This window comes from Zea mays, chromosome 5 (genome assembly GCF_902167145.1).
Source record: "Zea mays cultivar B73 chromosome 5, Zm-B73-REFERENCE-NAM-5.0, whole genome shotgun sequence".
NCBI lineage: Eukaryota > Viridiplantae > Streptophyta > Magnoliopsida > Poales > Poaceae > Zea > Zea mays.
This window is the reverse complement of record NC_050100.1, coordinates 188,395,336-188,465,352: the sequence shown is the minus strand read 5'-3', so window position 1 is coordinate 188,465,352 and position 70,017 is coordinate 188,395,336. Positions and strand designations below refer to the sequence as shown.

At 44.1% G+C, this 70,017-nt stretch overlaps 4 protein-coding genes across 21 annotated transcripts; 1 reads left to right on the top strand and 3 right to left on the bottom strand.

The window, feature by feature from the left end:
• The first annotated feature begins 19,252 nt into the window (after positions 1-19,252).
• Positions 19,253-52,243, top strand: LOC103627414 (DNA-directed RNA polymerases II, IV and V subunit 11). 3 transcript variants are annotated; one of them, XM_020538596.1, is made up of 5 exons: positions 19,253-19,345; positions 19,687-19,776; positions 26,090-26,168; positions 49,639-49,734; positions 52,137-52,243. In XM_020538596.1, the coding sequence occupies exons 1-5, from the start codon at positions 19,293-19,295 to the stop codon at positions 52,179-52,181; spliced, it is 363 nt and encodes a 120-aa protein (XP_020394185.1). In that variant the 5' UTR covers positions 19,253-19,292; the 3' UTR covers positions 52,182-52,243. The 3 variants fall into 3 exon arrangements, with proteins under 3 accessions (XP_020394185.1, XP_020394186.1, XP_020394184.1); XM_020538597.2 differs by lacking the exons at positions 19,253-19,345; positions 19,687-19,776; positions 52,137-52,243 and adding exons at positions 25,426-25,589; positions 25,931-26,020; positions 50,068-50,244; XM_020538595.1 differs by lacking the exons at positions 19,253-19,345; positions 19,687-19,776 and adding exons at positions 25,473-25,589; positions 25,931-26,020.
• Positions 20,606-53,921, bottom strand: LOC103627413 (DNA-directed RNA polymerases II, IV and V subunit 11). 3 transcript variants are annotated; one of them, XM_008647708.4, is made up of 5 exons: positions 53,812-53,921; positions 53,381-53,470; positions 23,604-23,682; positions 23,415-23,510; positions 20,606-21,017 (listed from the first exon to the last, which is right to left on the bottom strand). In XM_008647708.4, exons 1-5 carry the CDS (start codon positions 53,862-53,864, stop codon positions 20,973-20,975), a joined length of 363 nt encoding a protein of 120 aa, XP_008645930.1. In that variant the 5' UTR covers positions 53,865-53,921; the 3' UTR covers positions 20,606-20,972. The 3 variants fall into 3 exon arrangements, with proteins under 3 accessions (XP_008645930.1, XP_008645931.1, XP_008645932.1); XM_008647709.3 differs by lacking the exons at positions 53,381-53,470; positions 53,812-53,921 and adding exons at positions 23,752-23,841; positions 24,183-24,591; XM_008647710.2 differs by lacking the exon at positions 20,606-21,017 and adding an exon at positions 23,034-23,081.
• A 2,221-nt stretch (positions 53,922-56,142) lies between these two features.
• On the bottom strand, positions 56,143-60,727 carry LOC100274213 (DNA-directed RNA polymerase II subunit J). 12 transcript variants are annotated; one of them, XM_035967836.1, is made up of 7 exons: positions 60,477-60,723; positions 59,756-59,891; positions 59,580-59,667; positions 59,149-59,238; positions 59,001-59,079; positions 58,812-58,907; positions 56,143-56,402 (listed from the first exon to the last, which is right to left on the bottom strand). In XM_035967836.1, the coding sequence occupies exons 3-7, from the start codon at positions 59,630-59,632 to the stop codon at positions 56,358-56,360; spliced, it is 363 nt and encodes a 120-aa protein (XP_035823729.1). In that variant the 5' UTR covers positions 59,633-59,667; positions 59,756-59,891; positions 60,477-60,723; the 3' UTR covers positions 56,143-56,357. The 12 variants fall into 12 exon arrangements, with proteins under 12 accessions (XP_035823729.1, XP_008681545.1, XP_020408771.1 ...); XM_008683323.4 differs by having other exon boundaries at positions 59,760-59,891; XM_020553182.3 differs by having other exon boundaries at positions 59,776-59,891.
• Positions 60,728-67,878: 7,151 nt separating this feature from the next.
• LOC118472077 (uncharacterized) lies at positions 67,879-69,207 on the bottom strand. 3 transcript variants are annotated; one of them, XM_035959213.1, is made up of 3 exons: positions 69,077-69,207; positions 68,874-68,979; positions 67,879-68,370 (listed from the first exon to the last, which is right to left on the bottom strand). In XM_035959213.1, exons 1-3 carry the CDS (start codon positions 69,190-69,192, stop codon positions 68,197-68,199), a joined length of 396 nt encoding a protein of 131 aa, XP_035815106.1. In that variant the 5' UTR covers positions 69,193-69,207; the 3' UTR covers positions 67,879-68,196. The 3 variants fall into 3 exon arrangements, with proteins under 3 accessions (XP_035815106.1, XP_035815105.1, XP_035815104.1); XM_035959212.1 differs by having other exon boundaries at positions 68,548-68,979; positions 69,077-69,131; XM_035959211.1 differs by lacking the exon at positions 69,077-69,207 and having other exon boundaries at positions 68,548-68,998.
• Between the last annotated feature and the right edge of the window lie 810 nt (positions 69,208-70,017).

Sequence of the window (70,017 nt, the reverse complement as noted above, 5' to 3'; positions counted from 1 at the left end):
ATTAAACAGAGTCATCTCGATAACATGAGGGGGAGATATTTTCGAGACATGTCTATTGTGAGGGCAGATGACGGAGAGAGGACTGTGCCTACTCCCGAAGAGAATGAAGTTGTGATCTTCCGAAGCTTTTTTAAAGCTAGGCTTCGGTTCCCCTTAAGCAAATTTGTGGTTGAGGTTTTAAAGACCTACCAGGTCTACCTTCATCAAATTACTCTCGAAGCAATAATAAGAATGGGAATCTTCGTCTGGGCCATGAGGAGCCAGGGCTTGGAGCCAAATGCAAAAAGTTTCTGCAGTATGCATGAATTGTTATATGAGACGAAACCCTGGGGCAAAGAACAATATCATAACAATTTTGGCTGCTATAGCTTCGTCGCTCGCTCTGGCTCGAGCTGCCCCGTGCCAACCTTCCAGAAAAGATGGCCTAGGGACTGGATGAAGGAATGGTTTTATGTAAAAAATGATTGAAAGGCACGAGAAGACATTAAAGATATTATCATGCGCCCTATCTGGCAACGCTTCGGCCTCTGGAAGCCGAAGGTGGAAATTGATGAAGCAGCCGAAGAATGCCGAAAGGCCTTTGGCATAGTCTGTTCCTTCATCGGGACAAGAGACCTAGTTCAAGAGCATGTGGCCTATAGAATATGGCCATTGGTAGCCAACTGGGATATGCCAAATGAAACTATCAACAACCCCCACGAAGGTGGTTTGATTCGACTAAAATATGCCTTCAGATTTGGAGACCAATTTGACGAGCCAGACGATGATTGGCTGAAGAGTGTCGAAGCTACAAGTGATGAACTGCTTGGGCCGTACTCCAAAACAGAAGATAATGCATTATCAGCAGCCTTCGGAAGCCGAAAAAAGAAGAGACTCAACAGAGTTATCGACGCTATTGGGTTCATGTACCCTGACTACCGCTACCCGTTACGGGGGCAAAAAAGAAAAGGTGCAACCTCCGGGAAAGATGATGCTTCAGCTGCTCCAAGCGAGCCTGCGCCGAAGAGGAAAAAGGTGAAAGTCCTTACTCACCGATCGTGCTTTATTGAACCGGCCATAGTGCCCGAGTTTGTCGGTGAGACCTCTTCGGCTACTGAAGCCAAAGAAATTGTGCTTGCACAGAAAACTGAAGAGCTGAGAGCATGGCCGAAGGTTGAAAGAATTGAAGAGCTGAGAGCCGAAGGGACAAGAGCATCAGAAGTTTTAAGTCCTTCTGCAGGAGTTGAAGTGCCAAAAACCCAGAAAGGTCTAGCAGTGACCCCCAAAAGAAAAAGGATGGTTAATGTTCTAGATGTACCGGAGACAATAAAGTCTTCATGTGCCACTCCGAAGAAACCTGTCGAAGCTCTGAAAACGCAAATTGAGGCAAAACCATCCGAAGACGAAGCTGCAAAGAGCCAGACCGAAGCCAAGGTTGGGCCTTCAGAGCCCGCCTAGGAGAAATCCTTGGAAACCGGAGAAGAAACGAAAAAAGAGCCTATAAAGCAAATTCTGCCTGGAAAAAAACTCTCTCTTCAGCTCCCGAAGCATCTTCCAGGGAATCTGATTACATTATGCGACATGCTTCGGGCAAAAGGCTATCTGAAGAGGAAAAGCGAGAAGCTCATCATTATGCCCCGAAATTAAAATATCCAAAAGGGGCATTGATATTTAACGGCAGTGGAGAGGAAGACTTCTTGTATTGTCTCCCAGACAGCAAAGAGATCTCTGTCTGCCGGGAGATAGGAAGAAGCTTCGGTTTCCCGACGCTAGAAGATGGGCTCTCAGTATTATCAAAAGATGAATTGGCCGACAGCTTAGCATACAATATCTTAAAGGTGAGAAAATGAATTTTACTAAAAAGCAAATTTTTTCCATTTTCTTATACTTAATACCGTATTCCTTTTTCAGGGCCTTATTCTTAGCAATGCCCTCAGGGCGCAAAAAAGTGCTGAAGACGAAGGATGTACTATAGCTTTGAACAACCTTCGTTCCGAAGTAATTGAACTAAGGAACGAAGGTCTTGAAAAAGATAAAATATTAAACTCATTGGTAAACAAAATAAAAGAAGACGAAGCTTCCTTCAGAGCCCAAACTGAAGCTCAGAAGTGCGAAATTAAAGATCTTTAGAAACAGCTGGCTAAAGCGAAGTTAAAATGTGCAATTGCCGAAGCTGACCGAGACGCCAGTGACTACTGGAAAAATTACTGGGAAAAAACCGTTGTGGAGCTTCGTTCTTCAAAAGAAATATGCTATGAAAAATCTGTGGCATGTGTACAAAAGATAAAAACCAGTTTCGCTAAAATCGGTGCGTATTCAAATGAGGACAACTTCGTACTAGGCGATCCCGAAGGTCCAATCGAATGGATCAACGGCGAAACCGAAGCCTTTGAGGAAGTTTTGAGTGGCCGTGGAGATGTCTGCGCCTTCTCAGGTGCCAGGGGAATTGCGGCTATCTTGGAGAAGGCAGGATGCGAACACGTGAAGGTTCTGGCCCAAGCCAAAGCTGCGTTCTCTATTGAAGATACAAAAGACCCCTCAGTCGAGGCGAGCTTAGTTGGCGGAAAGTTTTTCACCGACATCTGGGAAAATGGTGGCCGAGGGATGGCTCACGAAATTATAAAGAAAAGTGAAGGAGATACTCACGATGCTAGAGAAGCAGCAAAGGCAGCTGAAAAAACTGCAGAACTTGAAAGGCGGATAGGTATTACCTAATTGCTTTTGACTTATGTTTTATTTCTGTGACTTCGAACTTATTTATGTTTTGTATCGCAGCTGAACTATCTCCTCCCCCGGAGCCTTTCGAGTCATTGGCCGACCCCGAAGCAAAAAAGGAAGATGAAATTACAAAGATGGCCGAAGCTATTATGGACGAAGCTGTGACTCAACTACTAAACGAAGCTGCAAAAGCAGTTTTAAAAGAAGAATAACTGTTATTGTAAAAACATTTGGAATGTAATATTTGTCGAACAAAGTGTGTAGTATTTCTATAATTTTGAATGTAATATATAAGCTGCTTGCAACTCAATTCTTTACGATGCATGAAACTTTACATACATACCGTTTTTTGAGCCTTCGGCGAAAAAACACCTTCCCTTCTTTTCATGCTTCGTGAAGAATATCCATATTTCGTAAAAAACATCCAGCCTCCATAAAAACATTATGCTTCGTAAGCAATAGATCTTTTCATATTAGAATTGACAAAACTGTACTTCTTCAAAACTTATTTTGTGCCTTGGCACTCCTTCTTCGAAATAATCACCGAAGATCAACATTGTATCCCCTTCTTGTGCCATTGATGCAATATGATGTATGATGTTATGCCATGCAAATGATGTGATGATGTTATGCTATGCAAAATGATATTTGTGCCGAAGATATACGATGTATCAGCGTTGACTTTTCGCTGTAAGCCTCCCTTGGGAGCTTCTTCGCCTTTTACTTCGGCGGAATCAGCGTTGACTTTTCGTTGTAAGTTCTGCATCCCCTTAGGAACGTCTTTTGAACTTCTTTGCCTTTTACTTTCGGCGGTATTAGCGTTGACTTTTTGTTGTAAGCCTCCCTTAGGAGCTTCTTCGCCTTTTACTTTCGGCGGTATCAGCGTTGACTTTTCGCTGTATGCTCTCATTCCCTTGGGAACGACTTTTGAGCAGAAAACTTACTCTGCACTCCCTTAGGAATGCCTTTTTGTAGCTTCGTCGTACTCTGCGTCCCCTTAGAGACGACTTTCGAGCTTCTCCCTGTTTTTCTTTCTTTTTCTCTCTCTGCACCCGAAGGTGCATGCTCAGTCTTTACATTTACATATTTTTGGGGGATTTTGCTCTCTTAGAGCTGAATAAAAGAGGAAAATTACAAGTTATGGTCCCATTAAAAACCTTTCTCCCCTTTAGAAAGGAAAAGGGGGCCATGGAAAAATAAAATAAAGTAAAAAAGATTACATCAAGCTATACATAAAATCGCCGAAGCTCATCCGCATTCCAAGATCTAGGAATGTCGTTGTCGTCCATATCCTTTAATCTGTAGGAACCGGGTCTTGACGACTTTTTGTAGCTTCGGCAATATAGCTTCGACAATATAGCTTCGGCAATACAGCTTCGACAAGCTTACGCTACACTCCCTTAAGAACGACTTTTTGTAGCTTCGGCCATTTTTGAAGCTTCGTGAATCTGTGAAGAAGGTTTATTCCACTATGGCAATGACGAAGTTATCACAAGAAAATGAAAACAGGAAAAAAGCTAGGTTTTCAATAATTGTTCCTTACTGAAAGAAAAATTGATAATGGATATGAAAATTGTTTTTAGGAGTAGGATATCTCTCAGTAGATTTGCTTCGACTCTGGCATAGTACTATTGACTGTGCGAGCTTCGGACTCCTCTCTGAAGTCTCGTTGCTGATGAGTGTGCTGGCTCCCTTCTGGCTGCTGACCTCGTTGTATTGGTGGTGGAGGTGGAAGCTGTTGCCAAGATGCCTGAGATTGGCTTGCTGAAGCAACAGAAGCTGCAGGATGGTTGCCTACATACTCCGGTATGTAGGGTGAGTGATACGAAGCAGTATGTATGACTTGCTTCGGCTGGTTCTGCTGAGCTACAGCTTCTGCTATTTCCTTTTGTTTCTGAATGGTGACATGGCACATTCTTGTAGTATGACCCTTGTCCTCACCACAGAATAAACAGTAAATTCTTCTAGGCTGATCTCCAAAACTTCCTCCGAAGCCCCTAGCGCCTCTACCTCTTGGAGCTGACAGCCGAAAAGAGCTTTGCTGCTGCCCCAAAGTTTGCAAGGAATGTTGTGGCCTCTGTTGCTGAAGCTTTCTTCGGCGACATGACGAAGGTCAGTGCTTGCCGAAGGTGGTCGAAAAGGGTTCACCGGAGGTGGGCGCCAATGTTGGGGACTTGCTCTTAAATGCTATGAATTAAGAACAAGGCAACACAAAAATGGGTTATTGTTTAATGCCCTTCGTCCTTCGAAGCATTATTTCCCTTAGGATATAACGATCTTTGGACGAAGGTCATGAAGGACATACCTTCGTCATCACAGTATATAATGATGAAAGACGAAGCATATGAAACATAAGAAATGACATGAATAATCATATGACATTATCTATATATATCTTTATTATATTATCATGAATGAATAAAAACAACATTGATTCACATTTGTACCTTCGGCTTGAGAGAAGGCAAAAGTACAAGCGTGACGCATGAGCGAGTACAAATCAGCGTGAACAGTATGAGATCATTGTTCATCTATTTATAGGCACGGGATGCAGCCCATGTAAAGTTACACCCATGCCCTTTACATCTGCTAATAACTCTATAATAATCCATCGAGGTTAAAATAGCCTTTTCATCTTTAAGTTGGTATCCTTTTCTGTTGTCATGCCGAAGCTCTCCTGCGCACAGCTTCGGGATCAACTCGTCCTTCGTCGCAATCACCCTTCGTCTCGATCAGGCTTCGTCCCGACCATGCTCTCTGTATCGCATATGCTTGTGATCCGAGTCCGAAGGTACCTGTTCATATATTTCACTTGGAAAACATTGTCAAATCATGTTTTTGAGGACCTTCGAAGGACGAAGGCCCCCAACAGGTAAGTTGATTCGTATTCCAGTCAACTAGGTCTATAAAATAGGTTAAATAGAATTGTTGGTCACAATAAATGTTATTAATTTAGCATGCGTATATTGTGATGATCGATTTAGATAAATCGGTAAATCAAGTAATTAAGATACACAGTTTAAAGAGCTAATAAAAAGCTAGGAATAAAAATAGATTTTCTAGTGTTATTATGTCAGTTTGGTTAATGGATGAAGTCGATGCCCTGCTTAATTAGTTAGCTTATTCTAGGTTGGGTGTTTAATTCGCTATCATATAAGTATTATTTAGGTTTGCGATATTCCTCCTTATATGCATACATGTGCATTATGCATATCATTCAGGTACGTTAATTAATCACGTGATGCGGAAGACAATCCAAGTCGACCCCAAGCACGGGCTAATCTGCATGGCGATGTTGATGGACGAACCTGAAGATAGGATGATCTAATCAAGTGCTAGGACAAGGATGATTGCCAAGTGGACATCACCTAACAACACTAACCTAGTGTTATTCAGGCAAGCCCCGGTGCATTTGCCACCTCCTTGTGTTTTAAAATCTTTATCACCTTGTTTGATGCATTAGGTGATAGGAGTTGTGTGCTAAATCGTTGATGCATTTCCTTCCTTGAAAAAATGATTACCCTTCCTTGATACCCTTTTTGAAAAGGATTTTTGATGCTTAGCCTTGCTCTAGAAAAACAAAATGTTTTGTTTTTAAAACAAAAGTGATGCTTTAGTGGGTGGGAATGTTTTCAAAAAAATGTGATGGTGAATCCATTAGGGCCTTGATGGGTTCAACATCGGAAAAGATGTACCTCTACCAGGTACCAAACTTTGGGTTTTAAATGATAAAGCTGAGACCGGGCGGTTGACTTGCACGAGAAAGGAGTCTCGGTGTAGTGTCTCCGTCTGTGTCGATTAAGGACCGTGTCGATGTAGGCTTAATGATCGAGGACCCTTTAACTGGTCACATGCCTCATCATGGGTAAGCTTTGCCTCGGGCAGACTAATACCAGAATAAGATAACACGCAATGGGCGTGGAGAGATGGCGAGAGTAGCGTGTACCCTCTGTGGTAAGAGGCTGGACGGTGGTGTATCTGTGCTCTCGGTTGGCGTGAACCTGATCTAGTCTTAAGAACCCCAGTGGTGAGTTGACATATGCAAGGGTTAAGTGCTACATATGTCGTGTGATCGGAGATCCCCAGCTGGGTATTAATCGATTCGGATCGCCGTAACTTCGCGGACATGAAGACTTGGTCACTGACTTACACGTAGAAATCCAGTGAACTGATGGGATGATAAAAGATGGCTAGTGCAGGTCAAGTGATTGAACTAGGGTAGAAAGAACTCTAGATGCAGGTAATTTTACTTAACCTGACAAGTAAAAATGGATTTTTAAGGATCCACTCATTGTAAGCTTTCTGCAAAACAGAGTCTTTGATTCTTGATAAGCCATACCTTGAATCCCTCTAGCCAACATACCCTTGAGAGTCTTTTCTTTAGTCAGGTAAGTCTTGCTGAGTAATTCCATACTCAGGGTTTTATTCCCTGTTGTTTTTCAGGTTATAGTTTTGTGCTGCTGATGATGGTGTTAAGTGTCGGCGGGCTCGACCTTCTTATAAGTCTAAGTAACCCTTCTATACTTCTTATTGAGGATGATCCCTTGAGCTAGCATATATTTCAAACTTATACTTTTGCAATCACTCCGATAAAATAATGTAAAATTTTTGTAACTTGTAAAATTTGGTAATAAGATTTCCGCTGCAAAAATATTGGTGTGTGTGTGATTTCTGTTACTTAATCTTGCGGTCCTGGTTGTAAGTGGTTTATCCGATGTCCTTGGGGCAATCGGACGGATCCTGTTAAGTTATCTGGTGCACATGCATAGCCGTCTGAGGTCTTTGAGACAAGGACAGGTGCATGTGGGCCCAATAACTTGGGAGGTTCTACCATAGTGGGTCTCAGCAACCGTCTTTCGAAGACGCCGTCGGGCATGGGTGCCCAAGTTGATGCCCTCACGGAGAGTTCATCTGCCACCGAGTTGTCAGCCCGAGGAACATGTTGCAGTTCCAGGGCCGTGAAGTCTTTTTCCAGCTTCTTTACGTGGAGGAGGTAAGCTGCGAGCCTGGGCTCGTTGCAGCTACACTCCCCGGAGACTTGCTTTATGATCAGCTGGGAGTCCCCCTTCACGAGGAGCTGTTGGATCCCTAGGGATAGGGCGGCCGACAAGCCAAAGATCAATGCTTCATACTCTGCCATATTGTTGGTGGCCTTGAACTCAAGGTGCACCATGTACTTCACTTGATCTCCGTTGGGGTCGATGAGGACCACCCCAGCCCCGCCAACTTGTTGACGGGCATATCCGTCGAAGAAGAGCGTCCAGTGGGGCCCGGTGAAGACCAGACCTCTCGGCTCCACAGGTGTGGGGTCCGAATCGGGATCCGGACCCCTAGGGGCGCTCGGGGGAGGTGTCCACTCCACGATGAAGTCTGCCAGAACCTGGCTCTTGATGGTGTGGCGAGGTTGGAAGTCCATCTGGAACTCAGCGAGCTCCATGGCCCACTTGGCGATATTGCCTGTGGCGTTAGAGTTGTGGAGGATGGCCCTTAACGGAAAGGAGGTCACCACCATGACCCTATGTGCATGGAAATAGTGGCGCAGCTTCCTGGACGCAACAAGCACAGCATAAAGGAGTTTGTGCGTATCAAGGTACCTAGCTTCTGCTTCATGGAGGACCTCGCTGACGTAGTAGACTGGCTTTTGAACGGTCCGGACCCCAGCCGAGCCCTCAGGTTCCTAGCCTTCTAGTGCCACCTGGTCTTCTTGTGCCGTTCTTTCGACGACCAGCACCATGCTCACTAGTCGCCGCGATGAATAAATACAACAGCTCCCCAGGTTCTGGGGCTACCAGTATTGGTAGGGATACCAGGTGCTGCTTCAACTCTTGAAAGGCTTGTTCCGCCTCTTCGGTCCAAGAGAATGGGCCGGACTTCCGCAACAGCTTGAAGAAGGGCAACACCCTCTCAGCCAGCCTTGAAATGAAGCGGCTAAGGGCGGCTAATGACCCCGTAAGCTTCTAGACATCCTTGATACGGGTCGGAGGCCTCATCGCATCAATCGCCTTGATCTTCTCTAGGTTTGCTTCAATGCCTCGGTGCGAAACCAGGAACCCCAGCAACTTCCCTACGGAGACACCAAAGACGCACTTGTCCGGGTTCAGCTTTGTGCGTGTTGCCCGCAGCTTGTCGAAGACCAGGGTTAAGTCTTCCACTAGGGTCGACCCTCTCTTAGTCTTGACCACGATGTCATCAACGTATACTTCCACCTTGTCCCTAATCAGGTCCCCGAAAGTCTTACTCATTGCCTGCACAAATGTTGGCAAGGCGTTTTTCAGACCGTAAGGCATTACGACATAACAGTAAAGCCCATCCACTATTACAAAAGCGGTATGCTTCCTATCTTCCCTAGACATCTGGATTTGATGGAAACCAGAGTAAGCATCTAAGAAGGACAAGAGGTCGCACCCGGAGGTAGAGTCCATGATTTGATCTATACGTGGAAGTGGATACGGGTCCTTGGGACAAGCCTTATTAAGGCTAGTGTAGTCGATGCACATCCGAAGCTTCCCATTTGCCTTGGGGACGACGATTGGGTTGGCCAGCCACATTGGGTGATGAACCTCTTCGATGAAGTCGGCGTCTAGCAGCTTCCGGACCTCCTTTCGGATGAAGTCCTACCGCTCAACGGACTGTCTCCGAGGCTTCTGACTCACCGGTTTGGCATCAGGGTTGATCTTCAGATGGTGCTCGATCACCTCCCTGGGGATCCCAGGCATCTGCGACGGCTCCCATGCGAAGACGTCGGCATTTGCCTGGAGGAAGGCGACGAGCGTGAGTTCCTATTTTTCCTCCAGATCACCCGCAATGCGAGTGGTCTAGGGGGAATCCGCGTAGAGCTGGATGGCCTTGACGGGGATGTCATCCGCTCCGGATGGCCGCACCTTCGACACCTTCGTAGGTGCCTTGGTACCGGAGGTCGTGGGGTTCCTCCCTCCATCGTCCGGGCGAGCAGTTTCCGCCACCAGGGCGTGCAGCTTCTCCACAGTCGCAAGCGCAGCGGCGCGGTCGCCCCGCACGGTGAGGACCCCAGCTGGAGACGACATCTTGAGGACCAAATACCCGTAATGGGCAATGGCCATGAACCGGTACAGGGCCGGCCTGCCAATGATGGCATTGAATGGGAGGTTAACCTCCGCAACGTCAAACTGGATGTTCTCCGTGCGGAAGTTTTCCTCTGTCCCGAATGTAACCGGGAGCGTGATGCTCCCAAGGGGATACACCGGTTGCGCGCCCACTCCGGAGAATGGACGAGAGGGTCCCAGTCGGGACCCTGGGATCTGCAACTACCTGAACGCAGCGTGGCTGATGACGTTGTGCCCAGCCCCACCGTCGATCAGGACGTGATGCAGCTTGATGTTGGCGATGACAGGGCGGTGATGAGCGGCAGTATGCTGGCCCCTGCCATGTTCTTGGGGCAGTCGGATGCCCCAAAGGAGATAGTTGTGCTCCACCACCGCTGGTGTGGGGCCGCTTTCAGGACCCCTGGGGTCGCCGATAGGACCTCGCGGTGCAGGGACTTCACGTTCCTGCGGGAGGTGAGCTCCCAGCTTCCACCGTACATCACGTACAACTTCTTGTGACGGTCGGTATCATCACCGGAGTCGGAGTCTCCAGTGAGGATGTCTTTGAGGACCTGCTCGGGGGACTGATACCCGAGGTCCCGTTCTCCCGCGGCCACATCACCGTCGTCGACCCTCTCCTTGCCAGGCCGGCGACGAGGTGGGGAGCCATCCTTGGACGTCTACTCACGCCGCTCACTAACGTGCTTCGTGAGCTTGATGATCTCACGGCACTCCACGGCGCTGTGGCGACTGTTGGGGTGCACAGGGCATGAGCCGTTGTTGCCTCCCTATGGTCACGGGTGCTTGTTGCGCTCGTTCCAGCCCCCAGTCGCGGCTGCAACGACCAGAGTAGCAGACGGCGGCCTCTCGTGGCCGCGGTTCTTCTTCTTCTTCTTTTTGCCGTCTTGGGTGACGGCACCCGAGCCACCTATCTGGGCAACTCCGGTCTGTGGTGCCGAGTGCCATGCACGGCCCTCGGCAGCTCTGGCGCACTTGTCAGCTAGAGCGAAGAGCATGGTGACAGTTTCCACATCGTGCATGGCCAACTTCTCCAGCATCTTTTCATCACGCACCCCCTGGCGGAAAGCGGTGATGATGGAAGCATTAGATATATGGGGTATAGTCCCTCGTACCTTGGTGAAGCGGGAGATGAAAGCCCGGAGAGTTTCCCCGGATTCCTACCTCACTGCATGGAGGCGAGCCTCCACGCCATGCTGTTGATAAGCGTTGGCGAAGTTCGCCGTGAACCACGCGTAGAGCTCTTCCCAGGAGTAGATCAATCCTGGGGTGAGGTTCATGAGCCAAGTCCGGGCCGGCCCAGACAAGGCTACATGGAAGTATGTTGCCATTACAGCAGTGTCTCCACCTGCTGTCGTGATGGCGGTGACGTATACCTGCAAGAATTCCAACGGATTTGACGTACCGTCGTACTTCTCCGGCAGGTGTGACCGGAACTTGGATGGCCAGGCCACCGCGTGGAGATGATCCGCCGGTGCGGCGCAGCCCACGCCGGCCAATGGGACACCCGCCTGGATCCGGGCGCCCGTTGGAGTTTGCGATGCAACCGTAGCGGAGTCGTGGTCGAGGTTGCGACCCTCGAAGTTTAGCCGGTGCTCACGCGCCCTCTCTAGAGAGATGCAGACATCCTCGCCCGCATGCCTGCGGTTGAGTTCTGCCCGTAGGTCATCAGGCCTCTCCAGAGATATTGGAGCGTCCTCTCCCACACATCTGCGTATGAGCTCCGCCCATAGGTCCTCAGTCAGTGTGGCCCTCACCGAGGGTGAGCGCACCGACGCCGACACCTCATGTTGACGCCGGGATGACCTAGGCCTGGGCCTGGCTAAGCCAGAATGTGCCATGCCGAGCAGTCGGTCGACATCGTCACGCCACTACTTCATGGCCCCCGGCGAGGTCGTGGAGCTAGGAGGGTGGCGTAGCAACTCCCTGGCTAGACAAGGCCCTAGGCACAGCCCTTGACGCCCTGGACGCTTGCACAGGAGTGTGCTACCGCACAGAGCGCACAGCAGCAGCACCAGGTGTAGGGCGGCTGGAGGCCCGCGACATGGAAGACGCGGCTTCTTCCTCCATCGAAGTCTTCGGGATCGAAGTCATGGTGCTCGATGATCTGGACAATGGTGTCGAGCAGGAAAACAAGCAAAAACCTAATGCCAAGGCCCCTACCTGGCGCGCCAAATGTCGGAGAGGAAATTCTCCGGCCGGGTGGCGGAACGCACCCACCCTAAATCCTTAGATGTGGAGGGGCCTAAGCGTTTTGCCTATCGGCTAGATGATCGATGAACACGAGTGAACACGAGGATTTAGAGTGGTTCAGGCCACCGGAGCGTAATACCCTACTCAACTGTGTGTTGTATTGAATCTGTGAGCTTGAGAGCTTGAGTGTATGAGAGTTTGTGTGAATCTGAGTTGGGTCTGAGTGAGTGTCTGCCTTGTAACGTCATGTGCCCTCTCTTTTATAGCTCAAGGGGGGCACGTACAAGGATGCTGAGCCCCGACATGTGGGCCTAGGAGCAAAACGGAGGGAATATATTATAGAAGTAACTAATGTGAGTACGCCTGAGCAATCTCCTGGCGCCATGATGTCCGTAGTCCCTGCAGTATTGATATCCTGCAGCTGTCTCCTTGGTAACGCGCGAGTGATGATGAGCATAGTGCACGCGGCAGCATGGGCGTACTGCCTACCAGTGGAATGGATAGGCACGCCGCCTACAGAATGGACTGGTCGCCGCCTGCCCGCGGAATGGATAGGTCTCATTAAATGTGGAGGCGGCACATCGCCTGCCAATGGAATGGACAGGGCTCAATAAATGCTGAGGCGACACATCGCCTGCCAGTGGAATGGACAGGCAGCGCACCTTGTCCGCAATAAATGCAGAGGTCGTGCAGCCCAGAGGCCTTACGTCAGGCTCTGCCCGTTGGCTTATGTCACGTGCACCGTGCCACGTGGCAGCATCGGGGCTCCGCCTGAGCGGGGAGAAGAAGCGTACACGGTATGGTCCGGACACGTGTCGGCTTCGGACCCCCGCCTGGCCTTGATTAAGGCCTGGGTATTCTTTGTCCCAGAATCTCGGGACCCTGCTGTGAGTGGCCCGGACCCCACTCAGAGGGGTCCGGAACCCATCCTAGGGGTCCGGTTTGCGCCCGTGGAGGTCCTGGACCTTTCCCAGAGGTCCGGTCTGTATATATAGGGGTCCGACACCCTCCCATGGGGGTCCGGACTCACTGATGATGCCTTGGAGTACATTACCTCTTCTGGCCGCGTGGTGGCCCTGGAGCCATCCACGTGGTGGGGTCGGGAGCTGTTACCAGCCCAGAGTAGTCACCCGAAGCTGGGGCGAGTCACGGCCTGGCCTAGCGCACAGCTCCTTTACCACGGGACTAAAGATCTCCACGCTGGTACTATGTCTTCATACAGTAGTAAGGGGTACCCTAGTTTTAGGGTACTGACAGAAGCTATAAAAGTCGTTCCTAAGGGAGCGCAGAGTAAGATTTCAAAGCTATAAAAGGCATTCCTAAGGGAGCGCAGAGTAGGTTCCGAAGCTATAAAAGTCATTCCTAAGGGAGCGCAGAGTAAGTTCCGAAGCTATAAAAGTCGTTCCTAAGGGAGCGCAGAGTAAGTTCCAAAGCTACAAAAGTCGTTCCTAAGGGAGCGCAGAGTAAGTTCTGAAGCTCAAAAGTCGTTCCTAAGAGAATGCAGAGCCAAAATACCACCGAAATAGAAGGTGAAGAAGCTCCAAAGTCGTCCCTAAGGGGATGCAGAGCTTAAATGCCACCGAAATAGAAGGTGAAGAAGCTCCAAAGTCGTTCCTAAGGGGATGCAGAGCTTAAATACCACCGAAATATAAGGTGAAGAGACTCAAAAGACGTCCCTACGGGGATGCAGAGTCTGAGAGTGTTTTCTGTACGGATATGTGTCTTTGGCATAAACATCATGCTGCATTATATCATCGCATCATTCCACATAGCATTACATCATACATCATGTCGCATCAATAGCAAGAATTGAGCACGAAGCAAACCTTCGGCAGTTACATGATGAATGAAAGTGTGCCAGAGCACGAAGCAAACCTTCGGCAATTACAATCTTACCAGGAATTTTTTTTGTCAACAACAATATCATACAACATCTTTTCTATATAAGGGTTTTTTCTTTACGAAGCATGAAAAGAAGGGAAGGTGTTTTTTCGCCGAAGGCTCAAAAATGGTATGTACGCAAATTTCATGCATCGCAAAGAAATATATTACATTAATGTACACATAGATATACAATGTTTAACTTGTATGCATATTACATCACACAAATGTTGAATTTTCTAGCTACACAAAAGTCTAGTCTTCCTTCAAAATTTTCTCAGCAGCTTGGTTCAGAAGTTTGTTGACAGATTCGTCAATAGCTTCTTCAGCAATTCTTATAGTTTCCAGTGCCGCCTTCATTGCTGGATCAGCTTTGGGATCATAGGGCTCATGTGGCAGAGAAATTTCAGCTAGGGTAAAAGTAATAAGTTGTTAATTTGAAGCCAGAAAAAATACTAAAACTTTGAAACATTTAAAATACCTATGCGCCTTGTGCGCTCGGCAGCCTCTTCGGCTCGCCTGGCTTCTTCTCGAGCCTCATGAGTTTCTTTCTCATTCTTCTTTATTGCCTCGTTGGCTAGTTCTCAGTCGCCTTTCATCCAAATGTTGGAGTAAAATTTTCCTCCCATCAGAGTCGCTTCAGCCGAAGGATCCTTCGTGTCCTCCACGGTAAAGACAGCCTCCGTCTAGGTTGCAGCTTTAATGTGTTCACAGCCAGATTTTTCCAAAATTGCTGCAACCCCTCTAGCACCGGCAAAGGCATAGAAATCACCACGATCACTAAGGATCTCTTCAAAAGCTTCGGCTTCTTCACTGATCCATTCGATGATTCCTTCGGGATTGCCTCTAATAAATTTTTGCTCGGATGAGTAAGCACCCACCTTGGCAAAACTGTCTTTTAGCTTCTTGGCACAATCCAAGGATTTTTCATAATATCTTTCCTTTGATTCCCAAAGCTCATCTACATTCTTTTGCAACCTTGCGCTAGTCCACTCGCTTATTTCTTGCTTCGCCTTAGCCACTTCGAAATCTTCATTCTTCTTGGCAAGTTTTTTCTTTAAATTTTCAATTTCGACTCTATGAGTTTCGAACTACGCGACAAGATTGGCTTCACTAGCCCTGACTTTGTTTACTAAGGAAAGCAAAATTTTATCTTTCTCTGCAGCTTCAGTCCTTAGTTTGATAACCTCTGACCGAAGGTTACCAAGTGCTATCTGGTAGCTTTCATCCTCAACATTTTTCTATGCTCTCAAAGCGTTGCTCAGAATTAAGCCCTAAAAAAAGGGGGAGACAAAGGATCAGTACAAAAATAAGAGACACAGAAAGTAATCTGCTTCCAAGACTATAGCTTCTGTACCTTCAGACTATTGTACGCAAGGCTGTCTGCGAGGTCATCCTTCGACATAGCAGAAAGGCCAACTTCAAGCTTCAGAAATCCTATGTTTTTTGCCATCTCCCGGCAAACAGTTTTTTCCTTGTTGTCCGGGAGGCAGTATAGAAAGTCATCTTCGTCGATGCCATTGTACACTAAGGCCCCCTTCGGGTACTTTAGTTCCCAGGCGTAGTGTTTGGCTTCCGCAATCTCCTCTTCAGACAACCTTTTACCCGAAGCATGTCGAATAATAAAGCAAGTCCTTCAGAAGGTGCCTCGGGAGTAGGAGATTCAATCTTCTTGGGCGTGTCCTCTTTCTCCGGAATAAGACCGATGTCTGAGGGTCCTTGTTCAACACTCCGCCCAGTCCCAACAGGTTCTGTTTCAATGGGGACTGAGGGTCCAGCTTCGGGTTCAGCACGAGCTGTAGCAGCTTCGGCAGTCTCCTTTGCAGGAGAAGGAGTTGATGCCCTTGTCGACTCCATGACAGCGTCCAGCACGCTTGCCATCCTCCTCCTCTTGGGAGTTATTGCAGGGGCTTTCGAGACCTTCGGCAATTCTGGCTTCGGTGGCGGACTCAAGATTTTTGGTAGCCCTACCGTTTCCTCTCGCTCTGGCTCTTCGGTTGCCTTTCCTTTGGCTTCGGGAGCATGTTTTGGCGCTTCGGCCGACTCGGTTGCAGGAACCTTTGGCACTTCAGCCAATTCTTCCTTGGAGCCAGCAGGAGTAGGCCGCCCTTGCTAAACAGTGGAAGTTGTCCCTTCACCAAGCTTCGGCACCGTGGTCATTTCAATATATCTAGGCCAATGCGTTAAAACCTTGATCTTTTTGCCCTTTGGTGCAGCAGAAATGGCTGAAGTAGCAGTTTTCCTTTTCTTTCCTTTCTTTCGTGAGGGATAAGTATAGTCTAGGTACACGAAGCCAATAACATCAAAAACTCTGTTTAACCTTTTCTTGCCTCTTCCTTCGAAGGCTAAGGTCATGGCATCATCTTCGGCTCTCGTGTATGCCCCAAGCAACTCATCGCTAGTCGCCTCAACACAGATCAGTCAGTCATCATTCGGCTCGTCAAACTGAACTCTGTATCTGAAGGTGTATTTCAAATAAACCAAACCGCCTTGACTGGACCCGGCAGCAGTCTCCTTCGGCATCTCCCAGTCATTCACAAGAGGCCACACTCTGTAGGCTATGTGCTCCTGGACTAGGTCTCTTGTACCGATAAAGACACAAACATTGTTGAAAGCCTTGTGGCAAGCTTCGATATCGTTCCCAAGCGCAGTAGTTGGCCTTCTGATGCCGAAGCGAGACCAGATAGGGCACTGGATAATCCCCTTTATGTCTTCCCTTTCAATCAGATTATTCTTTACATAAAACCATTCCTCCATCCAGGCCCCTGGCCACCTTTTCCGAAACGTTGGAACTGGATAACTCACATCAGAACGAGGCACGAAGCCATAACAACCAAAATTATTGTGATACTGCTCCTTGCCAGTGGCCTTCGTCTCATACAGCAGCTCGTGCATGTTACAGAATCATTTTGCGCTTGGCTCTAGCCCTTGGCTCCTCACGGCCCAAACAAAAATACCCATCATGATTATAGCTTCGGGAGTAATCAGATGAAGAAAAATTTCAAAGGTCTTTAACACTTCCAACAGAAATTTGCTCAATGGAAATCGAAGCCCTGCCTTCATGAAGCTCCTGTAAACAACAACTTCATCCTCCTCGGGTGCAAGGGCGGCGCTGTCCCCCAGCTCTCACAATAGACATATCACGAAAATATTTTCCCTTCATAGCATCAATCTGACTCTGTTTGATGGATGACTTTCCGAAGATGGTATGACTCGGCCGCCAGGGCCGATCTTCAGCATCTTCGTTCCCACTTTCCACATCAAAGTTCTCGCTATCATCAGAATCCTCAGTTAACCCAACTAACATTTCATTTGTAATCTTCTCTGTGTTTGTCTTATCCATAGCCTCGTAAAACCCAGCTAGAGCAGGGTCCACAATCTTCTTCTCTTCAGACATCTAACGAGCACTTGCGCAAATGCCGAAGCTCACAAATCAAGCGAAATCTGACTGAGCAAGAAAATTCAAGCTTGAAAAAACTAGCACAAGCGATTGAGATGGCGCAGCAAATGCTGTCGTTGCGGGTTCCTATTTATACGCCCAGTGCACTGCAACTTGGCGGGCCCTACGTGTCATTGACTTTCGCTATTCTAGCGAAGAGAAAGTGTTTTTTCGGACCTTCGTCTAAAGTTATTCGCTCACATCGCAGTCTGAATTTGTTAAATGCAAAAACAAATTAATACTGCGAGGGGCTACTGTTGTGGGTCTTCCTCTTCCGAAGGTCCTCAAAAACTCAACTAACATGTTTTTTAGTATCAGACCGTTACAGGAGGCTTCGACTTTGAGATGAAGGTGTGCATACTATGAAGGTGTGGTCTGAAGGAAGGACAAGCTAGCTTCAAAGCTGTGGCTGAAGGAGCTTCGGCTTGGCACGACGACGATGGTGAAAGGAGAAACCGACCTAAACGAGAAAAGACTGCTTAGTCCTCGATAACTTGTCTTACAATCAACAGTAAATGTCAGGGGCATGAATGTAATTTTGTCCAGGATGTGTCCTGTGCCTATAAATAGATGAACAATAACACCGTACTTTTCACGCTGACTTGTAATCACTCTCGCGTCACTCCCGCTTTTTCACCTTCTATCAAGCCGAATGTACAAATGTAATATAAATGTTATTGATGTTTATCCATGTTTATAAAATAAGAATATAAATAGTCCAATAATTTGAAATGATTGTTCATATTCTCTTTGTGTTTCATATGTCTCTGTTTACATCCTTGCTTACTGAAATGATGAAGGTATACCATTCATAACCTTCGTCTGAAGATTATTATATTTCAAGGAAGATAATGCTTTGAAAGACGAATGTCCCTAATCGTTAACAATTATGTTGCTTTGTTTTTGATGTATAGCATCCGAGAGCAAGGACCAACAATTAGTTACAATAAGGGTCTGTTTGGTTGGGCTGTGGCTGTGAAAAAAGTTGTTGTGGGCTGTGAGCTGTAGAAAAAGCTGTTGTAGGCTGTGAGCCGTTAAAAAGCTAAAAACCGTTTGGTGGAAACCACTAAAAGTCATTAAAAGTTCTTCGATATATGTTTTCACAGTTTCATCCGAAAAGCCACTAAAAGCAGGTTCAGGGGTGCTTTTAGATTTACACTGTGAGAAAGTCAGCTTTTAGAAAAAGCTGCTTCCTAGATCCAGCCCTTTGGTTAACTTTTGGCTTTTAGGGGGCAAAAGCCAATGCTAAAAGTCAAACCAAACACACCCTAAATTTCGACCCTGATCAGGCGAGTTAGAATACCGGTCCAGGGATACGGTCCGCGAGCAGGTACCAACCACGTTTAGTTTGTTTTAACGTAAAACTAAAATAACAGAAGCGTAAAACTATGTTATATCGGGCATCAGAACCAGCCTAACTAGAAGCAAGCTAGCAGTCCGACGATGTCATCAACTACACAGTGATTGTCGTGTGAGAAATCTTTATGCTTTTTGTGAGAAATCTTTATGTTTTTTCACGAATACTCTAGAAGAATAAGTAATAAAAACTAAAAAGAGGGAGAGAGAAAACAATTGCTTGAAAAAGGAACAGCCCATGTAACAAGAAGGCCCGTGCAGTTGCGCTCCACCTCAAGCCTCAACCCGCCTGCTCTCTCTCTCTCTCTCTCTCGCTCTTCACCCCCTCCGGTCTCTGCCTCTCTCCAGCGTCGACTGGGCTACCGGCTACCGCCACCGCCGCCCTACACCAGTTCTCAGGTCTTCGTGGGACCCTTCTCCGGCAACGAGCACCCATCAGGTACGCCCGGCCATTCTATTCCCTTTCTGTTGTGCAAAACTGAGCACCCAAAGCCTAACATAAGCTATTATGTTATTTGTAGTCGGTTCTGATCTAATTGCAAGTGCATCTAGTAACTTGGATTTTTTCGCAAAAAAATATCGGGTGTTCACGTCCGGCCCCTGCGCTTGCAGCTACTGAAGAGACAGGAGCAAAGAGTTAACAGGAGATGAATGCCCCTGACCGTTATGAGCGTTTCGTCGTGCCAGAGGGCACCAAGAAGTGAGCCATTCACCATACTTGCCCTACTGTCTACCTGCATGCAATCGTTGACTCAATTGATATTCGTTGTTCATGACTCTGGGAAGTGAGATGTATGTTTCAAGCAACGCCTACAATTCTCTTATTGATATTAAAAACAGATCTGCGAGTTATGTTAAGTGAATCTTTTGGCATTAAGCTATGGAACTGTGACACTTCTCTTGTTTCTGATCATTTCACGCTTGTGCAGTCCTTTTAATTTTATGGACCCACCTGAGGCCTTCTATTGCACTTGCTCATTTTGTGATTAGTTGTAGGTTATGGTTGTGCTCCTGATGAACTGATGATAATTATCAATGCAGAGTGTCCTATGAGAGGGATACAAAGATTGTGAATGCTACATCATTCACTGTCGAACGCGAGGATCACACTGTAGGCAATATCCTCCGCATGTAAGTATAATTTAATTTCTTTTCTTTAACGCTTCCCATCTTTCGTAGTCTTTGTATCCGTCACAGGAGGAAGGACGCACAGGCCCTTGCATGGCGAATACAAAGACTACGAAGCAATGGTTTCCAGCAGCATGCGCATTCAGATGTGCATCCTCTCGCAGAGGAGATGTGCATCCGCATGGTCGACCGCACATTTTGAGCGACGACATCCGTGACCTACTGAAAGCGTGAATAGTGCATCGTTATGCGAGAGTCGATATGCATATTGTTGGACACAACCTAATACCCATGTGGTAATGCGTACGGCGATGAGCAACAACATCCATCTAACGCAAGACAACAACAACAACGTAAGCTACAGTGCAAGACAATGTATCTTGAGCACAACAGCATACTCGTCTCCATCCACCCTGTAAACAGTGTAAGCTACAGTGCAAGACAAAAAATTTATAGATCTTCTAGTCGTAGCCTTAGGGGCGTGATTTTTTTAATCTATTAAGCATGAACGCATGTAATACTTATCAAATTCTATCACCCTGTCTAGTTATTATAATAATAATAGTAATTTAGGCAAAAATCAACTAAGGTAATATAATTTTATGCGAAATATATTTATATATTATTATTAGCAATATATGAGAAATATTTATATGCTACATTTTTACTACAGAGAAATGACACGAAGAGCGTCTAATAAGTTGCTGAGTAGAAACATATTCTGCTGCTATACAAAATCATTTACTATCATCTATCCCATAAATTTGAGATAGACTTATATTTAAACTTTGAAAAGTGACGGAATATCAAATTCCAAGTCAAATAGAATACTTTATTAAGTAAATTTTAATTCCTTCAAAATAAATAGATCCATACGACCCATAGCTAAATTGCTAAGTTCATGGAGTAGAACCTATTTCAGTCCAGACAAAAGGGTCGAAATGGACCGTTATATATTTTATGTTGAAGACAGGCATGCATGTAATTATCTAGTTGCGGACAATCTGAGGATGTCAATGTAAAACTCCATTGGTGTGTTTGCAATAATACGATATTGACACAAGCATGACGGTAAAACGACAGCAAGCAACCTCAGTTCAGGGATCAGACATCCACAATCCTTGGGCGTTCGTTTCATTGTTGACTCGCCTAGGATAAAACTAACACGGGAAGTTTATCTCCCACACCATTCCATTCATCTAGAACCCCTGCTTCATCCTGTCCTTGTACCTGTTCTTCTCATCCTGAAAACAAAACGCTCAGAATGTCACTCATAAGTACCATGCATGTCGTACATGTCATCAAGAGATGGACGTTCAGGGTCGAAAATGAATATGAATTGGAGGATGGTCCAATACAGTAATTTCTAGGGAGAAGAACACCTGACCCAAAGTAAACAACTAAAGGCAAACAATTAAAAGGCAAAACTCCGGCGATGCCAGGTAATCAGCAAGATATGGTACAGAGATCTAGTCTAGTTATCCCCTAGTAACAACTAGCAAATGACCTAACTAACAGGACAATCACCACTCTGTTAATGCATATTCAATTTGAACGTCATTCAGATTTTTATATTATGTTCCAAGGTACAAAGGCTGTTGTCACTTAGCTGAAGATGCAAAAAAATAGAACTAATAAATCGAGACACCACTCTATGGTCTACTCTCCGTAGTGTTTCAAATGTAATCATGTTACTGTCAGATGGTACAACACCAATAGGCAAATGTGCACGCCTAGCATACTGGAGACATTTCAAGCATCTATCTGTACTGGGGGTGGGGGTAGGGTAAGGTTCACTGAAAATAAATAACAATACTCTGTAATTTTCCCAAATATTTCATGTCAAGCTACAGCCAAATACCATGAATTATTCGACGTCCAAATTAATTACTCTCAACACACGAGTTTTTTTAAAATAAAGCACCCCCCTCAAGCACAATGCACAAACTCACACCGACTTGTTCTCCATCATGAATCAGTGCAAACTAAATTTACCTCACGTAGCACTATACTATGGCAGAATGTCATTCCATGCAACCAGGAAGAATAAACTATTCCCTCCTTGCCTTTATGATCAGCACATAGGAGAGGGACACTGAGACTGAGAGAGACCAAGGCTGGCTAATCACTCATGTTTATCTGCAGCTAGCGACGGTGCAAAACATTAATTTCACGCCGGAAATCATTTCTTTCCCCTTTACAGCACAGCCCTCTTGCATGGAGAACCACTGGAACAATAGAAGAACACTAACGTAAATCAGTAAGGGAACTTGCATTGGAGCTGGAACCCAAGTGGCCAATGCCACATTTACGCTGATAAGGCTCCGTCCATGACAAAATGATGATCACTTGGTACAGATTTTTTTCCCCTGGTATGATTATCAAAAGGGGACGGAGGGAGTAATACCAAAATTTCCTGAATGAAATTTAAGAAGATTTTTTTCTAGTGTACCAAAGAATAACTTGACAACTAGCGTGCAAATAGCATAGGAACACGTGGACGTACCGGAAAGTGGAAAACATCAATTTACCATTTAGATTTTTGTGAGACGTTGCTTAAGTGCTTTGTTTTAGAATCTAAGGTTGGTTGCATTCAAAAAAGAAGGTAAGATTGGCACTTAACAACACTGATTCTGTGGCAAATGCATCATGAACAGAAAAAATTAACATGCCCAGTCCTTTGGTGCTTGCTACTTCAGAGTTCAAACATCTTTTTTTAAGCAAGAAAGAACTATCCTTTGAACATGTCTGTACTAGCAAACAAAGCCGATACTTTTTTTCTTGAAAACGCAGAAGAGTTGTTTTCTTTGTATTAACAAGAAAAAAGCAGACACTTCCCCTCCCAACAAATCTGTCAAAATTACTGCCACATTCATGTCAAATCAAGCACTTTTTCCTACAGAAACAATACTTTATACGAAACATTCTTAAATACATTACACCCACAGAACCACACAGTCTGCCTTGCTATGTACCACTGGTTAATGCTAACTAAAACTTTTCATTGTTTAGCGATACAAAATTGCACAAAGAAATGCCATGCAACCTAAAAAACACAAGAGTCGAAACTAACATTTACAAAGAGAGATCCCAAAGAACTTTTCCTAGTAGGACTAAAGTAGCGAAATACTTCTTGGAAATAAAAAGAGATTCAAATGAACTTAAGGGTATCAGTTTGACGGGAGAGTGAATATGCAAATTTTGCCAAAGGCATTCCTGTGTTGAACATCTAGTAGTTCATTAAGTAGTCCATAGTTCACATATTTGTATCATAAAGTAGAAAAGGTTCAATGATGGTCTGTTGGTGTCTGTAGCAGCATTGTCAAATGGACAAAATGAGGTAGGAATATAGTCACAAATTCAAGGTATGAAGTCATGTATAGAGTCAATTCCTTAATTTGATACAATTAGCACAAATTTGAGGTATGTGATTATGTATAAAATCTAATTCTTGATTGATGCAATCAACACATGTAAAATTCAATTGCATGGCCAACATTACAGTCGCAGTTAAATAAAAATGGAAGAAAAACAAGTTAAACTATTACTCCTCATTTTGTTCTCACTGGTCCATGGCATAAAGGTGCATTTGCTGAAAATTGTAACTAGCAATTAGAGTAAATATCAGAAAGACCTCTAACCTCAAAAGCTTGCTTAAGGTACTCAAGCTCTTTGTCTAGATCATTGATAGCCTGGGTGTAGGCCTGCGTCAGGGAGGACTGGCTCATTGTGTGGATCTGTCGTACACAAATAAATAACTAATTAACTGGGGAACTAGCTCAATGAATCAGTATAAAAAAGGGAAAACACAAATGGAACTTGAATCATACCCTAACAATGATCTTGTACTGGAGTGGGTGAGGGAGCTTATACCCGGCAAAGAGAACATTTGGGTCTCTGTGCAACTGCCTGTATCATGTCAACCAAACAAACCATAAGATGGGAAGCGTTAAAGAAAAGAAATTAAATTGTACTTACATGCGGAGGATATTGCCTACAGTGTGATCCTCGCGTTCGTCAGTGAATGATGCAGCATTCACAATCTTTGTATCCCTCTCATAGGACACTCTGCATTGATAATTATCATCAGTTCATCAGGAGCACAACCATAACCTACAACTAATCACAAAATGAGCAAGTGCGATAGAAGGCCTCAGGTGGGTCCATAAAATTAAAAGGATTGCACAAGCGTGAAATGATCAGAAACAAGAGAAGTGTCACAGTTCCATAGCTTAATGCCAAAAGATTCACTTAACATAACTCGCAGAACTGTTTTTAATATCAACAAGAGAATTGTAGGCGTTGCTTGAAACATACGTCTCACTTCCTAGAGTCATGAACAACGAAAATCAATTGAGTCAATGATTGCATGCAGGTAGACAGTAGGGCAAGTATGGTGAATGGCTCACTTCTTGGTGCCCTCTGGCACGACGAAATGCTCATAATGGTCAGGGGCATTCATCTCCTGTTAACTCTTTGCTCCTGTCTCTTTAGTAGCTGCAAGCGCAGGGGCCGGGCGTGAACACCTAATATTTTTTTGCGAAAAAATCCAAGTTACTAGATGCACTTGCAATTAGATCAGAACCGACTACAAATTCGTATGACCAGGTAAGCTAGCTTTGTGATAAGGCGGTAGGCATGCATCTAGCAGACCCAAGACCAAGACGCCATCACCATTCTTTCCACGTCTCTACCTGACCAGCTCGATAGCTCCCCAACTGCGAAAGAGTCCACAACGACAACCTTTCTTTCCCCGTCTGCCTCTGGATCCTATCTCCCCTGCCTGCTCAGTCGACTCCCTCGTCGTTGAGTCTAGTTCTGAGAAAAAAAATCAGATAGACAGACTCACGCTTGTGAAGTCGCCGAGAGAGAGAGCACACAACATGAAAAAAATCAAGATCTACAGAGTTGACCTTGTCGATAGGAAGGGGATGCCTTCGGAGAAGATGATGGAGCGACAACATAGTTGCTCGCGGGGATGGCGTCCGGGGAGGCGAGGCTGGGGATGGCGTCGGGGAGGTGCTCCCGAGGCTGGACGTTGGCGTCGCGGAGAGCAGGGGCCTCAGCTGTTGGGGAAGATGCTGCCGAGGCTAGGGTTGGCGGCGTCGCGGGATCGTCGGAGAGAATCGTCTGGCCTCCGGAGGCCAGGGTTGTTTCCAACCAGAAAAAAGGCTCCCTGGACGAAAGCCCGTCGGATGATGGGCTTCCAAACAAACAGATGAATAAACCCAAGAAAAGTGTTCGTGTGAACTTTCTTCCTAGGAAAAAGGCCAGGAAACCTATGGGTTTTTGGGCTGCCAAACTAGCCCTAAGGAGGTGTTTATTAAAGTTTAATTAAAGCCACGAATTTGTCCTGTTGTCCCTCCCTTTTAAGATAAAACAACTTTCTGAGCTTCAAGCCTCAACCCGCCTGCTCTCTCTCTCTCTCGCTCTTCACCCCCTCTGGTCTCCGCCTCTCTCCAGCGTCGACTAGGCTACCGGCTACCGCCGCCGCCGCCCTACACCAGTTCTCAGGTCTTCGTGGGACCCTTCTCCGGCAACGAGCACCCATTAGGTACGCCCGGCCGTTCTATTCCCTTTCTGCTGTGCAAAACCGAGCACCCAAAGCCTAACCTAAGCTATTAGGTTATTTGTAGTCGGTTCTGATCTAATTGCAAGTGCATCTAGTAACTTGGATTTTTTCGCAAAAAAAATATCGGGTGTTCACGCCCGGCCCCTGCGCTTGCAGCTACTGAAGAGACAGGAGCAAAGAGTTAACAGGAGATGAATGCCCCTGACCGTTATGAGCGTTTCGTCGTGCCAGAGGGCACCAAGAAGTGAGCCATTCACCATACTTGCCCTACTGTCTACCTGCATGCAATCGTTGACTCAATTGATTTTCGTTGTTCATGACTCTGGGAAGTGAGACGTATGTTTCAAGCAACGCCTACGATTCTCTTGTTGATATTAAAAACAGTTCTGCGAGTTATGTTAAGTGAATCTTTTGGCATTAAGCTATGGAACTGTGACACTTCTCTTGTTTCTGATCATTTCACGCTTATGCAATCCTTTTAATTTTATGGACCCACCTGAGGCCTTCTATCACACTTGCTCATTTTGTGATTAGTTGTAGGTTATGGTTGTGCTCCTGATGAACTGATGATAATTATCAATGCAGAGTGTCCTATGAGAGGGATACAAAGATTGTGAATGCTGCATCATTCACTGTTGAACGCGTGGATCACACTGTAGGCAATATCCTCCGCATGTAAGTACAATTTAATTTCTTTTCTTTAACGCTTCCCATCTTATGGTTTGTTTGGTTGACATGATACAGGCAGTTGCACAGAGACCCAAATGTTCTCTTTGCTGGGTATAAGCTCCCTCACCCACTCCAGTACAAGATCATTGTTAGGGTATGATTCAAGTTCCATTTGTGTTTTCCCTTTTTTATACTGATGTAAGGAAAATGGACCCCGGGCCATTTGGCTAATTGAGTTTTGGTGTTTGATGAACAACGCAATCTGTGAACTAATAAGCTCTCTAGTGTTTGTGTTTGTAGTTCACAGGATGCGATGAGGATTGGACCTAGGCAATGAGGATGCAACACCTCAAAAGAAGACATAAAAAGATGCAGAGAAGTCCAAGACTCAAGAGCAAAAGAAGCCCGAAGGAATCAACGAAGTAGTCCAAGAAAAGGGCTGTCAGCCAGCGCTCTGTGGCGCACCGGACACTGTTGTCCGGTGTGCACCGGACTGTCCGGTGTGACACCGGACAGAGTGCGCAGAGAGGCCGAAGACAGGCACTCTCGGGCTGTAGCACCGGACTGTCCGGTGGGGCACCGGACAGCCGGCACCGGACTGTCCGGTGTGCACCGGACATACCGCAATGGTCGGATCCAACGGTCGACTGCTACAGCCGCTAACGGTCGGCTGACGTGGCGTGCACCGGACAGTGCACCGTACATGTCCGGTGGTGCACCGGACTGTCCGGTGCACCCGACGACAGAAAGCTGCTGCTTTCTGTCCAACGGCTAGTTTGGGGTTTGGACTCTATAAATACCACCCCAACCGGCCATTCTCAAGTGTGAGAGCCCAAGCAACATACCAAGGCACATAGTGCACATTTCCAAGAGCTCCAACACCCAAGTGCTTAATAGAATCACTCGGTGATTAGCGTAGGTGCTTTGCGAAGTGCTTAGGTTAGTTAGACCGCTTTAGCGCTTGCTCTAGGTGATCCCTAGATTGTTGAGTGAGTTAGATAAACCTCACAACCCCTCGGCTCTTGCGCGAGCCGTTGTAATTGTACCGAGTGGGGCGAGAGTCTTGCGAGACCGTGACAACCGCGTTTGTGTCACGGCCGCCACCGTGTACCGGAGGGAACGAGGCTCGCGGCGTTTCAGCCGGAAGCTCGATAGTGGAGACGGCGGAGAGCGTCCGAGAGGAGCCGGAAGCGGAGCACCACTTGCGCGTGGAGAAGGCCCGCGGCTCTCTACGGAGTTACCCGACCGAGGTGCTTGGCCCTCGCGTGGGCTTCCCTTTGCGTAGGGGCACCAACGAGGATTAGTCGGAACCTTGCGCGGTTCCGGATACCTCGGTAAAAATACCGGCGTCATCCATGAGAGTTTGCTTCTCTACTTAGCTCTTACATTCCGCATTTACATTAAGCATTTAAGTTTCAATCTTGTATTCATTATTACTTGGTATAGATTGAAACTTAGCCTTTGCGGTAGAGATAGCAACACTTAGACAAAACCTAGTTTGCACATTCTAGTTTGACTATTTGCATAGGTTTTGCTCTAGGGATTTAATTGTGGCCTAGTTTAGGGAAAGTTTTAGAAGTCCTAATTCACCCCCCCCCCCTCTTAGGCGTCACCCGTTTCCTACAAGTGGTATCAAAGCCCGGTTTGGCTCATTTGAAACGCTTTAGCTTCACCGCTAAAAGAGCCGACGCTTTTTAGAGGAAGGGATGGATACCCATAGGCCACCACACTTCGACGGCACTAACTTTCCCTATTATAGTGCTAGAATGGCTTGTTACCTAGAGGCCGTTGATCTAGGTGTTTGGAGAGTCACTCGTGACGGGATGAAACCCCCCAAGAATCCCGAGAAACCCACCGCGAGTGAGGAAAAAGAAATTCATTTAAATGCTAGAGCCAAAAATTGCTTGTATGAATCTCTTAGCATGGATATTTTTAATCAAGTATTTACTTTGAAAACTGCTAATGAGATTTGGCTAAAATTGCATGAGCTCCATGACGGCACATCCAATGTCCGTGAGCAAAAATATTGCCTAGTCTTAAATGAGTATAATTCTTTTGCTATGAAAGATGATGAGCTTGTTAGAGACATGTATTCTCGTTTGAATCTAATTATCAATGAGCTCAACTCTATTGGCATTAATAAGCTAGGTGATGCGGACATTGTGAGGAAGATTATCTCCCTGCTACCACAACAAAGATATGGGAGCATCATCACCATCCTTCACAACATGGAGGACTTGAGCAACATAACCCCGACCATTGTGATTGGGAAAATCGCGGCTTTTGAGATGTCGCGAAAAATGGGTCGTGGAGAAGAGCCAACTTCCTCAAGGCCATATGCTTTTGCATGTGATGAAAGGAAGGGCAAAAAGAAGGCTCCCACTCCAAGTTCCTCAAGCGAAGAAGAGGAAGAAGAAGAAAGTGATGATGAAGAAGATAATCAACCATCCACATCATCCTCGGAGGACGAAGAAACAGTCCGACGCGTCGGAAAGGTAATGAGGATGATCCGCAAGATTAATCTAATGGGTGTGCCCCTGCAGGTCGATGATCTTCTCTTTAACATTGACAGGAAAAAGCAAAGGAAGAGAGGATGCTTCGCATGTGGGGAGAAGGGCCACTTCAGGGACAACTGTCCAAATATGGCCAAACCCAAAAAGGAGAGGAGCAAAGGCCAGGCGCTAACAAGTGTTAGAACTTGGGATGACTCTTCAAGTGAAGATGAACCTCCAAGGACGCGCAGCCACCGGTCCTCATCACGCTCATCACGGTCATCACACAAATGCCTTATGGCAAGAGGTAACAAAAGCATTCCATCCTCTAGTGATGATAGCAGTAGTGATGATGAAAGTGAGGGAAAGCCCTCTGTAGATGAGCTTGCGGAAGCCGTAGAATTTTTTAGGGATGTTTGCACTAAGCAAAAGGCTCAACTTAAAACTTTGAAAAAAAAGTTGATTAGCTCCCAAAATGATTATAAAGGTTTGATAGAAAAATTTGAAACTTTTGCAAACTTAAATAGTGAGCTGTCAACTAAAATTGAGCTATTAGAATCTAGTGCTCCATCCACTGCTACCGATGATGGCCTTATTAAAAAGAATGAAAAACTTAAGGCTAAGTTAGCTAGCTCGCAAGAAACTATTGAAAATTTGCTAGAGAAAATGGAAATTCTTAGCATACACAATAATGAGCTAACTACTAAGCTGGAAAACATTGGTAGCACCCCAGCAGCATCTTTATTTGAAATACCTGAAATAATTAAGAAAGATGCTTCTACTTCCTGCTTTGATTTAATTGATGATTCTAACCCCTGCAACCAAGTTCTTGAGAATATTGTTGTAGAAACATGTTCGGATAAGGTTGCAAAGGAAAATGAACAATTGAAGCAAGAAGTGGCTCGCCTTGGAAAGGCTTTGTATGACAAGAAAGGCAAAGCCAAACAAATCCGACCTCCACAGGATAACACCACTGCGGGAGTGAACAAGCCTATGGAGGGAGAAACTGTGATTTGTAGGCTATGTCACAAGGAAGGCCACAAGTCTTTCCAATGTAAGGCGATGACCGGGGATAATCAAAGGCAAAAGCTCAAGCAAAAGCCAACAAGCAAAATCTCCAACACCTACATCAAAAAGGTGGATAAAAAGACTGCTACACCATACTTGATCAAGAAGAAAAAGAATGGAAAGGTGATAGCAATCAAGGCCAACAAGCAAGCCAACAAAGGAAAGGGAGCCAAACGCATCTGGGTGCCAAAGGAGATAATTGCAACCATGAAAAGCACCAAGAAGGTTTGGATCCCGAAAGGGAAGTAAGTGGACCGAAGGTCTTCGGGAAATTTGGAGACTTGGCAAAGTTGGGATGTATATCATGGGATACATCATATTGGATCAAGTTTATTGCCAAGTGGGTTAGAGAAAATTTTGGACCCAAATTTCCCACCCATGACTAAGGTAACTAGATTTATTGTATTTCTTTTTAGATATACGTATCTATTTACTTTGTATCTAGTTTACCTTTCTTGCCTAGTATTACTTTTGGTATTTACTTTTGTTAAAGCACATGCATACTAGGTAAATCATATGGTAGGATTGCTTGCTTTCAATTTATATACTTAAGCAAACCTACATGGTTTAAGTTGTTTAATCAAGCACGGCACATAGCTTATTTAACATTCCTAAGTAAATGGTACAAATACATCAAAAGATTATATCCTACAAGGGGTATCTTACATTTGGTATCATTTGACTTATATGTGCCATAGTTTGGATTATAGATAATTTGCCCCTCTTGATATCAAATCAAAGTGCAAGTCTCCTACAAGTATTCAAAACTTGTATGCACACCTTCAGGGGGAGGTTACTCTATAATCTAATACTTTGAGACTAACACCTTTTCTAGTCTATTTCATGTGATAGTCTCATTGTAAGGAAAATGAAGTCCCCGGAGAAAGACAACAATCTTCCACTGCAAAAGCTCCAAGAACTCTCGTGTCTATCAAGCTCGCCATTGACCTTCAATTGGTATCTTTTGAGACTACTTTTAGTATCATTTACATGTCTTCTCCAATATTTGATTAGACTATATTTCATATCATATACTTCCTTGTTGCTAAAAATGCATAAGTACTTATCTCATATTCTGTTACCTATGCATAAGGGAAGTTAGTCTTTTCAGATTATGTCTTGCACCTCTAATTTTCACATGCTTTTTCCTAAGTAGAGGATCTCTGTCAGGGGGAGTATTTCTTCATCTCTAAAAAGGGGGAGAAACTTCTTTCTAAAGAGAACACTCATTTAGGGGGAGTAATCCTTTTGATAGTATCCTACAAGTAGTACTCTACATGTGGTATCCTTCAAATGGTGTCAATTAGTATTTTACAAATGGTATCATTCATGTGGTTTAATTTAATATCCTTCTAGTGGTATCATTTGATAAAAATCTTGATGAGGGCAAGCTTTATTTACTTCCTACATGCTTTTAATGTCTTCCTTTTCGGTGGTTGATGCCAAAGGGGGAGAAGTTTAGGGACCAAAGCAATGAAAACTATATCAAACTGATAGTCGCCTAGAGGGGGGGTGAATAGGGCGAAACTGAAATTTACAAATATAAACACAACTACAAGTCGGGTTAGCGTTAGAAATATAAAATCGAGTCCGCGAGAGAGGGTGGGAAACAAATCGCAAACAAATGAAGAGTGAGACACGTGGATTTGTTTTACCGAGGTTCGGTTCTTGCAAACCTACTCCCCGTTGAGGAGGCCACAAAGGCCGAGTCTCTTTCAACCCTTCCCTCTCTCAAACGATCCCTCGGATCGAGTGAGCTTTCTCTTCTCAAATCAACCGGGAGCAAAACCTCCCCGCAAGGACCACCACACAATTGGTATCTCTTGCTTCAATTACAAGTGTGCTTGATCACAATGGAAGAATCAAGAAGAAAGAAAGCAATCCAAGCGCAAGAGCTCGAAAGAACACAAGCAAATCACTCTCTCTAATCACTATGGCGTTGTGTGGAATTTGGAGAGGATTTGATCTATTTGGTGTGTCTAGAATTGAATGCTAGAGCTCTTGTAGTAGTTGGGAAGTGGAAAACTTGGATGCAATGAATGGTGGGGTGGTTGGGGTATTTATAGCCCCAACCACCAAATGTGGCCGTTGGGGAGGCTGTCTGCTCGATGGCGCACCGGACAGTCCGGTGCACACCGGACAGTCCGGTGCCCCCTGCCACGTCATCACTGCCGTTGGATTCTGACCGTTGGAACTTCTGACATGTGGGTCCGCCTGGATGTCTGGTGCACACCGGACATCTACTGTTTGCTGTCCGGTGTGCCAGTATGGGCACGCCTGCCATCTGTGCGCGCAGAGCGCGCATTAAATGCGCGGCAGAGAGCCGTTGGCGCCGACTAGCCGTTGCTCCGTGGATGCACCGGACAGTCCGGTGCACACCGGACATGTCCGGTGCACACCAGACATGTCCGGTGAATTATAGCGGAGCAGCCTTCGTAAAAACCCGAGGCTGGCGAGTTCCAGAGCCGCGCCTCCTTTGGCGCACCGGACACTGTCCGGTGTACACCGGACAGTCCGGTGATTTTTAGCGTGGCGGCTCCTGGAAAATCCCGAGGCTGGCGAGTTCAGCGCGAGCCCCCTGGTGCACCGGACACTGTCCGGTGCGCCACCGAACAGTCCGGTGCGCCAGACCAGGGAGGCTCCCAGGCAGCCTTTAGCTCTTCATTTTGAATCCAACTTTGGTCTTTTTAATTGGCTTGTTGTGAACCTTTGACACCTGTATAACTTATACGCTAGAACAAACTAGTTAGTCCAAAGATTTGTGTTGGGCAATTCAACCACCAAAATTAATTTGGGACTAGGTGTAAGCCTAATTCCCTTTCAATCTCCCCCTTTTTGGTGATTGATGCCAACACAAACCAAAGCAAATATGGAAGTGCATAATGAAACTAGTTTGCATAATGTAAGTGCAAAGGTTGCTTGGAATTGAGCCAATATAAGTACTTGCATGGATTGTTTCTTCTTTAACATTTTGGACCACGCTTGCACCACATGTTTTGTTTTTGCAAAATCTTTTGAAAGTCTTTTTCAAAGCTCTTTTGCAAATAGTCAAAGGTAAATGAATAAGAGTTTGCAAAGCATTTTTCGAGTTTTGAAATTTTCTCCCCCTGTTTCAAATGCTTTTCCTTTGACTAAACAAAACTCCCCCTAAATGAAATCCTCCTCTTAGTGTTCAAGAGGGTTTTGATATGTCATTTTGAAATACTATTTTCTCCCCCTTTTGAACACAATAGGATAGCAATTGATAATTTTCTTGAAAACACAGAATTTTTAGAAAAATGGGTGGTGGTGCGGTCCTTTTGCTTTGGGCTCTTACTCTCTCCCCCTTTGGCATGAATCGCCAAAAACGGAATCATTAGAGCCCTTGAAGTGCTATCTGCTCTTTGGTCATAAATAGAAGAGTTAAGGTTATACCAAAGACGAAGTGCTTTTACTCTCTCCCCCAAAGATGGAGAGTGCCACGGAGTGACGGCGAAGGATGAGTTACGGAGTGGAAGCCTTTGTCTTCGCCGAAGACTCCAATTCCCTTTCAATACACCTATGACTTGGTTCGAAATAGACTTGAAAACACATTAGTCATAGCATATGAAAGAGGCGTGATCAAAGGTATATAAATCAGCTATGTGTGCAATCTAGCAAAAGAAATTGCGTGAATCAAGAATATTGAGCTCATGCCTAAGTTTGGTAAAAGTTTGTTCATGAAGTGGCTTGGTAAAGATATCGGCTAATTGATCTTTAGTGTTGATGTAAGAAATTTCGATATCCCCCTTTTGTTGGTGATCCCTAAGAAAATGATACCGAATGGCTATGTGCTTAGTGCGGCTATGCTCGACGGGATTGTCGGCCATTTTGATTGCACTCTCATTATCACATAGCAAAGGGACTTTGGTTAATTTGTAACCGTAGTCCCGCAGGGTTTGCCTCATCCAAAGTAATTGCGCGCAACAGTGACCTGCGGCAATGTACTCGGCTTCGGCGGTAGAAAGAGCGACCGAATTTTGCTTCTTTGAAGCCCATGACACCAAGGATCTTCCCAAGAACTGGCAAGTCCCCGATGTGCTCTTTCTATTAATTTTACACCCCGCCCAATCGGTATCTGAATAACCAATCAAATCAAATGTGGATCCCCGAGGGTACCAAAGCCCAAACTTAGGAGTATAAGCCAAATATCTCAAGATTCGTTTTACGGCCGTAAGGTGAGATTCCTTAGGGTCGGATTGGAATCTTGCACACATGCAAACAGAAAGCATAATGTCCGGTCGAGATGCACATAAATAGAGTAATGAGCCTATCATTGACCGGTATACCTTTTGATCCACGGACTTACCTCCCGTGTCGAGGTTGAGATGTCCATTAGTTCCCATGGGTGTCTTGATGGGTTTGGCATCCTTCATCCCAAACTTGGTTAGAATGTCTTGAGTATACTTTGTTTGGCTGATGAAGGTGCCCTCTTGGAGTTGTTTAACTTGGAATCCTAAGAAATACTTCAACTCCCCCATCATAGACATCTCGAATTTTTGTGTCATGATCCTACTAAATTCCTCACAAGTAGATTCGTTAGTAGACCCAAATATGATATCATCAACATAAATTTGGCATACAAACAAATCATTGTCAAGAGTTTTAGTGAATAGAGTAGGATCGGCTTTTCCGACTTTGAAGCCATTTGCAATAAGGAAATCTCTAAGGCATTCATACCACGCTCTTGGGGCTTGCTTGAGCCCATAAAGCGCCTTAGAGAGCTTATAGACATGGTTAGGATACTGTTGGGGACTTGTTCTCAAATGCTATGAGTTAAGAACAAGGCAACACAGAAAATGTTAAACGATAAAGTCCTTCGTCCTTTGAAGCATTATTTCCCTTGGGATATAATGATCTCCGGACGAAGGTCATGAAGGACGAACCTTCATCATCACAGTATACAAAAGACGAAGCATATGAAACATAAAAGATAACATGAATATTCATATGATATTATTCATTTAACTTTGTTATATTATCATAGAGAAATAGAAACAATATTGTATTATAAGTGTACCTTCGGCTTGGAAGGAGATGAAAATACAAGTGTGACGCAAAAAGCGAATGCCAAGTCAGCGTGAACAGTACGGGGGTACTGTTCACCTATTTATAGGCACGGGATACAACCCATACAAAATTACATACATGCCCTTTACATTTGATGATAATTCCATAGCAATCTATCGAGGTCTAAATGGCCTTTTCATCTTTAAGTCGGTTCCCTTTTCTGCGAACATGCCGAAGCTTTCCTGCTTCACAGCTTCGGCACTGTGCCAACCTTCGTATCTTTTGAGGTTCTCCCTCTTTGATATAAGTCCGAAGGTACCTGTTCACACATTACACTCTAGAAACACTGTTAAATCATGTTTTTGAGGACCTTCGGAAGCCGAAGGCCCCCAACAGTAGCCCCTCGCAATATTAATTTGTTTGAAACAATAAATTCAGATTGCGATATGAACGAAGGCTTTATGCCGAAGGTCCGAAAAAACACCTTCCCTTTGCTAGAATAGCAACATTCAATGACAAGTGGGGTCTTTCAACTTTCAACACATCAAGCGTATAAATACGGCCATACCGCAAACTTATTTTGCACGCTTTCTGGCCAACCACTCCTGCTCACTCATTTTTTAGCTCTTGTGCACTGTGATCTGCTAAGTTTTTAGCTTTGAAGCTTCGGCTTTTAAAAACAGTTTTTTAGTGTTTCCGAAGATGTCTGAAGCTGCTAAGAAGGCTGCTGCTGAGATGAAGCTGAGTCTTGATGAAGAGAAGAACTTAGGGTTTCTTATAGCAATGTCGAAGACCAACACAGAAAAGATCACCAGGGAAATTCTGGAAGGGCTGTCTGAAGATACTGGTGATAGTGAAAGTTATGATGTGGACAGCGGTGGCGAAGACTCTGAAGATCGCCCCTGGCGACCAAGCCATTCAGTTTATGGTAAATCAACTATCAAAGAGAATCATCTTGTTAATATGAGAGGAAGGTATTTCCGGGATCTGTCCATTGTGAGGGCGGACGAGGGGGAAAAAACTTGTCCACACCCTGAAGAAAATGAAGTTGTGGTGTATCGAAGTTTTTTGAAAGCTGGATTGCGATTCCCCTTGAGCAGCTTCGTCGTGGAGGTGTTGAAAATCTTCGAAGTCTATCTTCATCAACTTACTCCCGAGGCAATTATAAGGCTAAATATCTTCGTGTGGGCCGCGAGAAGCCAAGGTCTGAAGCCTGACGCAAGAAGCTTCTGTAATGTTCATGAATTATTATATGAAACAAAGCCTTGGGGCAAAGAACAGTACCATAACAACTTTGGCTGCTACAGCTTCGTCTCTCGGTCCGGGGCAAGCTGTCCCGTACCAACCTTTCGGAAGAGATGGCCCGGGGATTGGATGACAGAATGGTTTTATGTGAAGAATGACTTATCAGCACGAGAAGACATCAAAGGTATAATTATGCGTCCTATTTGGCAAAGCTTCGGCCTTCGGAGGCCGAAGGTTGAAATGAACGAAGCCGCCGAAGAGTGCCAAAGAGCCTTCGGCGTTGTCTGCTCTTTTATAGGAACAAGGGACTTAGTACAAGAGCATATTGCCTTCAGGGTGTGGCCGCTTGCGGAGAAATGGGAAATGCCACAAGAAACCATTAAAGAGGCCGACGAAGGTGGACTTGTCAGATTTAAGTACACTTTTAAATTTGGAGATAAATTTATTGAGCCAGATGATGAGTGGTTGAAAAGCATTGACAATTTAAGTGATGAGCTGCTTGGGACATACTCGAAGGCCGAAGATACTGCAATGTCAGCAGCCTTCGGAGGCCGAAAAAAGAAAAGGCTGAATCGGGTATTTGATGCCATCGGGTTTGTCTACCCTGACTATTGCTACCCCATTCGAAGGCAGAAGAGAAAAAATACAACCTCTGCAAAAGAAGAAACTGCAGCTGCTCCTAGCGAGCCAGAACCGAAAAGGAAGAAGATAAAGGTTCTTACGCATCGACCGCGTTATATTGAACCAGCTTCGGTGCCTGAGTTTACCGGAGAGACTTCTTCGGCCACCGAAGCTGAAAAACCAGCCGAGCCAACTTTGCTGCCAGAAGTCACAGAAACAGCCGAAATACCAACGAAGGCAAAATTGGAGCAATCAAAAATTTTGTTACCAGAAACGAAAGAGAAGGCCGAAGCGCCATTCTCAGAAAAAATGGAAGAGGTAAAGGAAGCAACCGAGGACTCCAAAACATCAGAAGTTTTGAGTCCTGTGGCAAACATTGAAACAGTAAGAAATCAAAAAGTGCCAGCAATGACTCCGAAAAGAAGGAGAATGGCTAATGTGCTAGATGTGCTGGAAACGATCAAATCTTCAAGCACCCCTCCGAAGAAGGCTGCCGTCACTCCTGAAACAACAGTCGAAGCTTCGGGTTCTAAAGCTCCAGAGCAAGATACTGAAGCCGAAGCTGGGCCCTCAGAGCCCTCAAAGGCAAAAACCTTGGAAAGTGAGGCAGAAAAAATAATAAAGCCAACTTTTGCTGAAGGAACTGGTGTTGTTACCCCCGAAGCATCCAAAATTCGTGATTATATTTTTCGTCATGCTTCGGGGAAAAAATTATCAGAAAAAGAAGAACAAGAGGCCCAACACTATGCCCAAAAGTTGAAATATCCAAAGGGGGCGTTGATATTTAATGGCAGTGGAGAAGAAGATTTCTTGTATTGCCTCCCCGACAGCAAGGAAATTTCTGTCTGTCGGGAGATGAGCAGAAGCTTCGGATTTCCAACTTTAGAAGACGGACTTTCGGTGCTGTCAAAGAACGATCTGGCTGACAGCCTAGCTTACAACAGTTTAAAGGTGCGACAAATGGAATTCTTATATTTTTGTTGAATTCAAAATTTTTCGTTTGTTTAAAACTATTGACACAGACATATTCCTGTCTGCAGGGCCTGATACTCAGCAATGCCCTCAGAGCACAGAAAGATGCTGAGGACGAAGGATGTACTATAGCCCTGAGCAACCTTCGTTCCGAAGTAATTGAACTGAGGAACGAAGGTCTCGAAAAAGACAAAATATTATACTCATTGATAGATAAAATAAAGGAGGACGAAGCTGCTTTCAAAAGTCAAGCTGAAGCTCAGAAACGCGAAATTGAAGACCTTCGGAAACAACTGGCCAGAGCCAAAGAAGAACGTATACTTGAAGAAACAAAGCGTGAACTCAGCGATCAATGGGCAGATCATCTAGAAGTGACTGTTGAAGAGCTTCGTTCGTCCAAAAAGAAATGCTACAATAAATCTGTAGATTGTGTTAAAAAATTAAAAACTAGCTTCGCCAAGGTCGGCGCATTCTCAAGTGAAGAAAATTTTTCGAGGGGCAATCCCGAAAGTGTCATTGAATGGATTGACCACGAAGCTGAAGCCTTCGAAGAAATTTTAAATAGCCGAGGAGATATATGTGCCTTCTCTGGCGCCAGAGGGATTGCCACCATTTTAGAGAAGAAGGGCTGTGAGCATGTAAAAATTTTAGCACAGTCCGAAGCTGCTTTGTCCCTTGAAGATACAAAAGATCCTTCGGCCGAAGCTAGCATAATTGGTGGAAAGTTTTTTACTGATATCTGGGATAACGGTGGCCGAGAAATGGCAAGAGAAATTATTCAGAGAAGTGAAAAGGGCATCCATGATGCTAGAGAGGTGGCTAAGGCTGCTGAAAAGAGCACAGAGCCCGAAGGTCAACTAGGTATTAACTGATAGTTTGTATTGTGTTGTAATTTTTAGTTTTAAGCCTCATTTTCCGCTTGTAATAGCAGCATAGCCGTGTCCTGTTCTTCAGATCCAACTAAAGCGCCTTCGGGCCCACAGCCGAAGGGGGACGACGAAATTAAAAAGATGGCCAAAGATATTATGGATGAAGTTGTCGATCGACTGTTGAACGAAGCTGCAGAAGTGGTACTTAGGGAAGACTAGATGCTATTTGTAAAAACATTTGAAATGTAACATGTGTAATATCCTGTAATCCTGTATGTAATATATTTGTTTTATTTTTCTTTATGGTTCAATTCTTTACGATGCATGAAACCTTACATACGTACCTTTTTTGAGTCTTTGACGAAAAAACACCTTCCCTTCTTTTCATGCTTCGTGAAGAATATCCAAGCTTCGTGAAAAAATTCTCCGAAGCTATACTTCGAAGATGAAGATTGTGTCTCCTTGTGACCACGATTTTCACTCTTTCAAATCATACTTCCGAAGATCAATATTGTTTCCCCTTCTTGTGACCACGATTTTCACTCTTTCAAATCATACTTCCGAAGTTCAATATTGTGTCCCCTTCTTGTGCCATATGCAACATGATGTATGATGCTTATGCTATGCAAAATGATGTGATGATGTTATGTTACGTAGATGACATTTGTTCCGAAAGATACACACATATCCCCACACAATATTTTTGTATCAGCACTGATTCTTCGCTGTAAGCTCTGCATTCCCTTAGGAACGTCTTTGGAGCTTCTTCGCCTTTTACTTAGGCGGTATAAGCTCTGCATTCCCTTAGGAACGTCTTTGGAGCTTCTTCGCCTTTTACTTAGGCGGTATAAGCTCTGCATTCCCTTAGGAGCGTCTTTGGAGCTTCTTCGCCTTTTACTTAGGCGGTATAAGCTCTGCATTCCCTTAGGAACGTCTTTGGAGCTTCTTCGCCTTTTACTTAGGCGGTATCAGCGTTGACTTTTCGCTGTATGCTCTGCATTCCTTTTGGAACGACTTTGGAGCAGAAAACTTACACTGCGCTCCCTTCGGAACGACTTTTTGTGACTTCGTCAGACTTACTCTGCGTTCCTTAGAACGACTTTTTGTTGCTTCGAAGGATTTTCGATAGTCCGAAGGTCCTTTTTATTGTCACAAACCTGTGAAGAAAACATATTTTTCTTGTAGAAATCAACGAAACTAATTACATGAAACCTAAACAATGTCCTTTATTACAGAGAATAAAACTGAATGAAAAAGATTGCTATTAAGGTAGGATATTTGTCAATAGATGTGCTTTGACTCTGGCACGGTGCTGTTGACCGTGCAAGCTTCGGACTGTTCTCTGAAGTCCCTTTGATGTGGAGCATATTGGCTCCCTTCTGGCTGCTGGCCTTGTTGCAACGGAGGTGGAGGCGGAGGCTGTTGCCAGGAAGCTGAAGGCTGACTTGCCGAAGCAGCAGAGACTGCAGGATGGTTGCCCACATATTCTGGGATGTAGGGCGAATGATACGAAGCTGTATGCATGACCTGCTTCGGCTGGGCTTGTTGTGCTGCTGCTTCAGCTATTTCCTTTTGCTTTTGTATAGTAACATGGCACATCCTGGTAGTATGGCCTTTGTTCTCACCGCAGAATAAGCAAAAGATTCTTCTCGGTTGATCGCCAAATCTTCCTCCGAAGCCCCTGGCGCCTCTGCCTCTTGGAGCTGGTGGCCGAAGAGAGCTTTGCTGTTGTCCAGAGGCCTGTGAGGAGCATTGTGGCCTTTGCTGTTGGCTTCCTCTGTCATCATTTTGTGTAGAATTGTGAATTGATCTCACATGCCTCGGGTAAAACCTCCCTCCGAAGCCCCTGGTCATTTCAGAAAACCTGAAAGCCTCCTCCCTTCTTTGGCGAAAGTCATTGTCGGCCCGAATGTATTCATCCATTTTCTGGAGAAGCTTCTCCAAAGTTTGAGGAGGCTTCCTGGCGAAGTACTGAGCTGACGGACCTGGCCGAAGCCCCTTGATCATGGCCTCAATGACAATTTCATTGGGCACCGTTGGTGCCTGTGCCCTCAAACGCAAGAACCTTCGGACATATGCCTGAAGGTATTCTTCGTGGTCCTGAGTGCACTGGAACAGAGCCTGAGCAGTGACCGGCTTCGTCTGAAATCCTTGAAAGCTGGTTAACAACAAGTCCTTCAGCTTCTGCCATGAAGTGATCGTTCCTGGTCGAAGGGAGGAATACCAGGTTTGAGCAACACTTCTGACAGCCATAACGAAAGATTTGGCCATGACTGAAGCATTGCCACCGTACGAAGACACTGTTGCTTCGTAGCTCATCAAAAACTGCTTCGGATCAGAATGGCCATCAAATACGGGGAGCTGAGGCGGCTTGTAGGACGGAGGCCAAGGTGTAGCCTGCAACTCAGCGGACAGGGGAGAAGCATCATCAAAAACAAAATTCCCATGATGGAAATTGTCATACCAGTCATCTTCGTTGTGAAAGCCCTCCTGATGAAGGTCTTGATGCTGAGGCCTTCGGTGTTGCTCATCCTGAACAAGATGACGAACTTCTTCAGAGGCTTCATCTATCTGCCTCTGTAGTTCAGCTAGCCTGGCCATCTTCTCCCTCCTGCGTTGAACCTGCTGCTGAAGGATTTCCAGATTTTGAATCTCCTGATCTAGATCATCCTCCGGAGGTGTTGGACTGGTAGCCTTCCTCTTCTGGCTTCGTGCTTCTCTAAGAGAAAGGACGTCTTGATTGGGGTCCAGCGGCTGCAGCGTGCCAGCCCCTGGTGCTGAAGCCTTCTTCGGCGGCATGACGAAGCTGATGCTTGCCGAAGGTGTCGAAAAGCTCAAGAAATGGAAGTGAGTTCACCGGAGGTGGGCGCCAATGTTGGGGACTTGTTCTCAAATGCTATGAGTTAAGAACAAGGCAACACAGAAAATGTTAAACGATAAAGTCCTTCGTCCTTTGAAGCATTATTTCCCTTGGGATATAATGATCTCCGGACGAAGGTCATGAAGGACGAACCTTCATCATCACAGTATACAAAAGACGAAGCATATGAAACATAAAAGATAACATGAATATTCATATGATATTATTCATTTAACTTTGTTATATTATCATAGAGAAATAGAAACAATATTGTATTATAAGTGTACCTTCGGCTTGGAAGGAGATGAAAATACAAGTGTGACGCAAAAAGCGAATGCCAAGTCAGCGTGAACAGTACGGGGGTACTGTTCACCTATTTATAGGCACGGGATACAACCCATACAAAATTACATACATGCCCTTTACATTTGATGATAATTCCATAGCAATCTATCGAGGTCTAAATGGCCTTTTCATCTTTAAGTCGGTTCCCTTTTCTGCGAACATGCCGAAGCTTTCCTGCTTCACAGCTTCGGCACTGTGCCAACCTTCGTATCTTTTGAGGTTCTCCCTCTTTGATATAAGTCCGAAGGTACCTGTTCACACATTACACTCTAGAAACACTGTTAAATCATGTTTTTGAGGACCTTCGGAAGCCGAAGGCCCCCAACAGATACTCACTGTCTTCAAAGCCGGGAGGTTGCTCAACATAGACCTCTTCCTTGATTGGTCCATTGAGGAAAGCACTCTTCACGTCCATTTGATACAGCTTGAAGCCATGGTAAGTAGCATAGGCCAATAATATACGAATTGACTCAAGCCTAGCTACGGGTGCATAGGTTTCACCGAAGTCCAAACCTTCGACTTGGGAGTATCCCTTGGCCACAAGTCGTGCTTTGTTCCTTGTCACCACACCATGCTCATCTTGCTTGTTGCGGAAGACCCATTTGGTTCCTACAACATTTTGGTTAGGACGTGGAACTAAATGCCATACCTCATTTCTAGTGAAGTTGTTGAGCTCCTCTTGCATCGCCACCACCCAATCCGGATCTTGGAGTGCTTCCTCTATCCTGTGTGGCTCAATAGAGGAAACAAACAAGTAATGTTCACAAAAATGTGCAACACGAGATCTAGTAGTTACCCCCTTATGAATGTCGCCGAGGATGGTGTCGACGGGGTGATCTCGTTGGATTGCTTGGTGGATTCTTGGGTGTGGCGGTCTTCGCTCTTCATCCTCCTTGTCTTCCTCATTTGCATCTCCCCCTTGATCATTGCCATCATCTTGAGGTGGCTCATTTGCTTGATCTTCAACTTCATCAATTTGAGCTTCATTCGGTGGAGATGCTTGCAAGGAGGAGGAGGGTTGATCTTGTGCATTTGGAGGCTCTTCGGATTCCTTAGGACACACATCCCCAATGGACATGTTCCTTAGCGCTATGCACGGAGCCTCTTCATCACCTATCTCATCAAGATCAACTTGCTCTACTTGAGAGCCGTTAGTTTCATCAAACACAACGTCACATGAGACTTCAACTAGTCCAGTGGACTTGTTAAAGACCCTATATGCCCTTGTGTTTGAGTCATAACCAAGTAAAAAGCCTTCTACGGTTTTAGGAGCAAATTTAGATTTTCTACCTCTTTTAACAAGAATAAAGCATTTGCTACCAAAAACTCTAAAATATGAAATGTTGGGCTTTTTACCGGTTAGGAGTTCATATGATGTCTTCTTGAGGATTCGGTGTAGATACAACCGGTTGATGGCGTAGCAAGCGGTGTTAACCGCCTCGGCCCAAAAACGATCCGATGTCTTGTACTCATCAAGCATGGTTCTTGCCATATCCAATAGAGTTCGATTCTTCCTCTCCACTACACCATTTTGTTGAGGGGTGTATGGAGAAGAAAACTCATGCTTGATGCCCTCCTCCTCAAGGAAACCTTCAATTTGAGAGTTCTTGAACTCCGTCCCGTTGTCGCTTTTTATTTTCTTGATCCTTAAGCCAAACTCATTTTGAGCCCGTCTTAAGAATCCCTTTAAGGTCTCTTGGGTTTGTGATTTTTCCTGTAAAAAGAATACCCAAGTGAAGCGAGAATAATCATCCACAATAACTAGACAGTACTTACTCCCGCCGATGCTTATGTAAGCAATCGGGCCGAATAGATCCATGTGCAGGAGCTCCAGTGGTCTGTCGGTCGTCATGATGTTCTTGTGTGGATGATGAGCTCCAACTTGCTTCCCTGCCTGACATGCGCTACAAATCCTGTCTTTCTCAAAATGAACATTTGTTAAACCTAAAATGTGTTCTCCCTTTAGAAGCTTATGAAGATTCTTCATCCCAACATGGGCTAGTCGGCGGTGCCATAGCCAACCCATGTTAGTCTTAGCAATTAAGCAAGTGTCGAGTTCAGCTCTATCAAAATCTACTAAGTATAGCTGACCCTCTAACACTCCCTTAAATGCTATTGAATCATCACTTCTTCTAAAGACAGTGACACCTACATCAGTGAATAGACAGTTGTAGCCCATTTGACATAATTGAGAAACAGAAAGCAAGTTGTAATCTAAAGAATCAACAAGAAAAACATTTGAAATGGAATGGTCAGGAGATATAGCAATTTTACCCAGACCTTTGACCAAACCTTGATTTCCATCCCCGAATGTGATAGCTCGTTGGGGATCTTGGTTTTTCTCATATGAGGAGAACATCTTTTTCTCCCCTGTCATGTGGTTTGTGCACCCGCTGTCGAGTATCCAACTTGAGCCCCCGGATGCATAAACCTACAAAACAATTTTAGTTCTTGACTTTAGGTACCCAAATGGTTTTGGGTCCTTTGGCATTAGACACAAGAACTTTGGGTACCCAAACACAAGTCTTTGACCCCTTGTGCTTGCCCCCAACATATTTGGCAACTACCTTGCCGGATTTGTTAGTTAAAACATAAGATGCATCAAAAGTTTTAAATGAAATGTCATGCTCATTTGATGCAATTTGAGTTTTCTTTCTAGGCAACTTAGCACGGGTTGGTTGCCTAGAGCTAGATGTCTCACCCTTATACATGAAAGCATGATTAGGGCCAGAGTGAGACTTCCTAGAATGAATTTTTCTAATTTTGCTCTCAGGATAACCGGCAGGGTATAAAATGTACCCCTCGTTATCCTGAGGCATGGGAGCCTTGCCCTTAACAAAATTGGACAACCTTTTAGGAGGGGCACTAATTTTGACATTGTCTCCCCTTTGGAAGCCAATGCCATCCTTAATGCCAGGGCGTCTCCCATTATAGAGCATGCTACGAGCAAATTTAAATTTCTCATTTTTTAAGTTATGCTCGGCAATTTTAGCATCTAGTTTTGCTATATGATCATTTTGTTGTTTAATTAAAGCCATATGATCATGAATAGCATTAACATCAATATCTCTACATCTAGTACAAATAGTGACATGCTCAATGGAAGATGTAGATGGTTTGCAAGAATTAAGTTCAACAATCTTAGCATGAAGAATATCATTTTTATCTCTAAGATCGGAAATTGTAACTTTGCAAACATCAAAATCTTTAGCCTTAGCAATTAAATTTTCATTTTCTACTCTAAGGCTAGCAAGAGAGATGTTCAATTCTTCAATCCTAGCAAGCAAATCAACATTATCATCTCTAGGATTGGAAGTTGAAGCAATACTAATATGAGAATCAACCTTAGCTATCAAATTAGCATTTTCACTTCTAAGGTTGTCTATTATCTCATGGCAAGAGCTTAGCTCACTAGAAAGTTTCTCACATTTTTCTACTTCTAGAGCATAAGCATTTTTAACCTTAACATGCTTTTTATTTTCCTTGATTAGGAAGTCCTCTTGGGTGTCCAAGAGATCATCCTTTTCATGGATGGCACTAATCAATTCATTAAGTTTTTCTTTTTGTTGCATGTTGAGGTTGGCAAAAAGAGAGCGCAAGTTATCCTCCTCATCACTAGCATTATCATCACTAGAAGACTCATATTTAGTGGATGATTTTGATTTTACCTTCTTTTTGCCGTCCTTGGCCATGAGGCACTTGTGGCCGACGTTGGGGAAGAGGAGTCCCTTGGTGACGGTGATGTTGGCGGCGTCCTCGTCGTCGGAGGAGTCGCTAGAGCTTTCGTCGGAGTCCCACTCTCGACAAACATGGGCATCGCCGCCCTTCTTCTTGTAGTACCTCTTCTTCTCCTTTCTTCTCCCCTTCTTGTCGTCGCCTCGGTCACTGTCACTTGATATAGGACATTTAGCAATAAAATGACCGGGCTTACCACATTTGTAGCAAACCTTCTTGGAGCGGGACTTGTAATCTTTCCCCCTCCGTTGTTTGAGGATTTGGCGGAAGCTCTTGATGACGAGCGCCATCTCCTCATTGTCAAGCTTGGAGGCGTCGATTGGTTGTCTACTTGGTGTAGACTCCTCCTTCTTTTCTTCCGTTGCCTTGAATGCGCCGGGATGAGCTTCGGATGTGGTGGAATCATCAAGCTCGTTGATCTTCCTTGAGCCTTCAATCATGCACTCAAAACTAACAAAATGCCCGATAACTTCCTCGGGGGTCATTTTAGTATATCTAGGATTACCACGAATTAATTGAACTTGAGTGGGCTTAAGGAAAATAAGAGATCTTAGAATAACCTTAACCACCTCGTGGTCATCCCATTTTACGCTCCCGAGGTTGCGCACTTGATTTACCAAGGTCTTGAGCCGGTTGTACATGTGTTGTGGCTCCTCCCCTTTGCGAAGCCGGAACCGACCGAGCTCCCCCTCGATCGTTTCCCGCTTGGTGATCTTGGTGAGCTCGTCTCCCTCGTGCGCGGTTTTGAGCACATCCCAAACCTCCTTGGCACTCTTCAACCCTTGTACTTTGTTATACTCCTCTCTACTTAGTGAGGCGAGGAGTATCGTTGTAGCTTGAGAGTTGAAGTGCTCGATTTGGGCCACCTCATCCTCATCGTAGTCTTCATCCCCTACGGACGGTACCTGTGCACCAAACTCAACAACATCCCATATACCTTTGTGGAGCGAGGTTAGATGAAATCGCATTAAATCGCTCCACCTAGCGTAATCTTCACCATCAAAAGTTGGTGGTTTGCCTAATGGGACGGAAAGTAAAGGTGTATGTTTGGAAATGCGAGGGTAGCGTAGGGGGATCTTACTATACTTCTTGCGCTCTTGGCGCTTAGAAGTGACGGATGCCGCGTCGGAGCCGGAGGTGGATGGTGATGAAGAATCGGTCTCGTAGTAGACCACCTTCCTCATCCTTTTCTTCTTGTCCCCACTCCGGTGCGGCTTGTGAGAAGAAGATTTCTTCTCCTTCCCTTTGTTGGAGGAGATCTTCTTCTTCTCCTTCCTCTTGATGCGGGACTCTTCCGATGAAGTGCTCCCGTGGCTTGTAGTGGGCTTTTCGCCGGTCTCCATCTCCTTCTTGGCGTGATCTCCCGACATCACTTCGAGCGGTTAGGCTCTAATGAAGCACCGGGCTCTGATACCAATTGATAGTCGCCTAGAGGGGGGGTGAATAGGGCGAAACTGAAATTTACAAATATAAACACAACTACAAGCCGGGTTAGCGTTAGAAATATAAAATCGAGTCCGCGAGAGAGGGTGGGAAACAAATCGCAAACAAATGAAGAGTGAGACACGTGGATTTGTTTTACCGAGGTTCGGTTCTTGCAAACCTACTCCCCGTTGAGGAGGCCACAAAGGCCGGGTCTCTTTCAACCCTTCCCTCTCTCAAACGATCCCTCGGATCGAGTGAGCTTTCTCTTCTCAAATCAACCGGGAGCAAAACCTCCCCGCAAGGACCACCACACAATTGGTGTCTCTTGCTTCAATTACAAGTGTGCTTGATCATAATGGAAGAATCAAGAAGAAAGAAAGCAATCCAAGCGCAAGAGCTCGAAAGAACACAAGCAAATCACTCTCTCTAATCACTATGGCGTTGTGTGGAATTTGGAGAGGATTTGATCTATTTGGTGTGTCTAGAATTGAATGCTAGAGCTCTTGTAGTAGTTGGGAAGTGGAAAACTTGGATGCAATGAATGGTGGGGTGGTTGGGGTATTTATAGCCCCAACCACCAAATGTGGCCGTTGGGGAGGTTGTCTGCTCGATGGCGCACCGGATAGTCCGGTGCACACCGGACAGTCCGGTGCCCCTGCCACGTCATCACTGCCGTTGGATTCTGACCGTTGGAACTTCTGACATGTGGGTCCGCCTGGATGTCCGGTCTACTGTTTGCTGTCCGGTGTGCCAGTATGGGCACGCCTGCCATCTGTGCGCGCAGAGCGCGCATTAAATGCGCGGCAGAGAGCCGTTGGCGCCGACTAGCCGTTGCTCCGTGGATGCACCGGACAGTCCGGTGCACACCGGACATGTCCGGTGAATTATAGCGGAGCAGCCTTCGTAAAAACCCGAGGCTGGCGAGTTCCAGAGCCGCGCCTCCTTTGGCGCACCGGACACTGTCCGGTGTACACCGGACAGTCCGGTGATTTTTAGCGTGGCGGCTCCTGGAAAATCCCGAGGCTGGCGAGTTCAGCGCGAGCCCCCTGGTGCACCGGACACTGTCCGGTGCGCCACCGGACAGTCCGGTGCGCCAGACCAGGGAGGCTCCCAGGCAGCCTTTAGCTCTTCATTTTGAATCCAACTTTGGTCTTTTTAATTGGCTTGTTGTGAACCTTTGACACCTGTATAACTTATACGCTAGAACAAACTAGTTAGTCCAAAGATTTGTGTTGGGCAATTCAACCACCAAAATTAATTTGGGACTAGGTGTAAGCCTAATTCCCTTTCACAAACACCAAACACCACCAATTTAAAATTTTATATCTACAAATGATTTTTCAAGTGGTTTTGGTTATTTGGTCCTAAATCAGGAAGTAAGTGAATTATGGAGTTAGGGGGAGGCTTAAGTCCATAATATCACATTGTAGGGACAAACATGCATCCTAGCAAGTAGATTGCACATTTTCATTCAAATACTTGTATTATTTGCTTGCTTTGGTTGTGTTGTCATCAATCACCAAAAAGGGGGAGATTGTAAGGAAAATGGACCCCGGGCCATTTGGCTAATTGAGTTTTGGTGTTTGATGAACAACGCAATCTGTGAACTAATAAGCTCTCTAGTGTTTGTGTTTGTAGTTCACAGGATGCGATGAGGATTGGACCTAGGCAATGAGGATGCAACACCTCAAAAGAAGACATAAAAAGATGCAGAGAAGTCCAAGACTCAAGAGCAAAAGAAGCCCGAAGGAATCAACAAAGAAGTCCAAGAAAAGGGCTGTCAGCCAGCGCTCTGTGGCACACCGGACACTGCTGTCCGGTGTGACACCGGACAGAGTGCGCAGAGAGGCCGAAGACAGGCGCTCTCGGGCTGTAGCACCGGACTGTCCGGTGTGCACCGGACAGACCGCAACGGTCGGATCCAACGGTCGACTGCTACAGCCGCCAACGGTCGGCTGACGTGGCGTGCACCGGACAGTGCACAGTACATGTCCGGTGGTGCACCGGACTGTCCGGTGCACCCGACGACAGAAAGCTGCTGCTTTCTGTCCAACGGCTAGTTTGGGGTTTGGACTCTATAAATACCACCCCAACCGACCATTCTCAAGTGTGAGATCCCAAGCAACATACCAAGGCACATAGTGCACATTTCCAAGAGCTCCAACACCCAAGTGCTTAATAGAATCACTCGGTGATTAGCGTAGGTGCTTTGCGAAGTGCTTAGGTTAGTTAGACCGCTTTAGCGCTTGCTCTAGGTGATCCCTAGATTGTTGAGTGAGTTAGATAAACCTCACAACCCCTCGGCTCTTGCGCGAGCCGTTGTAATTGTACCGAGTGGGGCGAGAGTCTTGCGAGACCGTGACAACCGCGTTTGTGTCACGGCCGCCACCGTGTACCGGAGGGAATGAGGCCCGCGGCGTTTCGGCCGGAAGCTCGATAGTGGAGACGGCGGAGAGCGTCCGAGAGGAGCCGGAAGCGGAGCACCACTTGCGCGTGGAGAAGGCCCGCGGCTCTCTACGGAGTTACCCGACCGAGGTGCTTGGCCCTCGCGTGGGCTTCCCTTTGCGTAGGGGCACCAACGAGGATTAGTCGGAACCTTGCGCGGTTCCGGATACCTCGGTAAAAATACCGGCGTCATCCACGAGAGTTTGCTTCTCTACTTAGCTGTTACATTCCGCATTTACATTAAGCATTTAAGTTTCAATCTTGTATTCATTCTTACTTGGTATAGATTGAAACTTAGCCTTTGCGGTAGAGATAGCAACACTTAGACAAAACCTAGTTTGCACATTCTAGTTTGACTATTTGCATAGGTTTTGCTCTAGGGATTTAATTGTGGCCTAGTTTAGCGAAAGTTTTAGAAGTCCTAATTCACCCCCCCCCCTCTTAGGCGTCACCCGTTTCCTACAACTGATTCATTGAGCTAGTTCCCCAGTTAATTAGTTATTTATTTGTGTACGACAAATCCACACAACGAGCCAGTCCTCCCCGACGCAGGCCTACACCCAGGCTATCAATGATCTAGACAAAGAGCTTGAGTACCTTAAGCAAGCTTTTGAGGTTAGAGGTCTTTCTGATATTTACTCTAATTGCTAGTTACAATTTTCAGCAAATGCACCTTTATGCCATGGACCAGTGAGAACAAAATGAGGAGGAATAGTTTAACTTGTTTTTCTTCCATTTTTATTTAACTACGACTGTAATGTTGGCCATGCAATTGAATTTTACATGTGTTGATTGCATCAATCAAGAATTAGATTTTATACATAATCACATACCTCAAATTTGTGCTAATTGTATCAAATTAAGGAGTTGGCTCTATACATGACTTCATACCTTGAATTTGTGACTATATTCCTACCTCATTTTGTCCATTTGACAATGCTGCTACAGACACCAACAGACCATCATTGAACCTTTTCTACTTTATGATACAAAGATGTGAACTATGGACTACTTGATGAACTACTAGATGTTCAACACAGGAATGCCTTTGGCAAAATTTGCATATTCACTCTCCCGTCAAACTGATACCCTTAAGTTCATTTGAATCTCTTTTTATTTCCAAGAAGTATCTCGCTACTTTAGTCCTACTAGGAAAAGTTCTTTGGGATCTCTCTTTGTAAATGTTAGTTTCGACTCTTGTCTTTTTTTAGGTTGCATGGCATTTCTTTGTGCAATTTTGTATCGCTAAACAACGAAAAGTTTTAGTTAGCATTAACCAGTGGTACATAGCAAGGCAGACTGTGTGGTTCTATGGGTGTAATGTATTTAAGAATGTTTTGTATAAAGTATTGTTTCTGTAGGAAAAAGTGCTTGATTTGACATGAATGTGGCAGTAATTTTGACAGATTTGTTGGGAGGGGAAGTGTCTGCTTTTTTCTTGTTAATACAAAGAAAACAGCTCTTCTGCGTTTTCAAGAAAAAAAAAGTAACGGCATTGTTTGCTAGTACAGACATGTTCAAAGGATAGTTCTTTTATTCTTGCTTTAAAAAGATGTTTGAACTCTGAAGTAGCAAGCACCAAAGGCCTGGGCATGTTAATTTTTTCTGTTCATGATGCATTTGCCACAGAATCAGTGTTGTTAAGTGCCAATCTTACCTTCTTTTTTGAATGCAACCAACCTTAGATTCTAAAACAAAGCACTTAAGCAACGTCTCGCAAAAATCTAAATGGTAAATTGATGTTTTCCACTTTCCGGTACGTCCACGTGTTCCTATGCTATTTGCATGCTAGTTGTCAAGTTATTCTTTGGTACACTAGAAAAAAAACTTCTTAAATTTCATTCAGGAAATTTTGGCATTACTCCCTCCGTCCCCTTTTGATAATCATACCAGGGGAAAAAATCTATACCAAGTGATCATCATTTTGTCATGGACGGAGCCTTATCAGCGTAAATGTGGCATTGGCCACTTGGGTTCCAGCTCCAATGCAAGTTCCCTTACTGATTTACGTTAGTGTTCTTCTATTGTTCCAGTGGTTCTCCATGCAAGAGTGTTGTGCTGTACAGGGGAAAGAAATGATTTCTGGCGTGAAATTAATGTTTTGCATCGTCGCTAGCTGCAGATAAACATGAGTGATTAGCCAGCCTTGGTCTCTCTCAGTCTCAGTGTCCCTCTCCTATGTGCTGATCATAAAGGCAAGGAGGGAATAGTTTATTCTTCCTGGTTGCATGGCATGACATTCTGCCATAGTATAGTGCTACGTGAGGTAAATTTAGTTTGCACTGATTCATGATGGAGAACAAGTCGGTGTGAGTTTGTGTATTGTGCTTGAGGGGGGTGCTTTATTTTAAAAAAACTCGTGTGTTGAGAGTAATTAATTTGGATGTCGAATAATTCATGGTATTTGGCTGTAGCTTGACATGAGATATTTGGGAAAATTATAGAGTATTGTTATTTATTTTCGATGAACCTTACCCTACCCCCACCCCCAGTATAGATAGATGCTTGAAATGTCTCCAGTATCCTAGGCGTGCACATTTGCCTATTGGTGTTGTACCATCTGACAGTAACATGATTACATTTGAAACACTACGGAGAGTAGACCATAGAGTGGTGTCTCGATTTATTAGTTCTAATTTTCTGCATCTTCAGCTAAGTGACAACAGCCTTTGTACCTTGGAACATAATATAAAAATCTGAATGACGTTCAAATTGAATATGCATTAACAGAGTGGTGATTGTCCTGTTAGTTAGGTAATTTGCTAGTTGTTACTAGGGGATAACTAGACTAGATCTCTGTACCATATCTTGCTGATTACCTGGCATCGCCGGAGTTTTGCCTTTTAATTGTTTGCCTTTAGTTGTTTACTTTGGGTCAGGTGTTCTTCTCCCTAGAAATTACTGTATTGGACCATCCTCCAATTCATATTCATTTTCGACCCTGAACATCCATCTCTTGATGACATGTACGGCATGCATGGTACTTATGAGTGACATTCTGAGCATTTTGTTTTCAGGATGAGAAGAACAGGTACGAGGACAGGATGAAGCAGGGGTTCTAGATGAATGGAATGGTGTGGGAGATAAACTTCCCGTGTTAGTTTTATCCTAGGCGAGTCAACAATGAAACGAACGCCCAAGGATTGTGAATGTCTGATCCCTGAACTGAGGTTGCTTACTGTCGGTTTACCGTCATGCTTGTGTCAATATCGTATTATTGCAAACACACCAATGGAGTTTTACATTGACATCCTCAGATTGTCCGCAACTAGATAATTACATGCATGCCTGTCTTCAACATAAAATATATAACGGTCCATTTCGACCCTTTTGTCTGGGCTGAAATAGGTTCTACTCCATGAACTTAGCAATTTAGCTATGGGTCGTATGGATCTATTTATTTTGAAGGAATTAAAATTTACTTAATAAAGTATTCTATTTGGCTTGGAATTTGATATTCCGTCACTTTTCAAAGTTTAAATATAAGTCTATCTCAAATTTATGGGATAGATGATAGTAAATGATTTTGTATAGCAGCAGAATATGTTTCTACTCAGCAACTTATTAGACGCTCTTCGTGTCATTTCTCTGTAGTAAAAATGTAGCATATAAATATTTCTCATATATTGCTAACAATAATATATAAATATATTTCGCATAAAATTATATTACCTTAGTTGATTTTTGCCTAAATTACTATTATTATAATAATAACTAGACGGGGTGATAGAATTTGATAAGTATTACATGCGTTCATGCTTAATAGATTAAAAAAATCACGCCCCTAAGGCTACGACTAGAAGATCTATAAATTTTTTGTCTTGCACTGTAGCTTACACTGTTTACAGGGTGGATGGAGACGAGTAAGCTGCTGTGCTCAAGATACATTGTCTTGCACTGTAGCTTACGTTGTTGTTGTTGTTGTCTTGCGTTAGATGGATGTTGTTGCTCATCGCCGTACGCATTACCACATGGGTATTAGGTTGTGTCCAACAATATGCATATCGACTCTCGCATAACGATGCACTATTCACGCTTTCAGTAGGTCACGGATGTCGTCGCTCAAAATGTGCGGTCGACCATGCGGATGCACATCTCCTCTGCGAGAGGATGCACATCTGAATGTGCATGCTGCTGGAAACCATTGCTTCGTAGTCTTTGTATTCGCCATGCAAGGGCATGTGCGTCCTTCCTCCTGTGACGGATACAAAGACTACGAAAGATGGGAAGCGTTAAAGAAAAGAAATTAAATTGTACTTACATGCGGAGGATATTGCCTACAGTGTGATCCTCGCGTTCGACAGTGAATGATGCAGCATTCACAATCTTTGTATCCCTCTCATAGGACACTCTGCATTGATAATTATCATCAGTTCATCAGGAGCACAACCATAACCTACAACTAATCACAAAATGAGCAAGTGCGATAGAAGGCCTCAGGTGGGTCCATAAAATTAAAAGGATTGCACAAGCGTGAAATGATCAGAAACAAGAGAAGTGTCACAGTTCCATAGCTCAATGCCAAAAGATTCACTTAACATAACTCGCAGAACTGTTTTTAATATCAACAAGAGAATTGTAGGCGTTGCTTGAAACATACGTCTCACTTCCCAGAGTCATGAACAACGAAAATCAATTGAGTCAACGATTGCATGCAGGTAGACAGTAGGGCAAGTATGGTGAATGGCTCACTTCTTGGTGCCCTCTGGCACGACGAAACGCTCATAACGGTCAGGGGCATTCATCTCCTGTTAACTCTTCGCTCCTGTCTCTTCAGTAGCTGCAAGCGCAGGGGCCAGGCGTGAACACCCGATATTTTTTTGCGAAAAAATCCAAGTTACTAGATGCACTTGCAATTAGATCAGAACCGACTACAAATTGTTGGTCCTTGCCCACGTTTAGTCTGTTTTAACGTAAAACTAAAATAACGGAAGCGTAAAACTATGTTATATCGGGCATCAGAACCAGCCTAACTTGAAGCAAGCTAGCAGTCCGACGATGTCATCAACTACACAGTGATTGTCGTGTGAGAAATCTTTATGCTTTTTGTGAGAAATCTTTATGTTTTTTTTCACGAATACTCTAGAAGAATAAGTAATAAAAACTAAAAAGAGGGAGAGAGAAAACAATTGCTTGAAAAAGGAACGGCCCATGTAACAAGAAGCCCCGTGCAGTTGCGCTCCACCTCAAGCCTCAACCCGCCTCCTCTCTCTCTCTCTCTCGCTCTTCACCCCCTCCGGTCTCCGCCTCTCTCCAGCGTCGACTGGGCTACCGGCTACCGCCGCCGCCGCCCTACACCAGCTCTCAGGTCTTCGTGGGACCCTTCTCCGGCAACGAGCACCCATCAGGTACGCCCGGCCGTTCTATTCCCTTTCTGCTGTGCAAAACCGAGCACCCAAAGCCTAACCTAAGCTATTAGGTTATTTGTAGTCGGTTCTGATCTAATTGCAAGTGCATCTAGTAACTTGGATTTTTTCGCAAAAAAATATCGGGTGTTCACGCCCGGCCCCTGCGCTTGCAGCTACTGAAGAGACAGGAGCAAAGAGTTAACAGGAGATGAATGCCCCTAACCGTTATGAGCGTTTCGTCGTGCCAGAGGGCACCAAGAAGTGAGCCATTCACCATACTTGCCCTACTGTCTACCTGCATGCAATCGTTGACTCAATTGATTTTCGTTGTTCATGACTCTGGGAAGTGAGACGTATGTTTCAAGCAACGCCTACAATTCTCTTGTTGATATTAAAAACAATTCTGCGAGTTATGTTAAGTGAATCTTTTGGCATTAAGCTATGGAACTGTGACACTTCTCTTGTTTCTGATCATTTCACGCTTGTGCAATCCTTTTAATTTTATGGACCCACCTGAGGCCTTCTATCGCACTTGCTTATTTTGTGATTAGTTGTAGGTTATGGTTGTGCTCCTGATGAACTGATGATAATTATCAATGCAGAGTGTCCTATGAGAGGGATACAAAGATTGTGAATGTTGCATCATTCACTGTCGAACGCGAGGATCACACTGTAGGCAATATCCTCCGCATGTAAGTACAATTTAATTTCTTTTCTTTAACGCTTCCCATCTTTCGTAGTCTTTGTATCCGTCACAGGAGGTAGGACGCACAGGCCCTTGCATGGCGAATACAAAGACTACGAAGCAATGGTTTCCAGCAACATGCGCATTCAGATGTGCATCCTCTCGCAGAGATGTGCATCCGCATGGTCGACCGCACATTTTCAGCGACGACATCTGTGACCTACTGAAAGCGTGAATAGTGCATCGTTATGCGAGAGTCGATATGCATACTGTTGGACACAACCTAATACCCATGTGGTAATGCGTACGGCGATGAGCAACAACATCCATCTAACGCAAGACAACAACAACAACAACGTAAGCTACAGTGCAAGACAATGTATCTTGAGCACAGCAGCTTACTCGTCTACATCCACCCTGTGAACAGTGTAAGGTACAGTGCAAGACAAAAAATTTATAGATCTTCTAGTCGTATCCTTAGGGGCGTGATTTTTTTTAATCTATTAAGCATGACCTCATGTAATACTTATCAAATTCTATCGCCCCGTCTAGTTATCATAATAATAATAGTAATTTAGGCAAAAATCAACTAAGCTAATATAATTTTATGCGAAATATATTTATATATTATTATTAGCAATATATAAGAAATATTTATATGCTACATTTTTACTACAGAGAAATGACACGAAGAGCGTCTAATAAGTTGCTGGGTAGAAACATATTCTGCTGCTATACAAAATCATTTACTATCATCTATCCCATAAATTTGAGATAGACTTATATTTAAACTTTGAAAAGTGACGGAATATCAAATTCCAAGCCAAATAGAATACTTTATTAAGTAAATTTTAATTCCTTCAAAATAAATAGATCCATACGACCCATAGCTAAATTGCTAAGTTCACGGAGTAGAACCTATTTCAGCCCAGACAAAAGGGTCGAAATGGACCGTTATATATTTTATGTTGAAGACAGGCATGCATGTAATTATCTAGTTGCGAACAATCTGAGGATGTTAATGTAAAACTCCATTGGTGTGTTTGCAATAATACGAATATTGACACAAGCATGACAGTAAAACGACAGCAAGCAACCTTAGTTCAGGGATCAGACATTCACAATCCTTGGGCGTTCGTTTCATTGTTGACTCGCCTAGGATAAAACTAACACGGGAAGTTTATCTCCCACACCATTCCATTCATCTAGAACCCCTGCTTCATCCTGTCCTCGTACCTGTTCTTCTCATCCTGAAAACAAAACGCTCAGAATGTCACTCATAAGTACCATGCATGTCGTACATGTCATCAAGAGATGGACGTTCAGGGTCGAAAATGAATATGAATTGGAGGATGGTCCAATACAGTAATTTCTAGGGAGAAGAACACCTGACCCAAAGTAAACAACTAAAGGCAAACAATTAAAAGGCAAAACTCCGGCGATGCCAGGTAATCAGCAAGATATGGTACAGAGATCTAGTCTAGTTATCCCCTAGTAACAACTAGCAAATGACCTAACTAACAGGACAATCACCACTCTGTTAATGCATATTCAATTTGAACGTCATTCAGATTTTTATATTATGTTCCAAGGTACAAAGGCTGTTGTCACTTAGCTGAAGATGCAGAAAATTAGAACTAATAAATCGAGACACCACTCTATGGTCTACTCTCTGTAGTGTTTCAAATGTAATCATGTTACTGTCAGATGGTACAACACCAATAGGCAAATGTGCACGCCTAGGATACTGGAGACATTTCAAGCATCTATCTATACTGGGGGTGGGGGTAGGGTAAGGTTCACCGAAAATAAATAACAATACTCTGTAATTTTCCCAAATATTTCATGTCAAGCTACAGCCAAATACCATGAATTATTCGACGTCCAAATTAATTACTCTCAACACACGAGTTTTTTTTAAAATAAAGCACCCCCTCAAGCACAATGCACAAACTCACACCGACTTGTTCTCCATCATGAATCAGTGCAAACTAAATTTACCTCACGTAGCACTATACTATGGCAGAATGTCATGCCATGCAACCAGGAAGAATAAACTATTCCCTCCTTGCCTTTATGATCAGCACATAGGAGAGGGACACTGAGACTGAGAGAAACCAAGGCTAGCTAATCACTCATGTTTATCTGCAGCTAGCGACGATGCAAAATATTAATTTCACGCCAGAAATCATTTCTTTCCCCTGTACAGCACAGCCCTCTTGCATGGAGAACCACTGGAACAATAGAAGAACACTAACGTAAATCAGTAAGGGAACTTGCATTGGAGCTGGAACCCAAGTGGCCAATGCCACATTTACGCTGATAAGGCTCCGTCCATGACAAAATGATGATCACTTGGTACAGATTTTTTCCCCTTTTCCCCTGGTATGATTATCAAAAGGGGACGGAGGGAGTAATACCAAAATTTCCTGAATGAAATTTAAGAAGATTTTTTTCTAGTGTACCAAAGAATAACTTGACAACTAGCATGCAAATAGCATAGGAACACGTGGACGTACCGGAAAGTGGAAAACATCAATTTACCATTTAGATTTTTGCGAGACGTTGCTTAAGTGCTTTGTTTTAGAATCTAAGGTTGGTTGCATTCAAAAAAGAAGGTAAGATTGGCACTTAACAACACTGATTCTGTGGCAAATGCATCATGAACAGAAAAAATTAACATGCCCAGGCCTTTGGTGCTTGCTACTTCAGAGTTCAAACATCTTTTTTTAAGCAAGAATAAAAGAACTATCCTTTGAACACGTCTGTACTAGCAAACAAAACCGATACTTTTTTTCTTGAAAACGCAGAAGAGCTGTTTTCTTTGTATTAACAAGAAAAAAGCAGACACTTCCCCTCCCAACAAATCTATCAAAATTACTGCCACATTCATGTCAAATCAAGCACTTTTTCCTACAGAAACAATACTTTATACAAAACATTCTTAAATACATTACACCCATAGAACCACACAGTCTGCCTTGCTATGTACCACTGGTTAATGCTAACTAAAACTTTTCGTTGTTTAGCGATACAAAATTGCACAAAGAAATGCCATGCAACCTGGAAAAAAACAAGAGTCGAAACTAACATTTACAAAGAGAGATCCCAAAGAACTTTTCCTAGTAGGACTAAAGTAGCGAGATACTTCTAGGAAATAAAAAGAGATTCAAATGAACTTAAGGGTATCAGTTTGACGGGAGAGTGAATATGCAAATTTTGCCAAAGGCATTCCTGTGTTGAACATCTAGTAGTTCATCAAGTAGTCCATAGTTCACATCTTTGTATCATAAAGTAGAAAAGGTTCAATGATGGTCTGTTGGTGTCTGTAGCAGCATTGTCAAATGGACAAAATGAGGTAGGAATATAGTCACAAATTCAACGTATGAAGTCATGTATAGAGCCAACTCCTTAATTTAATACAATTAGCACAAATTTGAGGTATGTGATTATGTATAAAATCTAATTCTTGATTGATGCAATCAACACATGTAAAATTCAATTGCATGGCCAACATTACAGTCGCAGTTAAATAAAAATGGAAGAAAAACAAGTTAAACTATTCCTCCTCATTTTGTTCTCACTGGTCCATGGCATAAAGGTGCATTTGCTGAAAATTGTAACTAGCAATTAGAGTAAATATCAGAAAGACCTCTAACCTCAAAAGCTTGCTTAAGGTACTCAAGCTCTTTGTCTAGATCATTGATAGCCTGGGTGTAGGCCTGCGTCGGGGAGGACTGGCTCGTTGTGTGGATCTGTCGTACGCAAATAAATAACTAATTAACTGGGAAACTAGCTCAATGAATCAGTATAAAAAAGGGAAAACACAAATGGAACTTGAATCATACCCTAACAATGATCTTGTACTGGAGTGGGTGAGGGAGCTTATACCCGGCAAAGAGAACATTTGGGTCTCTGTGCAACTGCCTGTATCATGTCAACCAAACAAACCATAAGATGGGAAGCGTTAAAGAAAAGAAATTAAATTGTACTTACATGCGGAGGATATTGCCTACAGTGTGATCCTCGCGTTCGACAGTGAATGATGCAGCATTCACAATCTTTGTATCCCTCTCATAGGACACTCTGCATTGATAATTATCATCAGTTCATCAGGAGCACAACCATAACCTACAACTAATCACAAAATGAGCAAGTGCGATAGAAGGCCTCAGGTGGGTCCATAAAATTAAAAGGATTGCACAAGCGTGAAATGATCAGAAACAAGAGAAGTGTCACAGTTCCATAGCTCAATGCCAAAAGATTCACTTAACATAACTCGCAGAACTGTTTTTAATATCAACAAGAGAATTGTAGGCGTTGCTTGAAACATACGTCTCACTTCCCAGAGTCATGAACAACGAAAATCAATTGAGTCAACGATTGCATGCAGGTAGACAGTAGGGCAAGTATGGTGAATGGCTCACTTCTTGGTGCCCTCTGGCACGACGAAACGCTCATAACGGTCAGGGGCATTCATCTCCTGTTAACTCTTTGCTCCTGTCTCTTTAGTAGCTGCAAGCGCAGGGGCCAGGCGTGAACACCCGATATTTTTTTGCGAAAAAATCCAAGTTACTAGATGCACTTGCAATTAGATCAGAACCGACTACAAATTCGTATGACCAGGTAAGCTAGCTTTGCGATAAGGCAGTAGGCATGCATCTAGCAGACCCAAGACCAAGACGCCATCACCATTCTTTCCGGTATGATTTACTAGCCTTGCTTTGGTAACATAAGTACTGCAATAGCCAAAAAAACACAATGATAAACCAAAGATATGAACCAATTAAATTTTACTTCCCGGTCTCTTGGAGGAACAAAACATTAGTACAGTACTAGCAGAAAAAAGCTAAGTATGGCTGACGACTGAAGTCTACTACTAAAATACCAACATTGATTCACTAAAGAAAGATATAGGGTGAGAGCCATTTCACAAGTGGTTTGAGTATAACCTTCAGCATGTAGAAAACAGATACATAACTTACTCTGACTAGAATGTTCAAACAAAATAAAAGAACCTCTTATGCCATTATGATACTGTCACGGTTTTACGTGGTTTATAAATTGCTAATCTAGATATTTGACATACATTGCTTGAAACACCAATAAGCTACACTAGCATATAAGCTCACGATGTCACTGCTCAACTGAATCAAACAAACGAGCAGAGTTGAATGCAGTAAACGGCATAGACGTACACCGATAATTAAAAAAAACGAAGTTAGTAGGCAAAATACATGTAAACACTTGACAGATCCAGTTAGGGTTTGGGTAGTGGGTGCTCACCATCGCAAAGCATGGACGGAAGAGAATGGTGGGCGTACCTGGGGGAGCTTGTCGGCGGCGAAGGGCCGGAGAAGAACTGACGAGGGACCGATGAAGACCTGGGCACCTCGACAGCGGCAACGGTTGCCCAGTCGTGCACGAGATGGATGGCGAGAGAGGGAGCGCACTTGGGGAACGGTAGAAGCAAGGGCAGTGCTGTTTGGAATTAGATCCCGCGCGAGAACGTGTGGCTGTGGCCGCCGCCGCTGTGGGGAGCGAAATGTGTTGCTAGGGTTAGGTTTGGAGGATATACGTGGGCTAGTTGGGCCACTTGGGGTATACTGTATACGGGATGGGCTGGGTTGCAGCTGACCGGACATCATTCTACCTCGCTAACATAATTTCCCTTTCAAAACTTCAAAACCATGAATCATATTTCTGAACTATCAAAAATCATTACAATAGCTCTGTAGCCTAGACTGAAGCGGTTCTGAAGGCAATTCCACCACATTTTGTATTTAATATAAAAATCCAGTAGATATAGTATAGTTTTTTTTAAAACACTAAATGCCCAGCTTCTAGAAAGTCCAACAAAACATAGAGATTAGTTGGGCATGGTAACCCTAAATAAGATACTTAGACATCATCAAAATATCTCTAGAAGTTTTGAAAAAGATATTTATGACTAAAATAAAAAATGTCCAAAACATCTTGAAAATCCTTCAAGGCATTATAATCGATGTCATTTATATATGTTTTTAACAACTTTGCATGGTAAAAGTATGAGATACAGCTGGCATGGATGCACATTGATGTTGCATGTATTTGTGCTAGTTGTGTCTTACATTTTATGGTGAAACGTTTTCAAAACGGGTTTAGATAACTATTAGAATGTTTTGATATACTTAAAAAGAATATAAAAATGTTTCTCATTTTATAAAGATGAATCTATTGGAAGCTTCTAGAGATATTATGATGGTCTTTATATTTTTTATATTTGTGTGTCCTATATATCTCTATGATTTTTATCAAACTTTAGAATTATATAGACATTTTCCGTGATTTAAATATGTCATGTTTTGTGGTTGGTGGTGTTTATGGTATTTTAGTTTGGAATGGCTAGTGTTCGATCGACATGCCCGAGTCTCCCTTAAAGATCGGTTTATACAGTGACCATTTAGGAAAACAGTACAACTAGATTTACATGGGTCATAAAGTTAGCTTGCAAATTAGAGGAGTCTAATGGAGTGATAGTTGATACAGGATGGATCCAGGGAGGGATTTCTCATATCAAGTATGGCTCAGGAGATGGCCCCCAGATGTTTCTATAGGCTAGTTTGAGCTCTAGAGTAACAGCACACACTAGATCAACCTTACAAGTATATTGTAGTACAACTCAGGCATATATATTGGAAGAGCAAAGAGAAACGATGCTCACTCTATGCAGTCTAAGACGACCAATATCGAGAAGAGACTAGAGAGGGGACGTCCAACAGTCGTCATCTAGATTTTATCAACAGTTAATTGCATAATATTTATATGTTCACTTATTTAATATACTATATCTAATACATATTCATCTCAGCACACGTTATCTACACTTGATTTTATTCCTAAAGACCGAAGTGACATTTTTTTAATCTGATGCATGAAGAGATGTCCTCTTTTCGTCCGCATTCTTTCTGCGTACTCCTCCGGTCCTCCCCAAACTGAAGAAAGTTCACGATAAACTGAAAATGCACCCACAATTTTATTGGTTAACTTATTTAGACTGAATTCGGAAACAAACTTCATGGATAAACCAAAAATACCTCTGCAAATTTGTTTGCTAACTTATCTATGCCCCCTCCGGAATGTAAAAAAAAATCCCGTGTAATAAATCCTGCACGATTCATATGTTTCAAAGGGCCCTCAGACAGACTGATTTATTAGGAGGCACACAAGTTTTACTATTAAATCCCACATGGCACGGCGCAAGCTTTGTCGGAGCTCAGAGTTGCTGGCGACCTGGACTTGCTATAGTATACCTGTGATACCATTACCACCCACTCACCCAGAGCTGTCGTTTCAGTTTATTTATCTGTCTCTCTATGTCTGATTTTTTCACTCGGAATAATGCGGAGTCACGTCTCACGGGGATAGAATAATTCACCATGAGTTGAGAGAGGTATGGCTATACCTTTTTTTTCTTCTGAAAATATGAATGTTCCAATAAAAGTTTCGATCTTAATATCAATGATAAAACATTCGAGAAAAAAACATATTCCAGGAGAAGGTGCTACCATCAGGCAGTATATATATTGTTATATACTCCTGAAACTTGCAAGGGAAAACCAAAATCATTAGGCCGTGGGGTTTATGCTACAGTGGGAGAAGATGATGAAGCCGGAGGTGAAGAAGCTGCGAGGAGGCCTGGCGCAACGGTGATCACATCTCGAGGCGCTTAATGAGAATGCCTTGTCGCCCGCCGCCTGTGTTTCCTTTGTTTCTTTGTTTATGCAGGCTGCTTTAAGACATACATTTTTTCCCTTGCTCGTTTTAGTGGAGGTTTTCTTGGTGTAATGAATTGTAAAATGGTATCACCAATAACTCATGCTTTTATAATGCCCGACGGCACACGGTTATATAAGATATCCGAAAAAATAAATTTAATATCAAACTAGATATTAAACTGCTAAAATGTTGATAAATGTACAAGTTAAAAATAAATCCGACTATTTTTTTATAGTTCGATCGGTCGCTCGTCTCTCTAGCTAGCGAGCTGATACTATATAAGAGCGTTGCGCTATAAGTGGTTCATGTACTGTTGAGTTTGAATGTTTTTTCATGACCTATATGTGGTGTAACATTTTATTGTGTCCATTGTTAGGTATGATGCGAGAGAGAAGCAGTACACGATATGTGAAACTAGTGTTTTAAAATAGTAGAAAAAAGCAAGTTCATGTCCTTTAGTCTTGAAAAAAAAACAAATTCATTTCACGCGTAGTGCACTCGGTGTATGCAGTACCAGCATACCGCAGCAGCATTCCAGGCTTGAGAACGAAACCATAAATTTCTGACGACCTGATTAGGTGTTATTAGGATTCATGACACCTGGACATGTCTGCCTAAATTTCAGGGGGGGCCTGATCAGGATCAGGACACATATATCCGCGACGCCACCACGCAGCCCGTTCGGTACTTCTGTTTTCAGCTCGTGGAGTTTTCGCTTAAAATAGGACAACAGTCATCGCGTCCTTTCAAAAGTAGATCAAACATGATTGCAGATCCGACAGCACAAATAAAAAGCCACAAGCTATCTGTTATCTGTACGAGGGGAGATAACCACGAGCAAATCACAGTAGCGTATTCCAAAACCAAACACTGAAACTGTCTCCAGAAAGCAGGACTTTCTACTGAAATCTTCTGCTCTCACCGGTACAGCTCTGGGGCAGGAGGGAACAGACAAGAAGAAACGAAGGAAGACGAGGAACAGCACGAAGAAGGGAACCTTAAAACGGGTAAATAAGGAGTACAAGTAGGCTCCTGCTGGAGCTCACTATTGCCGATCTCTGACTTGCCGGTCTCTGTCCACGCCTCACCGGGCCTGCCCGCCTTCCGGAACTGGACAAGCCAGGGCAAGAAGACGGCCGGCTACACGAGGCATGGACAAATACAAACTGATGGTCGACCAGGAGGAGCAGCAGCAGCTCAGCAGCTGGTCATTGCCCTCCATCCAACCATCCGTGAACTGCTTCGCTGCTCACGCGACTCTCAGGACCCATGCAGACACTCCTGCCATGCTTCTTTTTTGAAAGAGAAAGGCAAAAGATTTGCCATTCCAATATATTAGAAGAGGTAAAAATAAACTTTACAAACAGACACAGCCCGATAAAACTTAACAATAAGGACCTAGATAGAACACTGACGCAAAAAGAAAACGACCCAAAAAACCCCCCCTGACCAGGACTCCAGCCGCTACAGACAGGCTACACCTCCACCAATGAGCTCTTTCACCACCTGCACCATTTGCTCTGTCGTTCTCTGCTGACCCTTAAAAATTCTGTTGTTTCTTTCCAGCCATAAACTCCACCAGAAATATATTATGAGGCCATCAAAATGTTTTCTTGATTGCTTACTACAGAGCTTCCTCAGTCTGAACCACCACTCGTGAAGAGATCCGGTTTTGGAAATACCGTCCAGGAACCGCAAATCAGCCCAAGTCAGGATCATGCTCCATGCTTCCTCGGCGAAGGGGCAATCCTTACAAAGGTGAGCAGCTGTCTCCGGAGACCCATTACAAAGCGAACAATTTTGGTTGCAAGGCCAACCCCGTTTCTGCAGATTGTCTGAAGTTAATATTTTGTTATGCAACAAAGTCCAAGCAAAGAAACGACATTTTGGTTCAGTTTTGGCTTTCCAAATGGGATTGATGTTGGTTTTACAGAAGTTCGTTGTGAACTGAATTTTGTAGGCGCTACTTGAACTGTATTCCCCATCTGCCGACCATCTCCAAGAAATGGTGTCATCGAGTTCATTGAGACCTTGCACGTTGCTGATCGCTTGCCAAAGTAATACGAATTCTCTCACTTCCTCCTCCCGAGAGAAAGGCGCACAAAACTGCATCCAGAAATTGTTCCTAAGAGCCTTGAAAACCGAGATATTCTTTCTTCTTGCTTTCTTATATAGCTTAGGTGCCATATTCTTTGGAGCCTGCCCTTCAATCCAACTAGATCCCCAGAAGTCCGCCATTTTCCCATTGCCAATAGTCACAACTGTTGATGCGTTAAAAAGATCTATATCCGCCTTGTCACACGGTAGCTGCATGCCAACCCATGCTTTATCTTTAACTTTCCACCTTAACCACAGCCATCTTAGCCTAAGCGCTCTTGCAAAACGCTCCAGATCTAGAACTCCCAGGCCCCCCCTATTCTTTGGAAGGCAAGTTGTGGACCAGTTAATCAAACAGTGACCCCCATTACAAAATTCTGGACTATTACCTTTCCAAAGGAAGCTTCTTCTTAGCTTGTCAATTCTTTTAAGAAGCCATTTCTGCGCAGGAAAAACCGTCAGATGGTATAAAGGCTGAGCAGAAATCACCGCTTTAACCAAGGTTTCCCTACCTGCCTTTGAGAGTAGTCTGCCTTTCCATCCTGCTAGCCTTTTATTAATTTTGTCAATTAGCGGTTGGACATCTATTCTCCTAACGTTTCTGACATGCAGAGGTAGACCAAGATACCTCCCCGGAAATTTTGAGTATTTGCCCGGGAACACATCCATCAGATCTGGCCAAAGAGTTTGGGAATATCGAATCGGGAAAATTTCAGTTTTATCAAAATTAATCTTCATCCCTGAACACCCTTCAAAAACTTCCAGAATCTTTTTCAAAACCTTCAGATCCTCTTTATCTGCTCTAACAAACACCCCTGCATCATCTGCATAAAGAGAACATCGCTGTTTAGCCTTACTTGGCAGAACCCGCCCCAGGAGCCCTGCATCTGCCGCCATCTCAATCATCCTCTGCAGAGGGTCCATTGCGAGAATAAACAAGAACGGCGATAGCGGATCACCCTGACGGACGCCACGCATGTGCTTAATTGCATTTGTTTGTTGACCGTTGATGATGATTTTTGAGGAGGAAGATCCTAATATTGTTGCAATCCAATTTCTCCATTTCTGGGAAAAACCTAGAGCTCTCAGAACCTCTAACAGATAAGCCCAATTGATGGAATCAAAAGCTTTTGATATGTCAAGCTTGACGAAAAGAGCTGGCTGATTATTCTTATGAAGTTTCTGAATAACTTTTTGGACATAGAGAAAGTTATCGTGAATTGAACGTTTTTGAATGAACGCATTTTGAGCAGTGGAGACGATCTCATTCATTCTTGGCGCAAGCCTGTTTGCTAAAATCTTGGTTAATATTTTCATGAAACTATTGATGAGGCTGATCGGTCTAAACATGTCAATCCTGTCAGCACCCTCCCTTTTTTGTAAAAGCGTGATATTTGCCTCATTAACGAGATTCAGGTATTTGCATCTATGGTGATAGAAATCATGAATTGCACTGGATAAATCATCTTTAATCAGATCAAAACAACTCTTATAAAAAATCCCTATGAAACCATCTGGACCTGGTGCCTTTTCTGAGTGCAGCCCCATAACCACATTTTTAATCTCATCTTCATTGAACATAAGATCAAGATCTGATAATTCAAATGGACTATAGCCTATGTTATCCCACCGAACAGCTCTTTGTCTAGTACCCCTTCTGCCAATAACTTGAGAGAAATGATGATGGGCCTCCTGCAGTTTCTCATCCTGACTGGTGAGCAGCCTATCACCGCGAACCAGTGATCTGATGAAATTTTTCCTTCTTCTATGATTTGCCATGAGGTGAAAAAATTTTGTGTTTGCATCTCCCAGACGCAGCCAGGTAAGTCTTGAATGCTGTCTAGCTCTTGCCTTTTGGATTGCCACTAGCCCTAAGATTTTCATTTTTAGACTTCTCCTGAACTCTAGCTCATCCCCGGAGAGTTGCCTGGATTCCTGCGCTTTCTCAAGGAGGGCAAGAACGGTCTGAATGATTTCTAGTTGCACATTAAAATTGCCTACTGTCTTTCGTCTCCAGATCAATAGCGCTTTAGCCGTGCGGGTCATCTTCACGTGCAGCCGAAGAATGGCATCGGAAGAACGAACACTGGATGTCCAAGCTTGCTGAATTACCTCATTGAATCCATCAATTTTTGTCCAAAAAGCTTCAAATCTAAATCCCTTATAGAAACTAAAGGCAGCATTACCTTGCATAACTAAGGGGCAATGATCCGAGGTCATGGACCCAATGGCCTGCAGATCAGCCTGAGGGAAGAAATCATGCCATTCCGTAGACGCTAAAAACCTGTCAATCCTAGACATCGTAGGGGTGTCCTGTTCATTTGACCATGTGTATAATTTACCGTTGAGGTCAAGCTCTAACAGCTGAAGGTAATCAATTGTGTGGTTGAACTGCCTCATCAGTCTTCTATTAATTATTCCTTTGTTTTTCTCCCTTGCTCTCCTTATCATGTTAAAATCACCTAAAATCAGCCATTCCGGCTTCATCAGATTACGAATATGGCGCAGCTCTGCCAGAAAATTCATTTTTTCATTTTCAGGTTGAGGACCATAAACCCCTGTGAGGTCCCACACCACATCACTCATACGGGAGCAGATTCTGACAGATATCGAGTATACTGATGGATAAGGAATAGCAGTTATGTCAAACAGATCCTCATCACATGCAATTAGGATCCCACCTGACGCTCCAAGAGATGGTAAATGAACCGTCTGAGCAGCTAGCTTGTAACCCAGTGTTTCGTTTAGAAGATTATTATTCCAGCTCATTATCTTTGTTTCTTGAAGACAGACAATAGTTGCCCCAGAAGAGAGAATCAAATGCTTCACACTTGCCCTTTTAGCTGGGTCATTTAGCCCCCTCACATTCCATGACAAAATACAACAGTTGGCATTCATTAATCAAAAGTAGTTCCCCTACATGCCCAAGTAGAGCCACACAAGACAGGACCTGACCAGACAACCAGCGACAACAGCACATTGCTAGTTGGGAAAAGCAAGCATCCCACGCCTGAAATAATGACAGATAGAAACACCGACAGAGCAAGCCAAAAGAAAAAACACTGCTGACAATCCCACAACCTGCTACCCAAAGCAGTCATCAAAAGTAGTTGGGTGACCCACAGACTATTACACATGCGAGATAACATTCTGCACTAGACCGACCCACACAAGATCTAAAAACATCACTCAGATCCTCTCAGCAGCCTCTATGAAAGGAGCCTTGAGAGGTGCCACCTTTCTGCCCTTCTTCTTGGTCCCTTCCTTCTCCTTTCCCTGAATTGCCAACTCCATAATTGCCTCCATTTGATCCTTAGTAAGGGGCCTTATGAAATGCCTTGCAAGCTGTTCCATCAAATCCACCTGACCATTAACAGATAGAGCATTAGAGCTTTGAAATTGAGTTGCAGCAGCGTTATTTAACTTAGCAGCTAGAATTTCTTGAGCTTTAACTATGGCATTTCGATTTCTTCCAAATTTGAGTTTTTTCTTTGCAGCCAATCTAGCACTAGATCTCTTGCCAATAGGAGATGGACTTACACCCGCAGCCACAGCAGGCTGAAATGAACACCCCACAACCAAACTGTTTGAAGCTAAGCTAGAGCTGGGAGGCGATCGAATTAGCGGAGCATCAGGAGCTTTAGAGATAGATGCAACAAAATCATCTATATTAATGCTTGAGGGATCTGGGATGCTACATGACAGCGAAGAGGTGAATAAATCTGGATTGCACGGCATGACAGATGCACTATTAATATTTGAATGTGGAGGCACATGAGATTCTGCAACGAGTGACTCCTGCCATGCTTCCTCCTCCATGATCTGCAGCGGGCAGAGGACTGCAGCAGAGGGGAGGAGAGGAGTACCTTTACTTGCCTGCAGCAGTCGGCAGGTGTTGATGCAGCGAAAGGCTCTTGTGAGAGCCAAGAACAACTTGCACGGTGGCATTTTAAAGACGCTGCCGGTGGTGCGCTTTAATGACAGAAAGAAAGAAAAAAACAGAGAAAGGTTACTGTATGGAGCGCGTGGCGATGTCTGGAAATCACTGTCCATGCCATTCTTGTCTCACCAAACATCAATTCTGCAGCTATTCCTTGTGCTGACAATTCTCCCATTCCTATCCTTGCTTGCTTGGGCGCTGCCCAAGAGTAATTTATATATACACTGGAGGTAAATGTACGACATCCAGCGACCCAAGGCGTTCATGCTGATAAAAGCTATGACAACATCTGTACTAATCTCATTAACCTTTCTATAAGTAATAATCCGGTGTCAGCTTTTGACCATTTGCATGCTCGCTGCCAAAATTTTGGAAAGCCAAATGTCCTCTCTTGCTACCCAGTTGCTTAGCAGTTAAGCTTCCAACGATCAACCTGAGGCTTAACCCCACCCAACTAACCAATCTTTACCAACAAACTGAGGCTTACTCAGATCTCACCGAAGAGGCCAAACCTACAGATCCACCGCGCAGAGAAATAAAGGCGCCTTTTGCAAAAGGCTGAAGAGGGCAATCTCCTCTTTTGAGGCGCACTTTTTAGAACAGGGAGATTGAGGAGTGTGGCCTCCTGTTTTGCCACTACTTCGTGCTTATCGACCTGATACCTCTGCATCTCTCAACTCTTCAGTGCGAGTGGAAAAAAAATCTCTTCCATCAATCCAGCCGAGTTAGTTCTTCCTAAAATTTCACAGGACCATGAAAAGCAGCAAAATGAGAAAAATACGTGCAATATACTGTTCTTGAGTCTGCATCTGCAACTGCAACAGATAATTATTTCAGAGTTAAGACTTTAAGAGGGAATATGCCATGCATTTTTGGTGCAAACCGCACCACAATAAAGGAGAGAAAAATTCTAAGAAAGTGTGATTTAAGAAGAATGGCATTCTACAAAAGTGTGATTTAATGGCTGAGGCCCACAGCCCACTGCATGGACCCCTCCATTGGAATTCTTTTAACACCCTTTTCCTCCTTCAGACTGGTGGAATGGTGGAGAAGCCATAGAGGCAGAGGTG

What these genes read in the sequence shown, in the direction of transcription:
- LOC103627414 (XM_020538596.1), top strand. Translation starts at nt 19,293, where the DNA reads ATGAATGCCCCTGACCGTTATGAGCGTTTCGTCGTGCCAGAGGGCACC. An exon ending in GTAGGCAATATCCTCCGCAT is followed by an intron (nt 19,777 to 26,089) that starts GTAAGTATAATT and finishes GACATGATACAG; the next exon opens with GCAGTTGCACAGAGACCCAA. An exon ending in ACCTTAAGCAAGCTTTTGAG is followed by an intron (nt 49,735 to 52,136) that starts GTTAGAGGTCTT and finishes TTTTGTTTTCAG; the next exon opens with GATGAGAAGAACAGGTACGA.
- LOC103627413 (XM_008647708.4), bottom strand. Translation starts at nt 53,864, where the DNA reads ATGAATGCCCCTGACCGTTATGAGCGTTTCGTCGTGCCAGAGGGCACC. An exon ending in AGTACAAGATCATTGTTAGG is followed by an intron (nt 23,511 to 23,603) that starts GTATGATTCAAG and finishes TGTGTACGACAG; the next exon opens with ATCCACACAATGAGCCAGTC. An exon ending in ACCTTAAGCAAGCTTTTGAG is followed by an intron (nt 21,018 to 23,414) that starts GTTAGAGGTCTT and finishes TTTTGTTTTCAG; the next exon opens with GATGAGAAGAACAGGTACAA.
- LOC100274213 (XM_008683318.3), bottom strand. Translation starts at nt 59,632, where the DNA reads ATGAATGCCCCTGACCGTTATGAGCGTTTCGTCGTGCCAGAGGGCACC. An exon ending in GTGCCAGAGGGCACCAAGAA is followed by an intron (nt 59,239 to 59,579) that starts GTGAGCCATTCA and finishes TTATCAATGCAG; the next exon opens with AGTGTCCTATGAGAGGGATA. An exon ending in AGTACAAGATCATTGTTAGG is followed by an intron (nt 58,908 to 59,000) that starts GTATGATTCAAG and finishes TGCGTACGACAG; the next exon opens with ATCCACACAACGAGCCAGTC.
- LOC118472077 (XM_035959212.1), bottom strand. Translation starts at nt 68,955, where the DNA reads ATGCCACCGTGCAAGTTGTTCTTGGCTCTCACAAGAGCCTTTCGCTGC. An exon ending in AGCCTGCTGTGGCTGCGGGT is followed by an intron (nt 68,371 to 68,547) that starts GTAAGTCCATCT and finishes GTTAATGGTCAG; the next exon opens with GTGGATTTGATGGAACAGCT.